The sequence below is a fragment of the Cetorhinus maximus genome, chromosome 1 (assembly GCF_964194155.1).
Source record: "Cetorhinus maximus chromosome 1, sCetMax3.hap1.1, whole genome shotgun sequence".
Lineage (NCBI taxonomy): Eukaryota > Metazoa > Chordata > Chondrichthyes > Lamniformes > Cetorhinidae > Cetorhinus > Cetorhinus maximus.
This window is the reverse complement of record NC_135879.1, coordinates 170582433-170643574: the sequence shown is the minus strand read 5'-3', so window position 1 is coordinate 170643574 and position 61142 is coordinate 170582433. Positions and strand designations below refer to the sequence as shown.

The 61142-nt window shown below is 41.9% G+C and overlaps 1 protein-coding gene and 1 long non-coding RNA gene across 2 annotated transcripts; one reads left to right on the top strand and one right to left on the bottom strand.

Annotated features, from left to right (window-relative positions):
* Positions 1-566: 566 nt before the first annotated feature.
* On the bottom strand, positions 567-3084 carry LOC144685422 (uncharacterized). Its single transcript, XR_013577726.1, has 2 exons — positions 2946-3084; positions 567-769 (listed from the first exon to the last, which is right to left on the bottom strand). It is a non-coding gene; the product is annotated as an uncharacterized LOC144685422 (long non-coding RNA).
* Positions 2155-58971, top strand: LOC144685401 (sorting nexin-18-like). The gene is made up of 2 exons (XM_078549825.1): positions 2155-3732; positions 56819-58971. Exons 1-2 carry the CDS (start codon positions 2172-2174, stop codon positions 57070-57072), a joined length of 1815 nt encoding a protein of 604 aa, XP_078405951.1. The 5' UTR covers positions 2155-2171; the 3' UTR covers positions 57073-58971.
* The last annotated feature ends 2171 nt before the right edge of the window (positions 58972-61142 follow it).

The following is a 61142-nucleotide window of genomic DNA, read 5'->3' as shown; positions in this document are numbered from 1 at the left end:
GGCCCATTTTAAAGTCCAAATCAGCGGCACACCGACTCCGAGCCTCAGTAACTGTGCACTAGCTGCTGGCGCCTGCAGGTAACTTGTGCAATTTGTTAAGACAAATATTGCGCTGCTTCCCAGCAATGGTCCAAACGCAAGGGGAGTTGGGGGGCACAACAGGAATGTTTAGGTCCCATTTGCACCAATGGTTGGAAAATCACTGTCCCTGAGGGATCCTTGAACAGGCATTAGGTCCCTCTATAACATGTGCAAGGGGCCCAATGCCTGTTTTGTAGGCCCCTTGGGGCACTTAAAAAAAGGGCCAATTTGTCAATAGGCTAAATGCACTGCTAAATCTCCCATGTTTGAGCCCGCTGGAAAACGGGTGCAACACATCCAAATAAGCAATGATTCTGATCTCCAAATCTATCACAGCAAGATCATTTCATACATTATTTTTTCCCAATAAAAACAAGTCATGGTGCCACATCTTTGCAGCAACGTGTGCAGGATTCTTCAGCAAGATAAAAGTCTGAAGGTAGATTATTTTTCCTTCCTTCACTCGTGGAATAAACATGGTAGTAAACAATTTAAGTAATCCTTTATTTCTCACAGTGCCATCCGTATGAAATAATGGATGCTTTTACATTGCGGCTCCAGTTTCGAGAGAGGAGCTTCTTGCTACCATTCTCCTCCTTGGTTTTCTTTCCACTCGGTGTTGTTTTCCAGCCAGAAATGGAGCTGCTGGTAGCACTTCACCAGACGCGAGGGCAATGAATCTTTGCTACTGGCAAAATAAAATGAGTTGCACTTTAATAAAAGCATTTTTGTATTCTGCTAGGCTATCTCTCGCATTACACGCGCCTGCACTGCAGTGATGTAAAAATACCTAAAATTAAGCAGGCATCATTACCAATTAAAATAGTGAATTATTAAACTAATTATATATTTATTCACTTTGCATCTGTGAGAACAGCTCAAATTCCTTTGTGAAGATGCCAAAAGGAAACTTCCAGTGATACGAGAATGAATCATACTTGTGTAGGAAGACGCTTTGCATGTTTATGCAAACCGATTCAATCACAACTGGGGGCTAAAAAATGCATTAATTCCTGTGGCGTGAAGTGTGGAGTTATGTTGCTGTGATGAGTGGGTTGGTGCTCGTTGCATTGTGTCTATGAGAGTTACTCTCTGCCCTGCCCCTGCTGTCGGAGCTCGCTTGCTCAGGCTGGTTACGTGTGTTTTTTTCTGACTGGGACAGTCAGTCAGTCACTCATACAGTCAGAGCGGCTCTAGATCCTCTAGTACGGAGGAAAGCAGCTGGAAATTGCTCTTGAAGGGAAACAAAAAGCGTTTCTTCATTATTTTTCCCGTTAGGTTTCTTTGCAGAATTCACTCGGGACTCGATTCTCTGTTCAACTCACAGGGTTTGTGAATTGAGACAACAACTTGCTGGAAAGAGACATGAGAAATCTCAGAAGTGCAGCCGCTCCGCCACCACTCAGCTGAGGAGAGGGCCGAAGTGAGAAAGATTGGGGGAGCTTGGAGTGAAAAAGAACCGGAGTCAGTGGTGTTTGGGGATGTGTGTTTGGGGAGGGAACCCGAAGTGAGGGGCTGGGGAGTCGAGAGTAGGATCCGAAGTGAGGGGCGTTTGGGGAGGGGCGAGGGAGCAGGAGTGAGGGCTGTTTGGGGAGGGGAGAGGGAGCCGGAGTGAGGGGTGTTTGGGGAGGGGAGAGGGAGCCGGAGTGAGGGGTGTTTGGGGAGGGGAGAGGGAGCCGGAGTGAGGGGTGCTTGGGGAGGGGAGAGGGAGCCAGAGTGAGGGGTGTTTGGGGAGGTGAGGGGTGTTTGGGGAGGTGAGGGGTGTTTGGGGAGGGGAGGGGAGAGGGAGCCGGAGTGAGGGGCGTTTGGGGAGGGGAGGGGAGAGGGAGCCGGAGTGAGGGGCGTTTGGGGAGGGGAGTCGGAGTGAGGGGCGTTTGGGGAGGGGAGTCGGAGTGAGGGGCGTTTGGGGAGGGGAGTCGGAGTGAGGGGCGTTTGGGGAGGGGAGAGGGAGCCGGAGTGAGGGGTGCTTGGGGAGGGGAGCCGGAGTGAGGGGTGTTTGGGGAGGGGAGTCGGAGTGAGGGGTGCTTGGGGAGGGGAGAGGGAGGAGGGGAGAGGGAGCCGGGCCGGGCCGGGCCGGGGAGGGTGGGACGATGGCGCTCCAGGCTCGGGCTCTGTATGATTTCCAGAGTGAGAATGTGGGGGAGATCTCGGTTCGGGAGGATGAGGTTTTGACCGTTTACAGTGAGCACGATATCGAGGGCTGGCTGGAGGGGGTCAACAGCCGGGGGGAGAGGGGCCTCTTCCCGGCCTCTTATGTGCAGATCCTGCGGGCGGCAGTCGGCGGGGCTGCGGCCGGAGAGCCCCCCATCTCCCGCTATGCCAATGTGCCGGCGGTGCCGCCGCCCCAGCCCCAGGTCCAGGCGGCCGGCCCCGGGGCCAGCAGCACCTTCTGCCCCCCGCCTCACCTACAGGCGGCGGCCGGAGGAGGAGGAGGAGGAGGAGGGGGGCCAGGACTGGTCCAGCTGGCCGGCCTCCAGCACCAAACGTCCGGCAGCGGCGACGACGATGACTGGGACGACGACTGGGACGATAACTCGACGGTGGCGGACGAGCCGCTGTCGGGGAGCGGGGGAGGAGGAGGAGGCGGCGCCGGCGGCGGGCTGGGCTTCTCCCCGGAGCTGGACGGGCCGGGCCGCTATAAAGTGAGCACGGGGGCCGGCGGGGGTCGGGCCGGGAGCTCGGTGCCTCCTTCCTCCTCCAAGAGCACGGCCACGGTCAGCAGGAACCTCAACCGCTTCTCCACCTTCGTCAAGTCGGGCGGCGAGGCCTTCATCCTGGGCGAGGCGGCGGGTTTCGTCAAGGACGGGGACCGGATCTGTGTGGTGAGCGGGCCGCACGGCCCCGAGTGGCAGGAGGACCCTTACCCGTTCAACTGCTCCATCGACGAGCCCACCAAGCAGACCAAGTTCAAGGGCATCAAGAGCTACATCTCTTACCGCCTGCTACCCAGTCACACCCAGAGCCCGGTCAACCGGCGCTACAAACACTTCGACTGGCTGTACGGCCGCCTGGTGGAGAAATTCCCCGTCATCTCGGTGCCCCACATCCCCGAGAAACAAGCCACCGGCCGCTTCGAGGAGGACTTCATCTCCAAGCGCAAGAAGGGCCTGATCCTGTGGATGAACCACATGACGAGCCACCCGGTGCTGGCCCGCTGCGATGTCTTCCAGCACTTCCTCACCTGCAACGACGAGAAGGCGTGGAAACAGGGCAAGCGGAAAGCCGAGAAGGACGACATGGTGGGGGGCAACTTCTTCCTGACCCTCAGCACCCCGCCCACCCCGCTGGACCTGCAGGAGGTGGAGAGCCGGGTGGACGGCTTCAAGAGCTTCACCAAGAGGATGGACGAGAGCGTCTTCCAGCTCAGCCACACCGCCAACGAGTTCGCCAGGAAGCAGGTTGTGGGCTTCAAGAAGGAGTACCAGAAAGTGGGCACTTCTTTCCGATTGCTGAGCCAAGCCTTCGAGATGGACCAGCAGTCCTTCTCGGTGGGACTCAACCGTGCCATTGCCTTCACTGGAGACGCCTATGATGCTATAGGAGAGCTTTTCGCAGAACAGCCCAAACAAGATATAGACCCGATCGTGGACTTATTAGCACTTTACCAGGGGCACTTGACCAATTTTCCCGATATTATCCACGTCCAGAAAGGTACCTGTACTTTCTTTTCCACCTCACTTTCACTACTAAGTCCAATGTGTTTTATGTTGTCGAGTGACTTGTGATTTATAGCCTTGTACAACACTTGTAATGATTAAAAACAGCTCCAGGCAAGTACATATTATAAACGTATTTTTAAAAAGCAGTGTCATATTTGCAATATGTAGCAGCTTTTATCCTTGGGGAACTGGGCTAAACCATGTTCTTAATGGTGTTAACAGTACTGAACCAGCAAAAAAAGATTCTTCAGTGGCTTGGCTCAGTAGTTACACTCTTGCCTCAGAGTGAGAATGTCATGGGTTGAAGTCCAAACCTAAAGCTGTGTATGTAATCTGGGCTGACACTGCATTGTTTGAGGTGCCATCTGCTCAATAAACCCAGTCCCTGTCTGTTCAACGGCCCTATTCAAAGACAATGAGAGGTGTTCTTCCTGACCCAAATTTATCCTATCATCGCTATCACGAAAACCAGAATGCCTGGTTATCCCATTGTGGTTATGGACCTTGCTGTGCACAAATTAACTGCTGTGTTTCCTATATATTACAATATTGATTACATTTCAAAAAGTGCTTATTTGGCTTTGGAGCAATTTAGGACATCCTGAGGTCATGAAAGTTCTAGTATGAATATCATTTCCTTTTTTAACAATTACAGGTAGACCTAATTAAATTCAGTTTTTAAGGCAGCAATATTAAGCGCTTTTGAACACCTTGCATCTTTGCAATAATTTGTTTACTTCAGTATCTGCTTTCAAATGGTATTACTGGAATGCAACTTTTAACACTAGGACAATATGGTGTGTACTTGTACTGAAACTGCTTGTTTCAAGCAGAGATATAATGCTTGTATCTGCACAATGTGGCTGTTATGTTCTCACATGTCAATTTATTAAGGAATGCTTATGACATAGATTGATCAATTATTCGATGTTGCTACTTTTTGTTCCATCCACAAGTGCTGTTAACTGGAAGAGAGATGAATTCTCCCCATGCTCTCCTCAACATAATTGACTTCAACCCTCTCCCTTACCCTTTGTCCTGGCCAATATTTGGGAGTGGGGGACTGGACAGCTGGATAAAATGTCTTTTTTTGTAAAGGCTATTTTGTAAATTGTATTTTTATATCCTGTGGATTTTTTTTGTATGTTAAACTATCCCATTCTTGGTTATCCCTGGCTGCTGGTTTATGAGGTGGGGGTACCTGTTATAAATCAAATGTTGAGATGTTCTATTTGAAGGTCAGGGCAAAGGCTTGTGGACCATGTTTCAAGTCTTCCCTCCTCCGTGTCTATTGAAAGACCATTTCAACTTTCATGGATGGTTTTGATAGGTATTTGAAGGAAGGATTAGGATTGATGTTTATGTGGAGGATTGTATGGATTAGTAAAGATGTGTTAAACCTGATTAATCTGAATTTTTAAAAAATGATGACAAGTAACTGGGAAATTTCTTTGAATATTATTTCTACAGACCTTCAGAAGGCATTTGATAAAGTTCCCCATGAGACTGTTAGCTGAAGTTGAAATTCATGAAATTGAAGGAAAATTATTGACCAAGTTAGGAAATTGCCTTCTGCTCGGTCAGTGTGAGCAGATGTGAGGTTATCCACTTTAGACCTAAAATGGATAGATCAGGATACTTACTAAGTGGTGAAAAAGTGAACAGTGGAGGTCCAAAGAGATTTGAAGGTCCAGGTACATAGATCATTAAAATGTCATTAACAGGTACAGAAAATCATCAAGAAGGAATGCTGGCCTTTATATCTTGACTAGAATACAAGGGGCTAGATGTCAAGCTTCAGCTATACAAATCCATCATTAGACCACACCTGGAGTACTGTGAGCAGTTTGGGGCACCACACCTAAGGAAGGATATAATGGCCTTGGAGGGAGTGCAGTATAGATTTACCAGAATATGCATGGATTTGGGAGGATTAAATTACGAAGAGAGATTACACAAAGTAGGGTTTTATCACCTGGAATTTAGAAGGTTAAGAGGTGATTTGATCAAAGTTTTCAAGCCATTAAAGGGAACAGATTAGATAGATTGGGTTAACCTATTTCTGCTGTTTGGAGAGTCTCGGATTAAGGGGCATAGTCTAAATATTAGAGCCAGATCTTTCAGGAGTGAAACTTGGAAATATTGCCCCTATATTTGTAGCTATGCTTCAAAAGTGATTGTGAAGTGCTGTGTCAAATTGAAATGTACTAAGGTGCCACTGTGATACTGTATGCTATGTAATGATTTATATAAGCACACTAGAACATTCTTCGTCATTAAAGGCACTATATAAATGCAAGTCCAATGGGAGTTCAGAGTAGGATTGCCAAGTGATTTGCTTATTATCAGGTTTAGCCTGGTTTATTCTTTGTAGGAGTTTGTTTATTGGTGCATAGTGTACCTAATTCAAACCCCAATGTATTCTAATATTAGGAACTCCTAGGCAACCCCTTTAATATTTTTGATTCCTAATTTCTCTTATCTCAAAATTGAGGCTACTTAGATTAAATTACTCTCCACGATCTGTCTTCCCCATTTCTCGTCTTTTTTAGTGTTCCTCTTGCATCTCAATCACCTTTCAATTAAATCTTGAATTGTTTTAAAAATCCTGGTTTGTTTAATTTCTGCAGCATTTCCCATTGTAATGGGACTTGGATAAGTATCAAATACTTCCAAATCCTTTCCCTAGTATTTTAAAGATGAGAAAAAATGTGTTCTACCTTGTTTGCGTGCGCTTGATTTTGCTGCTCGCAATTTTACTACTTGCATCCTGTGATAGTGATAAATAGTGAAAATCGGATGTTGAAAGAGGGATGAAGCCAAGATACCTTATTGTCAGTAGTTTTTCTCTTTCCTTCTGTTAGACTGAGATTGAGTGGGGAGTGCTAAAGTGGTTCTCTTTTATATAAAATATTTTTAGTTCAACAAGAATGAAGGTAGTGCTACATCTAATTTTAAGAATGAAATGGGTCTGAGTAGGTAATGTAAATATAGGAGCATCTAGGAGACAAATTTAATTAGTGACTATAAGAATTGGGAAGGGAACGGTTTAAGCTGGTTAGAACAAAGAACAAAGAAAAGTACAGCACAGGAACAGGCCCTTCGGCCCTCCAAGCCTGCGCCGATCATATTGCCCGTCAACTAAAACATTTTGCACTTCCGGGGTCCATATCCCTCTATTCCCGTCCTATTCATGTATTTGTCAAGCTACCTCTTAAACACCACTATCGTACCTGCTTCCACCACCTCCTCTGGCAGCGAATTCCAGACACTCACTACCCTCTGTGTAAAAAAACTTGCCCCTCACATCTCCTCTATAGTTTTCTCCTCTCACCTTAAATCTATGTCCCTTAGTAATAGACCCTTCCACCCTGGGAAAAAGTTTCTGACTATCTACTCTGTCCATGCCACTCATAATTTTGTTATTTGTGGTTGGCTGTTATTTTTTTTAAAAGTGGAAGGAGAAAGCTATGCATGCCCTTGAGCCTGTTCTTCCATTCACACCAATTGTGGCTGCTCCCTACTTCTCCATTTTCTCCATATCTCTTGATACTATTCAACTGAAATCTATCAGTGAAGTCTTGAAAATTTTAGTTGACTCAGCATCCAAAGACTTTTGGGGAGAGCGTTCCAGATTTTAACTGTTCTTTGTAAATTTGAAAATTAAAATATGGTTTGGGGAGGAAAACAATTAGTGCACCTAACAGGATGTTTTGAGAAAATACTGGCAACTCTCAGAAGGAAATAGTGATGCATTTTATAAACTGATAAGTAAAAGAATAGTGTTAGGGAAAGGATTAATAGGGAAAGGGAAATCTCATGGAGGATAAAGAAATGCCAGGGGTACTAAATGAGTAATTTGCTCTGGTTTATGCCAAAGTGTGATAACGGCAACAGAAGGCCACAGCGAGGAAGCAGTGGTTTAATTAGGTAACTTGTAAGTAAGGAAATAATACTGAAAGAAGCTGTTTGAACCTGTTGGAAGAGGCACCCGGCATAAATGGCGTATAACCAAGAATGCTGAAGTCAGAGAGGAAATAGGCTGTGTTCACAATCTTTCGAAGATCCTTGAAAATGAAAGTTGTTAAAATCAAAGGTTTCCAAAGTAACACCTCTATTCAGAAAGTGTGAAAGGACTAAGCTGGATAACTATAGAGCAGTCAGTTTATTAGTGGATAAGCTTTTAGAAGCCAGAATATACTAGGTAAAATTAAAGTTCACTTAGAAAGATACAGTTTATTTAAGGAGAGTTAATATAGATAAGGTAATGGCAAATCCTGGCCGACACATCTGAATTATTTCCCGAAAAAGTGTATTGATAATGTTAATGCAGTAGATATTGTGTACATGAATTTTCAAAAGGTACTTAATCAGGCATTGTATGAAGGCATTTTGATCTAAAGTCAGGAGTAGTACTGAAGGGATTTGGATAGTGTGAATATTGAGTTTTAAAAAAACTGGATTGGAGGGATGTAAGCAATGGTGTTGCCAAGGGGCCTATGTAAGGTTCACTCAGTTTTAAAAAATGATCTAGGCAGGTGAAATTTGCAGACAGCATTAAAATAAGAAACATGGTTTTCAGGAGGACTGTAAGCAACTTCTGAAGATTAAAGATTAGTGGATTGGGCAAATAGATAAACAAAATTTAATGCGGACTATTGTGAAGAGCTTTTTAGGAAGAAGAATGAGGTGAGGAGGCATACACTAGTAGGTTTAAAAGGAGCAGAAGAGCAGAGAAACTTTGGATTTCTACACAAATCTGAAAGTGGGAGATCTGATTATTAAAATAATAAAGCAAATGGAATCCTAGAGTTTGTATATAAAGACATGAGCACAAATGGAGGCAATGCTAAACTTATACAAATCATTGGTTGGGCTATAGTTTGAATACTGTATGGATTGATTTTTGAATTGAGGAAAAACTGGCCAGGCTTTGTGCGATTGGAGTGGCTTCTGAAGCCCAGCTTATTTGGCAGGATAAGTTCATTTAAATAACTAACTTCTCTGCCTTCTTCTTGTGCATAAGAAGTATTCTTGCAGCTGGTAAATGGGGAATGAGGAGCACAGCAACTTTATAGGACTAATTTATTGTTTTGACTCGGGACTGAAGACTATCCCCGACAAGAGATTCACAGCCGCTGTGAGGACTCTTCCCTTAGCAGAACAAATGCTGCAGATGGGAAGCAAAGTCACCCACATAATGGCAATGAGCACAAATAAGGAAGTTATTTTAGGATGAGGTAGAATACCAAGGTGGGACTACCATAAAGATGCACAAAGGAGAAGAATGTCATTACCGTGCCTATGCTAAGCATGCAGACCGTGGCATGTTGCCACATCAGTAATGGGGAGTCTGCAAAGGCATTGGCCCTGCCTTAGATTTTCCTCTCCTAGGTACAACATCTTAAATTGTAGCTTCAGCTGTGTAGTTGACAAAGGGAAAGGTTTAGTTTTGCCAAACGACTGTGTTAACACACAAGAGCCATAATTGCTCCTGAAGTTACTTGCATGTTTTGTGCTCATCCTTTTACACAGATTAGATTTAGGCTGGTCTTTGGGATGTATTTGTTTTACATCATAATGCTGAAAGAGTCTATTCTGTTTTAACACTTTTTAGGAAGCATTGAATTAAACTTGCCAGGATGAGGGACTTCACTTACGTGGAAAAATTGGAGAAACTGGGATGGTTTTCCTTAGAGTAGAGAAGGTTAAGGGTAGAACAAATGGAGGTGCTCAAAATAATGAAGGGGTTTCACGGAACAAGCAGAGAGAAACTGTTTCTTCCGGTTGGTAATCAGAGGTCATAAATTTAAATTAATTGGCACAAGAACTAGAGGTGAAATAGAAAAATGTCTTCACAAAGAGGGTTGTTAAGATTTGGAACATGCTACCTGAAAAGGTGGTGGAATCAGATTCTATAGAAACTTTTAAAAGACCATAAAAGATCATGTAATTGAAGAGGAATAATTTGCGGGAGGCAGTAGCATAGTGGTATTGTCACTGGACTGGTATTCCAGAGACTCAGGTTAATGCTCTGGGGACTCAGTTCGAATTCCACCACGGCAGAAAAAAAGGGTATAGGGAGTAAAGCTGGCAGTGGAACTAAATTGGATAGTTCTTTCATCCTGAAAGATCAATGTAACCTCTCCAAGGTTCATCTCAAGGGGGACCAGCAGGGCGTGATACAAATGCAACATCTATCTATCAGTGATGATTTATCTACTCAAGGCACTTGGTTAGAGTTATGAAGTTTTACAGCATAGAAAGAGGCCCTCCAGCCCGTTGTGTCCGCACTAGTCATCAAGCCCCTATCTACTCTAATCCCATTTTCCAGCACTTGCCCTGTAGCCTTGTATGCTATGGCATTTCAAATGTTCATCTAAATACTACTTAAATGTTGTGAAGGTATCTGGAACTCTGCCTTTACCACCCTTTCAGGCAGAGTTCCAGATACCCCCCCACCACCCTTTGAGTGAAAAAAAATTTCCTCAAATCCCCTCTAAACCTCTTGTTCCTTACCTTAAATCTATGTCCTCTTGTTATTGACCCCTCCACTAAGGGGAAAAGTTTCCTCCTATCTATGCCCCTCATAATTTTGTATACCTCAATCAGGTCTCTCCTCAACCTTCTTTGCTCTAAGGAAAACATTCCCAGCCTATCTCATCTCTCTCCATAGCTGAAACACTCCAGGCCAGGCAACATCCTGGTGAATCTCCTCTGCACCCTCTCCAATGCAGTCACATCCTTCCTATAGTGTGGCGACCAACCAGAACTGCACACAGTACTCCAGATGTTGCCTGACTAATGCTTTATATAGCTCCATCATAACCTTCCTGCTCTTGTATTCAATGCCTCCACTAATAAAGGCAAGTATCCCAAATGCCGCCTTAACCACCTTATCTACCTGTCCTGTTGTCTTCAAGAATCTATGGACATGCACATCAAGGTCCCTTTGATCCTCTGTACTTCCTAGGGTCCTATCATTCATTGTGTACTTCCTTGCCTTGTTAGTCTCCCAAAATACATCACCTCACACTTATTTCAGGATTCAATTCCATTTGCCACTGTTATGCCCATCTGACTGGCCCATCCATATCATCCTGTAGTCTAAGGCTTTCCTCTTCACTATTTACCACACCACCAATTTTTGTGTCATTTGCAAACTAACTTACTGATCATATCTCCTACATTCATGTCTAGATCATTGGTGTACACTACAAACAGCAAGAGACCCAGCACAGAACCCTGCGGTACACCACTGGACACAAACAACTTTTGACCATCACCCTCTTGCCACTAAACCAATTTTGGATCCAATTTGCCAAATTGCCCTGGATCCCATGGGCTCTTACATTCTTGACCAGTCTCCCATGCGGGACCTTGTCAAAAGCCTTACTGAAGTCCATGTAGACTACATGAACTGCACTACCCTCATCTACATGCCTAGTCACCACCTTGAAAAATTCAATCAAATTTGTTAGACATGATCTCCCCCTGATGAAGCCATATTGACTACCCTTGATTAATCCTTGCCTCTCCAAGTGAGATTAATCCTCACTCAATGTTTTCCAAAAGTTTCTCCACCACTGATGTTTGACTCACTGGCCTATAGTTCCCTAGTTTATCCCTACCACCCTTCTTGAATAATGGTACCACATTAGCTGTCCTCCAGTCCTCTGGCACCTCTTCTGTGGCCAGAGAGGATTTGAAAATGAATGTCAGGGCCCCTGCAATCTCTTCCCTTGCCTCCCACAGCAGCCTGGGATACTTCTCAGAGCTTGGGGATTTATCCACTTTTAAGCCTGCTAAAACTGCTAATACTTCCTCCCTCTCAATGCTAATTTGTTCAAGCATATCACAGTTCCCCTCCCTGATTTCTATACCTACATAGTCCTCCTCTATAGTGAATAAAGATGCGACATACTCATTTAAAACCTCACCTACATCTTCTGGCTCCTCTCAGAGATCGCCCCTTTGGCCCCTAATGGGTCCTACTCTTTCCCTGGTTATCCTCTTATCCCTAATATACTTATAAAACATCTTTGGATTTTCCTTTATTTTACCTGCCAGTGTTTTTTCATGCCCCCCCCCTTCACTCTCCTAATTTATTTTTTTTAAGTAACCCCCTGCACTTTCTATACTCCTCTAGGGCTTCCGCTGTTTTGAGCCCTCGGTATCTACCATGAGCGTCCCTTTTTTTCCTTATCCAATCTTGTACATTCCTCGATATCCAGGGCTCTCTGGACTTGTTGGCCCCACCATTCACCTTTATGGGAACATGTTGGCCTTGCACACTCATTATTTCCTTTCTGAATAGCTTTCACTGCTCTGATATAGATTTTCCTACAAATAGCTGCTCTCAGTCCACTTTAACCAGACCCTGTCTTGTCTTATATTAAAATTGGCCTTCCCCCAATTCAGAACCTTTATTTCCGGTCCATCTTTGTCCTTTTCCCTGGCTACCTTAAATCTTATTGAGTTATGGTCACTATCACCGAATTACTCCCCCACTGACACTTCTACCATTTGCCTGACTTTGTTCCCTAAAATTAGGTCCAGTATCACCCCACTCTATTGTAGGACTTTGTATGTGCTGGCTTGAAAAGCTTTCGTGGATACATTTTAAGAATTCCGCCTGCTCTATGCCTTTCAAACTTTGTCTATCCTAGTTAATATTGGGGAAGTTGAAATCCCCTACTATTATTACCCTATTATTTTTACACTTCTCTGAGATTTGCCTTATATCTGCCCCTTTATCTCTCCCTGACTGTTTGGGGGTCTATAGCACACTCCCAGCAATGTGATTGCCCGCTTTTTGTTTTTAAATTCTACCCATGTGGCCTCATTTGAGGAATCTTCTAAGATATATCATCCCTCTTTACTGTAGTAATTGACCCCTTGATCAATACTGCGATACCACCTCCTCTTTTACACCCCCCCACCACTTCGCCTGAAGATTCCATGCCCTGGAATATTGAGCCGCCAGTCCTGCTACTTCCTCAACCATGTCTCCGTGATAGCAATGATATCATGTCCCCATATGTTAATCAACATCCTCCACTTACTCGCAAGACTCATTGCATTAAAATAAATGCCATCAGTCTTGCCAAGGTCCCTCGTGCCTTAGCTTAACTATATATGCTCTACCTTCCGGACTGACTTGGTTTTTCTTCTATACTTGTCTGTACATCACACCCTACTAATACCTCCACTCTGTATCCCATCCCCTCAACAGCACTAGCAAAACCGCTACCCCCCCCAAATGATGTTGTTCCAGTCCTATTTCAGGTGGAACCTGTGGGACTTGTACAGGTCCCACCTTGACCCAGAAATGGACCCAGTGGTCCAGGAATCTGAAGCCCTCCCTCCTGCAGCCACACATGCATCTGCTCTATCTGCCTATTTCTATACTCACTAGCACGTGGCTCCGGGAGAAATCCATGGATTACAACCTTTGAGGTCCTGCTTTTCAATCTTATACCTAGCTCCCTCAAATCTTTTGCAGGACCTCATCCCTCTTTCTACCTATGTCGCTGGTACCAATGTGAACCACAACCTCTGACTGTTCGTTGTCCTCTTTCAGAATGCCCTGCAGCCGTTCAGTGACATCCTTGACCCTGGCCCCAGGGAGGCAACACACCACCCTGGAGTCACACCTGCAGCTGCAGAAACGCCTGTCTGTACCCCTCATGATTGAGTCTCCTACCACTATTGGTCTTCCTCTCTTTCAGGTTCTATCAGAGGGCTAGAGAAGGGACAGGTAGAGGATGAGAGAGGCTTACAGCCTAGTGCCAAGATGTTGGCAGTCATGACAGAACCATCGAATGATCCCAAAGAGGAGAATCTCCATAGCTGGAGCAGCAGAATGCCATTATGCTCACTTCCTCCACTGAGGAGGAACTTGGAAAGAGTGCACACTTTATACTCGCCAATGATTAAAAGTTTTTATAATTTCATGGGCTTGGATGTCGCTGGCAGGGCCAGCATTTGTTGCCCATCCCTAATTGCCCTTGAACTGAGTGGCTTGCCAGGCCATTGCAGAAGACACTTAAGAGTCAATTACATTGCTGTGGGCCTGGAGTCACATGTAAAGCAGACCAGGTAAAGATGGCAGATTTCCCACCCTAAAGGAGATTAGTGAACCAAATGGGTTTTTACAACAATTGGTGATAGTTGTCATGGTCACTATTTTATATTCCAGATTTATTAATTCAATTTAAATTCCACCAGCTGCAGTGGTGGAATTAGAACCCATGCTCCGGGAGTATTAGCCTGTGACTCTGGATTACTAGTCCAGTGACATTACCACTGTGCCACCATCTTCCCCTAAAATAAAGAAATAAACATTAAAGCAGACAAAATGCTTGGCTAAGGAAGGAAACTGGATGCAACCTTTTCTTTTTGAATGTACTGTGTAGATTTATTAGAAGGGATGTGAATATTTAAGATAACAGAAATTGTCAAGATAGTGGGGATTAGATGCATAATGCTCATGATGGAGCTTGTGTGGGATTGATATATAATCATTAATATGTAACCACAAGTGCAGCATTAAATTAAAATTGCATCTGTCGACAGTTGATGCATTGATTTTCCCAGCCAGGCTCTTCCCCCTGCACTGCTGCTGCAGGCTGACCTTTGCAGTGGTTTCTATAGAATGAAGAGACGGCCCTACCATGACTGCCATCACCTTGGCCCTAATGCTGACAATCTTTCCTGTGAATGGATTTCCCTTCCTGAAGAGTGAAATTATGCAACGAATGTAGGTAATGTTCAAGACTTTCTCCGGACTATAAAGCTGAACTTGAGCTGACATGTTTCAGCTCAGAGGTTCCTGACTGGTGTTAACTGCAAGAACTCCAGGGTGCTGCCATGTTTCCCCAGAAACCGAGCCATCTGTCAAGTCTGCCTGCTCCTTCAAGTGGTATTACTATTGTGGGCTGAAGTAAAATGAAAGCCATAACGACGTTGCCAACCAGGGTATTAAGCATTCATGTGAGTTCTTTTCTTGTGGTCTGATACTTGATATATATGTTCCAAGCCATATTTGCCATGCGGTGTTGTTGGCAGCCTTAGTGGCTGCATGGCTCCATAAATGCATTTCAGGGAATACTGTTCACTTAATTTAAATTGTTATGGTGTTGCCTTATTTTTCCATGGAGAAAGCGACTAAAGTGTGGATCAGGCAAACCAAATTTCTCTGACCAAGTCCCATTATGGCAAATATCACATCACTCTTCATAATATACTACATTTATACTCACTTTTCTCTGCATACTTCATTATGTCTGACTTGTATTAAAGTATATAATGTGTTGACATCACCACTTATGATAATAAACTGAAATATTTTTTGGACACTTGGTGTGTATTACACACAGTACTAACCTGTTAATTTTGTGAAGATGTGAAACTTATTTATCATCAACAATTTTTAGGTGAAGACAATATTTTACAAGCCTTCTGTTGTATCTGTCCATGCTTTATGTCGGTTTTTATCCTGGTTGCTATTCTTAAATAGATTTACCCTATTCTAGCTTTATTTTTAAGGTTAATTTTATTGCCCATCATGTATTCCTCCTTTCTCCTCCTCTTCAAGATATGGCTGTGATGTGATTTATGGCTAACAAAGGAAATTAAGGATAGTATTAGATTCAAAAAGGAGTCATATAAAGTTGCTAGAAAAAGTAGCAAGCCTGAGGATTGGGAGAAGTTTATAATTCAGCAAAGGAAGACCAGGAGATTGATTAAGAGGGGAAAAATAGAATAGGAGAGTAAACATGCTAGGAATATGAAAGTGGACTGTAAAAGCCTCAATTAGTATGTAAGAAGAAAAAGATTAGTGAAGACAAATGTAGGTCCCTTATAGTCCGAAACATGAGAATCTATAATAGAGAACAAGGATATGGCAAAGCAATTAAACAACTACTTTAGTTCTGTCTTCACGGAGGAAGAAAAAAAACTTCCTAGAGATACTAGGGGACTGAGGGTCTTGTAAGAAGGAGGAATTGAAGGAAATTAGTATTACTAAAACAATAGGGCTGGAGAAATTAATGGACTGAAAGACGATAAATCCCTAGGGCCTGATAATCTACATCCCAGGGCACTGAAGGAGGTGGCCATGGAAATAGTGGATGCGTTGGTTGTCTTCTTCCAAAATTCTGTAGATTCTGGAACAGTCCTGGCAGATTGGAGGGTGGCAAATGTAACACAGCTATTTTAAAAAAGAGGGAGGGAGAAAATGGTGATTATAGACCGGTTAGCCTAACATCAGTAGTAGGGAAAATGCTAGAGCATTAAAGAGGATGTGATAACAGAACAGTTAGAAAATATCAACAGGATTAGACAAAGCCAACATGGATTTATGAATCATGTTTGATAAACCCACTGGAGTTTTTTGAGGACGTAACTAATGGAGTAGATAAAGGAGAACCAGTGGATGTGGTGTATGTGGATTATCAGAAAGCTTTTGATAAAGCCCCACGTAAGAGGTTAGTGTGCAAAATTAAAGCACATGGGATTGGGGGTAATATATTGGCATGGGTTGAGAATTGGTTAGCAGACAGGAATCAGAGTAGGAATAAATGGTTTTTTTCGAGAATGGCAGGCAGTGACTACTGGGGTACTGCAGGGATCAATGCTTGGGCCCCAGCTATTCACAACATCTATCAATGATTTGGATGAGGGAACAAAATGTAATATTTCTAAGTTTGCTGATGACACAAAACTAGCTGGGAATGTGAGTGGTGAGGAGGATGTTAAGAGGCTTCAAGGTGATTTAGACAAGTTGAGTGAGTGAGCGAATACATGGCAGATGCAGTATAATGTGGATAAGTGTGAAGTTATCTACTTTGGTAGAACAAAACAGAATGGCAGAATATTAGTTAAATGGTGATAGATTGGAAAATGTTGATGTACAAAGGGACTTGGGTGTCCTTGTGCACCAGTCACTGAAAGCAAGCATGCAGATGCAGCAAGCAGTTAAGAAGGCAAATGCTACGTGGGTCTTCATTGCGAGAGGACGGGAGTACAGGAGCAAGGATGTCTTACTGCAATTGTACAGGGCCTTGGTGAGACCACACCTGGCGTATTGTGTGCAGTTTTGGTCTCAATACCTAAGAAAGGATATACTTGCCATAGAGGGAGTGCAGCGAAGGTTCACCAGATTGATTCCTGGGATGGCAGGATTGTCGTATGAGGAGAGATTGGGTCGACTCGGCCTGTATTCACTGGAGTTTAGAAGAATGAGAGGGGATCTCATTGAAACGTATAAAATTCTGGCAGGGCTGGATGGACTGGATGCAGGGATGATGTTTCTTCTGGTTGTGGGGTGGGGTGCAGAGCAAGGCGTCACAATCTCTTGATACAGGGTAGGCCATTTAGGACTGAGGTGAGGAGAAACCTCTTCACTCAGAGGGTGGTGAACCTGTGGAATTCTCCACCACAGAGGGCTGTGGAGGGCAAGTCACTGAATATATTTAAAAAGGAAATAGATTTCTAGACCCTAAAAGCGTCAAGGGTTATGGGGAGAAATTGGGAGTATGGCATTGAGATAGAGGATCAGTCTTGATATTGAATGGCAGAACAGGCTCGAAGGGCTAAGTGACTTACTCCTATTTTCTATGTTTCTATGTTAAGTATATATACCTAAAAGTCCTTGATTGCGTTAAAAACTGATCAAAAAAGCAGCACCTCTAAGTCAGTCAAACTGAACATTACTTTGGCCCTCATTATTACTCATGGAATGAGAATAATATAAAATGGTTTATATTTTATAAAAATTACTGTCGTACCAGTTGCACAAGTAACTGAGGGTTGTTGAAACAAGCTGTCATTAATGGACCTTTAAAATTTCAGTGAAATTAATTTGGATAGTCAGCCTCGTTCCTAGTGGATTTAAGGCCACAACACTCTACACCATTAGACACATTTGTCAATTTCACTTAAACTGCAAGAGTACCTGGTTTGGGAAATAGAGAATGTCATATTAAAGCAGTACTCACAGGTTGTTAAGGCAAATATGTCGCCATTGGCTATTCTTTGATTCGAGATGACATCTACTTAGGGTCGTGAGTTTCTGCCATGGGTCTTCATGTGACTGAACAGGCTGATTCCCAACCCGTGGATCTTTGGCACATGGGGCTGCTTGCCTTCCAGGTATTGGGATCCGAAGTGCAGGATTTACTTTTTCTTTCCTTCTCTGCTGCCGCTCTGCCTCATCACTAAGGTATTTGGGCTTGAAGCATGATACAGCTTGATGGATAAGTTGCTGCCATTCTGAAGATTGACATCAATGACTAGGAGGAGCTTGTTACCAATGCTGGCAGACTTCAAAGAGAGCTTTAGGGTGTATTTGAAATGTTTTCTTTGTCTCCTCACCAGAATGTTGGCCACTTTGAGAGTTGGGAAAAACAGGACCCGGCAGGTGGGATGCTTTTCGGCTATCTGGACAGTGTCCAGTCCATTGATTTTTGGAGTAGTTTTGCCTGAAATCTTGTGGAGCTACCTTCAAGAAGGATGCAAGCATTTGTTTGACGGTCCTTCGATTGAATCTGGAGGATAAGACAGGGCATCGCTGCTGGAAATTTCTCTAGCACTTGTGTCACTGATAGGCTGTCCAAGTCTCTCTGCAGTAAAGGAGTGTGGTGACGAGACCTACTTTGTATGCTAGGACTTGTGTTGACTTGCGGAGGTCTTTGTTATCAAACATTCACTGCTGTAGTTTGTAGAAGGCTGAGATGACACAGCAGTTGGATCGGTGGTAGCCTTTTGAGAAGAGGTGGCTGCCAAGGTATGGGAAGCAAGAATCTCCTTCAGCATATGTGTGAGGTGGAATAGTTGGCTGATCAGGTGTGGGTTCACATGAGTTTTGGTTCAGCAACATTCAAGGACTGGCAGAATTTAAGAGATTGAGAGTAGCTTGCCAACCTGGTGCAGAGTGGGCAACAGCACTGCAGTCATCTGAAAACTGTAGATCATGTATATCCATGGTTAGCTTTAGCACAGAGGTGACTGAGGGTGAATAATTTTCTATTTAGAGGGTATTTAATACTTAACACCAGAGCACAGTTGATCTTTTGAGGTGAATAGCCACTGTCAGGTAGATTGTAAATAGTATGGGGACTATCACACAGTCTTACTTGACCCCAGTCAGGATTTTCAAGGCATCTATTTCAGATCTCCCACTCAAGGCACTTGCAGTGTATCATCATGAAGCTGTTTCAGGGTTGTGATGAAATTTCTTGGACATTCAAATCTCTGGAGCACAGTTCACGCTACCTTGCGATTTACTGTGTCAAATGTTTTGGTCAGATTGATGAATGCAATGAAGAGATCCTGGTGGTGTTCTCAACATTTTTCCTTGGATTTGTCTGACTACAAAAACCATTTTAGCAGTTCCTCTGGAAGGTTTATAGCCACACTGTTTCTTGGAGGATTTCCTCAGCCACAGGAAGTAGGTGATTCAGGAGAACGCATGTCAGGATTTCCCTGCTATGGACAAGAGAGAAATACCTCGAGAGTTTCCACAGCATGGTTTACCTCCCTTCTTGAAGTTAATTACTATTGTTGCATGTTTGAAGTTAGTGGGGGAGTGGATCTTTTTCCTCCAAAATCCGTAGGATGAGTGCATGGAGCCCTGATGTGAGCAGAAGTCTGGCAACTTTGAAGACCTCAGCTGGAATACCATCAGGGTCGCAGACCTCACCTATATCTTTGACTCGAACAATGATATAACCCAGGAGGTGCCAAAGCTTGAATCTAGGATGCCTCCATGTGGTTTTGTATTTGTTCCTCTGGTGGAAGAGGGTGTTTTTTATAATGAAGCCATGCTGAGTGCACTTTGTCAGCAGGAGAACTCCATTTACTTGGCTTTTCCCATTTCATTTTTCCCAATGGTCCTGTTCTAACATCAGGGCCATGGCCAGCTCTGGCATTCAAGTCCCCAGAAGGATGATCTTTTCTTCTTTTGGGATGGCAGTGAGGACTTCATCAAAGTCAGAACATAACTTTTCCTTCATATCTTCATTTGAGTCGAGGTTCAGCTGAGCTGTAGGTAGAGTGTCATGAGTCTTTCATTTATCCAATTGAAGAGTTTTGTCAGTGCATCAAAAATCCTATTCTAGATGACAAATCCATTACTGTGGACATGGGTCAGCCTTTCCTTTCCAGTAGAAGATGTATCCTCTGCTTGCCCCTCCAGTTACCCCTCCCTAAGAAGGTGGTCTCACTGAGAGTGGCAGTACCAATTTGGAGTCTTGATAGCTCTTTTGCTACGATTGCAGTTCTTTCTGGACAGTCACTTTTGAGATTATCCACGAGTATTCTAACATTCCAAGTTGCAAAATTTAAAGTTTTTTTTCTTTGACCACAGGGTGTGGTTCCCAAGCCACGAGAAAGTGTGAGAGCCCATTTTTTAGGGCACTTTTTTCTAGGCCCTCTCCATTGGGGTGACAGAGGGTATTCTGAAGAGGAGTGTTCAGTCACAGATGTTGCTGCCCAAAGACACCTCTGTCCCAACACAGGTGTCCAACGACCTTCACACCCCTTTCGCCTGTGTGCAGTTCTTGACTAGGAAGATCCAGGTTCACAGCCTTGTTCCTATCGCTAATCTTCCATCGTCAAAGGACTTGGCAAATGGACCCTGGTAGAAGCCTGCCTGGGACTTTAACGTCGCCCCAAGGTCTCCACATTAAACACTGTCCACACAATCTTGACGGATTGGTGATCAGATTTTGGTAGCATGTCAGACCACGGTGACTGGGACCACCTTGCCTTTGCGGCCTTCTTCCACTTTCACAGCTGGTGAGATGCATAGTCTTCCTTCACCTGTTCTGCCTTTGAGGGCTTTTTGGACCACGCTTTTGGCACCTCCCCACCAACATTGCTGCCATGGATGGCCCTGCTGAGAGCAAGGAGCTCCCAATGACATCGCTGAAGGGATAATCGGAGCACATGAGCCTCTCCAAGCTGACCATCCACGGTGAAGAGGCAGTTTACAGGGGCATAGAAGCATTATTCCGTTCCTAATTAACATACAGTACACTTGATGGTATAGCAAGATGATCAAAGTGGAAAAGTGTTTATTTTTACATTTCTCATGCTGATCATAAAAGTTCACAATATTTTCAAAATCAAGTGAGTTTATTTCGCAATATCTGTGTTTTACAAATTAATCATGCAAACCAGCATGAGATCAGCTGATCCTATAGCTGCAAGCTGCTGAGTCAAACTGTTGGCATAATGTCTTCTAAATGCTCACATTGTTTTTCCATTTGGGATAACTGAACTGCTGTACTAAAATAGTAAAAGTGTAGAGTGATGTAAAATGCAGTGGGTCTCCAATTATCCCATAAATCTTGGGTGAATATGTCATTTTTCTTTTTAATCATTAGCATGCAGAAGGAAGCTTTTTTTAAACAAAGCCAAAATGCCTTTTGTAAGTGAAGCATAATATGGGTCTCTAATAAACTTCCCCTGTTTATAGTTTTGATGGAGTGGGGTGGGGGGAGGGTGGGCGGGGGTGTTAAAGTTTGCATAATTGAAGAAATATATAATCTGTGTTGGCCTTATGTTATGGGCAAGAAAGCATTTGTACATCTTTTGGAAAATGTGAACTGCATTCTGTTTGCTGTCTTAAGAGCTCTAGTTTGAAATAAAAGTCAATTACACCAGATGGGATGACATTGCCATGGGATGGAAATGACATCACAACTGGGAACAGATGGTAGTGCGGTGGGGGAAGGGGAATGTCACCATTGTATCTTGGGAGTTGAATGTGCATCAGTTAATTATTTCATTGTGAATGTTAAAAAAAACTCTTTTATTCTGCAACTAATGCAAACATCAGTAAGTAGCAATAATTTCTATCCTGCTGGTGGATCTTACTAACATGAGTGACCTGAGTCGTTCGTCAGATTGGCTCACTTGTGGGTTAGAAAGCTGAATCCATCATTTATTCTCTACAACAACAAAATCTATTGTAAGTTTGGATGTGCATGTTTTGCATGCAGTTAGAATTCTGAGATAAGTAACTGATTTAGAGCATTGCAAAATACAGAGCAGCCACAGTGATGGGACCCATTTCCCATGATTTCCTAGTACATTTTTCATAGAAAATTTGTATTCCAGGAAATGGGCTTTTCTTCCTGTGTGCCTCATACCACCAGTTTTCTAATGAGAGAAAAGCAATGAGTGATATTTGCCTTGGATTACCCATTACCCATGAGGACTTTTTAAAAAAAAATCTATTTGAAATGAACACCCTACATTATCATTCTGAATGTTGAGAATACAGATAATCACTTCTGACTTTCTGTTGAGGAAGGTGAAGGAAAATAATTTTTTTACACAGCACAGTGAACAACTCAAATTAAATACTTGTATCACTTAGTTTTGCAATTGTGATGATTTTTAATGCATTCTTTTGTAGATAAGGCTTGAACTTTGTGGTGCTTTCATAGACAGCTTAATATAATTGTTTATAAGGACCAGGTACAAATGTGAACAGACTTGTTATGCTTCCAGCACTGAGAGACAGTTGAAACTAAACCTTTTAATAGTTGTAGAGGAGAAATTGTCTCACTTGCAATTCTAGGTTTTTCACACTAACATTTGTTACAATATCTGGGCAACAGACTACAATGAGTTTTCTTAGCGGTGCATGGCCTGGAAATAGAGTTGCTTCATCAAATTATTTTTACTTTCGTTGTGCATGAGAGAGGGGTTGACTTATTTCTCTTCTCACAATTACCAATGTAGTTGCTAGACATAATACCTTAATAGCACCATAGAAAAGGATGATTGCACTGTGGCAGGAAAAAAAAGAAAACTTGTGTTTAAAATAATTACAAGTACAGCTCATCTTCAGCCACACATTCAAGGAAATGAATAGTGTAGTGTCTAAGCAACAGCTTGGAAAATCTGATTTTCTGCTCCTTGGAGATTTCAGGCTATTTGTAAGCAGATGTAAATTAATTTAACCTTTAATCTCTCTGATTTATGCAATTAAATCCAAAATAAATATCAACTTCAAATTGATGGCATAGTTAAAATTGCTTCAATTTGCTATTTGCCATGCAGGGGAGCCACACTGAATGGAACTGGTACAGTGCTTGATGTGTATATTCATTTGCTGTTGCAGTGACTAATCAATCTGCATTTAAGTACCTATCATAAGTGTTTCGCATTCAATTTACATGCCAGAGAATATGTAGGAAATTTGACCGGTACATAAATTATCAAGAAGATAGTTGTCATTTTGTCTTCTGTATTTCATTTGGGTGTGCTGTTTCTGGGAGAGGGAGAACAGAAAGAAATTAGTTTTACCTGCTAGACTTGCTTAGGTTTTATACCTGAATAAGGTATAGTATTATGATTTTATAAAATTATTGTCTTCCAGATTTTGCAGAACAACATTTTAAAATATGTTTCTTCTCCTATTCTGTATGCATGTTTTTATCTGACTTGGGGTGATCTAAGAGGTTAACTTCTCTGACAGTAAATGATCGTAGATTAGGGAAGAAAAATGAGGTTTGTTTGCTATATTCAGATGCTAGTAACTGAATCAGGATTACAAGAACCTAGATTAAACTATCCAACTTAATCTACTCTCTGCAGTTTCTTCAGTTTTCTTCACTATATGGATGAGAGAGTGTGCTATCATCTACTTGCTCAGCACCTCTCTCTGGTCCTCCTATTCCTGACAATCTAGCCTTCCCTCTTTAATCCAATGTTTGGCAAAATTTTCAACAAAAATACGCTGTATTTAAAAAAGAACAAAAACTCAGCGAGGATGATCTATCTGTCGCTTACTAGGAGTCTATTGAAGCTAGTATTTGGTTAAAGAAAGAGGCTTATAATGTTGTGAAGAATAGCACTAAGCCTGAGTATTGGGAGAATTTTGGAAAACAACAAAGGGTAACCAGAAAGCTGCTGAGGGAAGAAAATAGAATGTGAGAGTAAACTACTCAGGAATATAATAACCAATTGTAAAAGCTTTCTTTTTTAAGAAATAAATAAAAAGGAGAGTGGCTGAACTACATATTGGTCCCTTCCGAGGCAGAGACATGAGAAATCCTGGGGAATGAGGAAATGGCAGAAATGTTGACAAATATTTTGTGTCTATCTTCATAGTAGAAGATGCAAATTACACACACAAAGAGGAGAACTGGGGCTTATAAGAGTGAAATTAATGTAATTAATATCTGCTAAGAAAAGTATTGGAGAAACTGAAAAGGGCTAAAAGGTGGCAGATCCTCAGGATCTGATGGCCTACATCCAGAAGCTTTGAAAGAGGTAGCTACAGAGGTGGTTGTGATTTTCCAAAATGCCTTGGATTCTAGAATAGTCCTACAGGATTGGAAATGAACAAATGTAACACTGCTATTCAAAAAATAAGTCAGAGAAAACAGAGAACTACAGGCTAGTTAGCCTGACATCTGTTGTTGAGAAAATGCTGGATTTTGTTATGAAAGGTGACCTAACAATGCACTTAAAGAATCAAAGTATAGTCAGACACAGTCACTTTGGTTTTATGAAATCATGTTTGACAAATTTATTCAAAGTATTTGGGGATATAACTAGTGGTGTAGTTAAAGAGAAGCCAGTAGTTGTAGTATCCTTAGTTTTCCATAAGGCATTCAATAAGATGTCGCACAAAAGGGCTGACATGCAAGATAAGAGCTCGTGAAAAATTAGTATGGATGGAGGATTAGTTAATGGACAGGAAGTGCAAAATAGGAATAAACATGGCATTTCAGACAGGCAGGGTGTAATTTGTGGAGTGCCGCAAAGATAAATGCTGGACCAGCATTTATTGCCCATCCCTAATTGCCCTCTAGAAGATGGTGGTGAGCTGCCTTCTTGAATCGCTACAGTCCACGTGGTGTAGGTGCACACACAGTGCTGTTAGGGAGGGGGTTCCAGGATTTTGACCCAGCGACAGTGAAGGAACAGCTTTATATTTTTAAGTCAGCATGGTGAGTGGTGTGGAGGAGAACTTCCAGGTGGTGGTATTCCCATGTATCTGTCCTAGATGGTAACAGTCATGGGGTTGTAAGGTGCTGCCTAAGAAGCCTTGGTGAGTTTCTGCAGTGCATCTTGTAGATGGTACACATTGTTCGTTGGTTGTGGAGGGAGTGAATGTATGTGGAAGGGGTGCTAATCAAGCGGGCTGTTTTGTCCTGGATGGTGTCAAGCTTCTTGAGTGTTGGAGCTGCACTTATCCGAGCAAGTGGAGAGTATTCCATCACACTCGTGACTTGTGCCTTGCAGATGGTGGACAGGCTTTGGGGAGTCAGGAGGTGAGTTCCTCACTGCAGGATTCCTAGCCTCTGACCTGCGCTTGTAACCACAGTATTTATGTGGCTAGTTCAGTTTCTGGTCAATGGTAACCCCCAAGATGTTGATAGTGGTAGTGCCATTGAATGTCAAGGGGCAATGGTGAGATGGTCATTGCCTGGCACTTGTGTGATGTGAATGTTACTGGCCACTTGTCAGCCCAAGCCTGGATATTGTCCAGGTCTTGCTGCATTTGGACATGGACTGCTTCAGTATCTGCGGAGTCGTGAATGGTTCTGAACGTTGTGCTATCATCAGCGAATATCCCTATTTCTGACATTATGATGGAAGGAAGGCCATCAATGAAGCAGCTGAAGATAGTTGGGCCGAGGACACTACCCTGAGGAACTCCTGCAGTGATGTCCTGTAGCTGAGATGATTGACCTCCAACAAACACAACCATCTTTCTTTGTGGTAGTTATGAATCCAACCAGTGGAGAGTTTTCCCCCTGATTCCCATTGACTCCAGTTTTGCTAGGGCTCAGTGATGCCACACTTGGTCAGATGTTGCCTTGAGGTCAAGGACAGTCACTCTCATCTCACCATAGAGGCAGTGCAACAAAGGTTCACCAGACTGATTCCTGGGATGGCGTGATTGCCCTATGAGGAGAGATTGAAGATACACGGCCTGTATCCTCTAGAGTTTAGAAGAATGAGAGGTGATCTTATTGAAACATACAAAATTCTTACAGGGGTCAACAAGGTAGATACAGGAAGGATGTTTCCCCTGGCTTTGGTGGGGAGTTGCACAGTCTTAGCCAGGGGGGATAGACTCAGAATAAGGGAGGTCATTTAGGACTGAGATGAAGAGGAATTTCTTCTCTTGGAAGGTGGTGAATCCTTGCTATTCTATGTCCCAGAGGGCTGTGGAGTCATTGAGTATATTCAAGACAGAGATTGCCAGATGTCTAGATAGTAAAGACTTGATATGGGGACAGTGCAGGGAAATGCAGTTGACGGAGATCAGCCAAGATCTATTGAATGGCAGAGCAGGCTCGAGGAGCCGAATGGCCCACTCCTGCTCCTATTTCCTATGTTCCTGTTCAGGATAATCAAGAGAGATGACAAATGCAGTTTTGCTTTAATCACTTGCATCCAAAGAGCAAATTTCACAAAATCTGGCTGGCATTCTATTCTTCAGCCTGATATCCTGTTAATTGGCCTAAACCGTGGCTCTCAAACTTTTGCATGGGCCCTGCCCGTAGAGAAAATTTCTCAGAAATGTATATTCAAATTGGCAGAAGTCAATTGTTTCCTGTAATTCTTCAGCCTATATAAACACATGAAGGAAAATGAGATAGAAAAGGTTCAGAAAATGGATTAGGTAGTTTAGAACATGCATGTTGAATTCTATGGCCTCCTCCTGTTTTAATATTTGTATGATTTTATTAACTTAAAAAATAATTGTGACCTTTCAGAGCTTCAGCGAGCTCTAGGAAAATAACTTGCATTTATTAACAACAATATCTCAAGGCAGAAGCAAAAAGCAGTGGAAAAGCCATTTTCACAAGTTGCTGAAGCTTTCTGGAACTAGTTTCAAAATACAGTAATAATTGGGAAATACTTCAGAATGTCAGCAGTTCTAGTAACTTAAACATGACTGTGAAAAATGTCAGGACAGATGGTCAAATCTACAGCCATCATAGGTCAGATGTTCGAACATTTATACAATTGAAGAATTTTGGCTAAGAATTTTAAATCACTTATAAAGCTCTAAGTACTGCAGATTTTAAATGCATTTCTAAGAAATCATGTGGCTGATGAGGAACCTTGCCCATCAGGAGCACATAGTGCCAACATGGGCTGACGCCCCACTGTTCAATGTGTGACCAAATATGGAGCCTCTTATTGGGGTGTGTTTCCATGGGTGTGACCAGCTCTCTGGTACCATAACCAAGTGGATCATCTTCATATATGAATTTAAGTGTGTCAAAAATTTGATCTTAGAATGTGGACAAAGATGCATTTATTGTCCAGCTCTAGTTGCCTTGAGAAGGTAATGGGACTGCTTCTTGAAGCCCTGCATTGTAACGTTCCCGTGATTTGTTTTAGGTAGGGAATTTCAGGATTTTTATCCAATAGTGATGAAGAAATGGCGATGCATTTCCAAGTCAGGAGGGTGTGTGACATAGAGAAGACTGTGGAGCTAATGTTCCCAAAATCTTGTTGCCCTTGTCCTTCTCAGCTGCAGAGGGTGTATGGCTGGGAGGGGCTGTATTGCATCCTATAGAAAGTACCTAATGCAGACACAGTACGTTGGTAATGGAAGGACTGCATATTGAGTCCAGACATACTGATCAAGCACACTGCTTTGTTCCAGGTGTGTTGGCAAGTTTTTTTGTCTGGGGGAAATCGTGTTTAAGCCACTCCTTAACTGACATCTGCATATGTTTCTCAAACAGGCACCACTGAATATCCCCCCACACCTCTGTGCGCACTGAAAAACATTACCCACATTCACCCTCTCTGAGATTAATTCAATTGCCGTAGGCCAGACGTCAAATCTGAAGATTTGTTGCTCTGCATTGTAGCAGTGGAAATTCTCACTATGTACCTGCTTGTTGAGTATAGATTACATCAGTTACAGCAGGTTGAATTTCAAATATAACCTGTCCAGTCATGTGTGGAAAATGCATTGTGGTGTAACAATGACCTTTCTTTTGTAAATGTTGCAATAGAAAAACAATTCTGTTAACACTGACAAGGTTATGCAAACCGCTGCAAAAAAATTCCCTGATGCTGACATTTTAAGACCACCAGTGCCTGAGTTTCTGGTCAAACTAAAATACTGAACCGTTTTGCACTTTATTCTACATTGGGAATTGGGATGGGGGAACGATTGTATTAACTGTGTATTTACAAAGGATAAAGAAGGTACTCTTATTAGGATCAAAATGTTCTGATTTACGAAAAATTGCAACTGTTCAGCATATTTTACTAAAAAACATAATTGGGGCTTTCAGTGTAAGGTTTATATTAACAAAAACTTGAATAGAGAATCCTGACTTTGTTCAACATTGACAATTCCTTAAAAGAAATGAGAAAAAGGCAAACTCAATCTCTCTGAAGAAGGGTCATACGGACTCTCCACAGATGCTGCTAGACCTGCTGAGCTTTTCCAGCATTTTCTCTTTTTGTTTCAGATTTCCAGCATCTGCAGTATTTTGCTTTTATACACATTTTGCATGTTAACTGTCTCGTGACAATGCTGTCGTCTCATTAAGCATAGATTAAATGTTTTGATTTTTTGGGGCCTTCCCGTATTGTTTATTGCAACTGTAATGCTGCTGTAATATCAAGAGGCATTGATTTGGACTAGAGTTAAATTTAATTACTACATCATAAGGTTGTCTCTAAAGGCCAGCTTTGCAAGATTCTGCTGTCAGACTCTTTAATAAAGGAGGCCTTGTGGGTCTGTGCCTTCCTGGTGAAGCGGTCACGTTTTGTGGTGAAGATATACCCTCTCTCATTCCTTCACATACTTCCTAATATATGATGCCCAGCCTGGATGCAACACTCCAGTCAAGGCTGAGCCAGTGTGTTATACAGGCTTATCATAATATCCTTTGCTTTTGTATTTCTGAGTACGTTTGTATTTGCTGCTGCAATTAAAATAGAACCAATCACGAGGTGAGAAAAGGGATTCCTTTGAGTCTCCAACAGTGCTACATGAACCATAGAAAGGTTAAGGTGCAGAAAGAGGCCATTCAGCCCATCATATCTGTGCCAGTGATTTGAAATGAGTTGATAAATGCTGCTATATTGATTAGCTGAGGAATTGTTTGTGTTGTCATTACCTCCAGTGGAAGCTGACATGGAGGTAGCATGTAACCCAGGGATGGCTCTACCTGTAGCTGCATTAAAGAAAAGAGCTTGCATTTACGTAGCACCTTTCGCATTCTCCAGGGATCCAAAAGCATTTACACACAATTAAATGTTTAATTACAGTCACTTTGTGATGTAGAAACTGCAGCAGTCAATTTGCATTGAGTAGAGTCCCACAAACAACAATGTAATAATGACCAGGCAAGTTACCTTTTGTTAACTCTAAACTCGATTATTCCAATGCACTCCAGCCTGACCTCCCATCTTCCACCTAACGTGCTCATCCAAAATTCAGCTGCCTGTATCCTAACTTGCACTGTTCCGTACACCCATTCCCCTTTCCCACCATCCTCTTGCACCCATCGCACCTACTTTGGCTGCTGATTAAACAATGCTTAAATTTCTCAATTCGAAATTCTCGACCTCGTTTTCAAGTCCTTCCTATCTCTCTAATCTCCTTTGGCTCTACAATTCTCCGAGGTATCTGTCCTGCTTCAGGGCTGATTTCTTGCACATCCCTGATTTTAATACAGCATTGATGGTCATGCCTTCAGCTCTCAAAGTCTTAAACTCTTAAATTCCTATCCTAAATCTCTGTACCCCTCTTTTCTCCTTTAAGATGCTCCTTAAAACCTTAGTTTCAAATTTTGTTAAAGACCTCAAGTACATTAGAAGTTAAAGATGTTGTATAAATGCAGATTGATTTTGATAATGGTGTTGGTTGTGGATTAATACTGACCAGGCATCAGGAAGAACTGTGTTGTTCTTTGATGGGTTATTTTGTGTCCACCTGAGACCACAGACAGGCCTTGTTTTTCATGTCTCATCCGAAAGACATTGCCAAACTCCCTCTCTACAGTGTTGATGTTAGCCTAGATTTAGTGCTCAAGTTTCTTGAATGGAACTTGAACCCACATTCCTGCTTGTGAGAGTTCTACCATTAGTAGTGTATACTTAATCCATCAATTGAGCGTTCACGGATGCATCAAGCAAGTGGCGACGCATTCCTGGGTATCAGAGCTTCTATCCATTGAGGGCATATAGGGTGACATCCATGTGCTGTACATACAGCTGAACCTTGTCACCACCCCTGTTGCCGTTTTCTGGATAGGGTCTTGAGGTGCAAAACAGAGTAGCCCTCCTTCCAGCTACTTCATTCAGAATCACATCCACTTTGGCAGCTAGTAAATGGGGTTGTGCACTGTACCACTTGCCTACAAACTGTAGTTCGATATTGGGTTACCTTTCTTTCCATTTAATTTTTTACCTGGCACTGTTTTTTCTTCTCTCAACCAAGCTTTGACACAGGCTAGAAAATATTTAAAATTTATTTTGATGTATTATAAAGGCTAAAACAATTTGTGCAGAACTTACTTTTTCAGTGTGTCCACCTCTAGAAATTTAAATTGCTGACAAACTTCTGCCTGCTCCTTTAGGTTATTTGCCAACACAAAGGCAAAGCTCAGCTAAGAGCTTAAACTTAAGTGTGGTAAACTGATCCTACAAAACTGGACGCAGTCACTTCTGTGCTAGCTTGGGCCAGGCAGGCAAAAATTCTTGGCACAGGTTTTATTGCTCTTGGAAAATTGGGGCTCAGATGTTGTATTGTGTCTTTGTATTTAAATAAGCCCCTGTTAAGTTAGACTGAAGATTAATTCCTTCAAGGTCAGGATACTTGGCAAAATTCAAAATTGAGTTACAGTGCCATTGATTCAAAGATTGTGATATAGAATATTTGATTTATCGAATATTATTGTAACATCACAGTTCCAAAAGAGACTTGGAAAAGAGAGACAAACTTTAGAAGCCTGGATATCTTAAAGAGCAAAGTGCAAGATTGTTGCTTCTCTTGAGAGCTGCACATAATGATTAGTGTGCTGCTTCTTAAACTTGGAGATCTGAGTGAACTGCAAGGATCTGATGTGACACAAGGATAGCCTTGACATTCTTCCTGTGAATTGAGAGTATAAAAACTGCCTTCAATTTGAAACCATTAGTAGTCTGAGATTAGGAAGATGGCTGATAGGATCAGCAAGAGAGAATTGCACCAGTTCAGAGCATCTGGCTACCACTGTGCATGCCCAAAAGTTTTGACTTTGTTTCTTTAGACTTTTGCATCTGAATTCTACACCGCACTGATATTTTATAGCTTTGGGGAGCTTTAGCCAACAGTATTGGGTTTAATATGATGTAAATCAGCTTACTTCCACTTCACTAAAGTTGCAAAGTAGAAACTTCAGCTTTTTCCACCATTCTCTTGGTCACCTCCTATGACAAAGATCTCTGCCATCAGGGCAATCCTGATGCAGCTCTTGGTAAGCAGCCAGAAGCTATGCAAGAGTGGCCTTGTGAAGAATCTCCCTTACAAATTTCCTTTCTGGACCTTGCCCTCCTTGCGATATTGTGGTTGAGATGAGGTCACCAGAATTAGACAAAACCTATAATGCTCCACTGTGCATAAACATCTAATTTTTTTATAGACAATCATTGAATGTTACAGCACATAAATAGGCCATTCAGCTGATCAGGCCAGCACCAGTGTTTTAGTTTTGAGCTCCCTAATCTAATTCACTCTGGCTTGCTTTGTACATCCTTTGATGTTCTTCTTTTCCTTTATGGACTCTGCATCAACAAATGTTGGCAGCATGAATTGACGGATTAGACCATAGGAGCAGAAATTAGGCCATTCGGCCCACCCATTCAATCATGGCTGATAAGTTTCTCAACCCCATTCTCCCGCCTTCTGCCCGTAACCTTTGATCCCCTTACCAATCAAGAACCTATCTATCTCGGTCTTAAATACACTCAATGCCCTGGCCCCCACAGCCTTCTGTGGCAATGAATTCCATAGATTCACCACTCTCTGGCTAAAGAAGTTTCTCCTCATCTCTGTTCTAAAAGGTCTTCCCTTTACTCTGAGGCTGTGCCCTCGGGTCCTAGTCTCTCCTACTAATGGAAACATCTTCCCCACATCCACTCTATCCAGGCCTTTCAGTATTCTGTAAGTTTCAATCAGATCCCCCCTCATCCTTCTAAACTCCATCAAGTATAGACCCAGAGTCCTCAAACATTCCTCATATGTTAAGCCTTTCATTCCTGGGATCGTTCTCGTGAACCTCCTCTGGACCCTCTCCAGGGCCAGAACATCTTCCCTGAGATACGGGGCCCAAAATTGCTCACAATATTCTAAATGTGGTCTGACCAGAGCCTTATAAAGCCTCAGCAGCACATCCCTGCTTTTATATTCTAGTCCTCTCGAAATAAATGCCAACGTTGCATTTGCTTTCCTAACTACCAACTCAACCTGCAAGTTAACCTTAAGAGAATCCTGGACTAGGACTCCCAAGTCCCTTTGCACTCCAGATTTCTGAATTCTCTCCCCATTTAGAAAATAGTCTATGCCTCTATTCTTCCTACCAAAGTGCTTGACCTCACACTTGCCCACGTTGTATTCCATCTGCCACTTCTTTGCCCATTCTCCTAACCTGTCCAAATCCTTCTGCAGCCTCCCCGCCTCCTCAATACTACCTGTCCCTCCACCTATCTTTGTATCATCTGCAAACTTAGTCAGGATGCCCTCAGTTCCTTCATCTAGATCATTAATGAATAAAGTGAAAAGTTGTGGTCCCAACACTGACCCCTGCAGAACTCCACTAGTCACCAGCTGCCATCCTGAGAAGGACCCCCTTATCCCCACTCTCTGCCTCCTGCCAGACAGCCAATCTTCTATCCATGCTAGTACCTTGCCTCTAACACCATGGGCTCTTATCTTACTGTGCAGCCTCCTGTGCGGCACCTTGTCAAAGGCCTTCTGGAAGTCCAAGTAGATAACATCCATTGGCTCTCCTTTGTCTAACCTACTTGTTACCTCCTCAAAGAATTCTAACAGATTTGTCAGGCATGACCTCCCATTGATGAAACCATGCTGACTTTGCCCTATTTTACCATGCACTTCCAAGTATTCTGAAATCTCATCCTTAATAATGGACTCTTAAAATCCTACCAACGACCGAGGTCAGGCTAATCAGCCTGTAATTTCCCGTCTTTTGCCTCACTCCCTTCTTAAACAGGGGGGTTACATTAGCGATTTTCCAGTCCTCTGGGACTCTCCCTGACTCCAGTGATTCCTGAAAGATCACCACTAACGCCTCCACTATCTCTTCAGCTATCTCCTTCAGAACTCTGGGGAGTAATCCATCTGGCCCAGGTGATTTATCAACCTTCAGACCTTTCAGTTTTCCTAGCACCTTCTCCTTGGTAATGGCCACCATACTCACCTCTGCCCCCTGACTCTCTTGAACTTTGGGGATGTTACTCATGTCTTCCACCGTGAAGACTGACGCAAAGTACCTATTCAGTTCCTCCGCCATTTCTTTGTTCCCCATTACTACTTCTCCAGCGTCATTTTCCAGCGGCCCAATGTCCACTTTTGCCTCTCTCTTACCCTTTATATATCTACAAAAACTCTTGCAATCTTCTTTTATATTACTGGCTAGTTTACCCTCATATTTAATCTTCTCCCTCCTTATTTCTTTTTTAGTTGTCCTCTGTTGGTCTTTGTAGGCTTCCCAATCCCCTGGTTTCCCACTGCTCTTCGTTGCATTTTGTGCTTTCTCTTTAGCTTTTATGCGGTCCCTGACTTCCCTTGTCAGCCATGGTTGCCTCATCTTCCCTTTAGCATGCTTCTTCATCCTAGGGATGAATTTTTGCTGTGTCTCCCAGATTACTCCCAGAAACTCCTGCCATTGCTGTTCCACTGTCTTTCCTACTAGGCTCATCTCCCAGTCAATTCTGGCCAGCTCCTCCCTCATGCCTCTGTGGTTGCCTTTATTCAACTGTAATACTGTTACATCTGATTCCAGCTTTTTCCTCTCAGATTGCAGGGTAAATTCTATCATATTATGGTCACTACCTCCTAAGGGTTCCTTCATCTTAAGCTCCCTTATCAAATTTGCTAAATCTAGAATTGCGTGTTCCCTAGTGGGCTCCACCACAAGCTGCTCCAAAAAGCCATCTCATAGACATTCCACAAATTTTCTTGGGATCCACTACCAACCTGATTTTCCCAGTCTACCTGCATATTGAAATCCCCCATGATCACTGTAACCTTGCCTTTCTTACACACCTTTTCTATCTCCTGGTGTATCTTGTGCCCCACATCCTGACTACTGTTCGGAGGCCTGTACATAACTCCCATTATGGTTTTTTTACCTTTGCGGTTCCTCAACTCTACCCACACAGATTGTACATCATCTGACCCTACATCATTTCTTGCTATCGATTTAATTTCATTTCTTACTAACAAAGCAACCCCACCCCTTCTGCCTACCTGCCTATCTTTTCGATAGGATGTATATCCTTGGATATTTAGCTCCCAGTCCTGATCCCCTTGCAGCCATGTCTCCGTGATGCCCAGCACATCATACCTGCCAATTTCAATCTGCGCCTAAAGCTCATTTACCTTATTTCGTATACTGCGTGCATTCAGATACAACACCTTCAGTCCTGTATTTCCCGTCCCCTTTCTCATTGTCGTCCCTTTATCTGATGTGTTTGAAGTTAGATTCCTAGCCCTTTCCAAACACTCTGTCATATTTTGTGTTCTGGGGACTTTAATAGCCTCTCCTCTGACCATCATCAGTGTTGAAGTATATGTAAGCAGGTGGTTTTAGTTTGGTTCAGTTGATCTTTTCCAGAGCTCAAACATGCAATCTTGGCTAGCATGTCAGTGAAATACTGAGTGAGTGCTGCGTTGTTGGGGATGTCATCTTTTGTTAAGATATTACATTGAATTGTATAGAATAGACAGGACAGAAACAGGCCATTTAACCCACTAGTCTCTGCTGGTATTTTATGCCATCCACCTGTTTTGGGTGAATGAAGAGATCCTATGGCAGTGTTGGCGAAGACCCAATGTGCTGGCCAATATTTTTTTATATTCGTTCCCTGGCTAGGCCAGCATTTATTGTGCATCCCTAATTGCCCTCATTGAGAGGGCAGTTAAGAGTCAACACAATTCAAACAGATTAACTACACATTTAATTCAGCGATGTTTGCAGAGTCTGTGCAAAATGGCAACTATACAGAACATTTTTGACTCTGAAATTTCAGAATATCCTACGCTTGTGGAAGATGATATATAAATGCTGGTTTGGAAATGAAGAAAATTTTTCCAACCTCTTTCAGTTCCTTTTGCAACCTGTAACTAAAATTACAGCTATTCATTACATTTCCTTGGCCTTTGAAGAAACGACTATAGTAACCTTGTTACCTTTCTTAATCTTGCTCTCTGTCAGGTCATCCCTTAACCTTCTATGCAGCATTATCTCAATTCTCTGTTTATTGGTAACAGCTTCGTGAATCTATGCTGCATTTCTTTTTGATTGATTGATTGCTTTTGCCCCCCCCCCACCTTTTATGGAATGTGCAAAACTTTAGGCAGTATTCTAACTAGGCCTATACAAGATCTTCCAGAAGTTCGATTTTGCCTTTTTGTATTTTGCGCAGTACATACAAAGATAAGCATTCTGTTTGTCGTCTTTTTTATTCGTTCATGGGTTATGGGTATTGCTGGCTAGGTCAGCATTCATTGCCCATCCTTAATTGCCCATCCTTAATTTCCCTTGTTCAGAGGGCATTTAAGAGAACATTGTTGTGGGCCGGGAGTCACATGTAGGCCAGACCAGGTAAAAACAGCAGATTTCCTTCCCTAAAGGACATTAGTAAACCACATGAGTTTTTATGACCATCGGCAATGGTTTTGCGGTCATCATCAGATTTTTAATTCCAGATTTTTATTGAATTCAAATTCCACCATCTACCAGGTCCACAGAGCATTACTCTAGATCTCTGGATTACGAGTCTAGTGTCAATACCACTACACCATTGCCTCCCCATGTTGTACTGTCAATTTTTCTGCATACCTTAAACACACTTGATGCTCTGATATAGTGGACAGAATCTTAGAAATGTTATAGTGCAGAAGAAGGCCATTTGGCCCATCATGACTCTACTGGCTCTCTGAGCAGTTTACTCAGTGCCATTCTCCTGCCTTCTCCTCACAACCCTGTGCATTCTTTCTTTTTAGATAACAGTCAAATTCCCTTTTGAACACTTCAATTGAATCCACCAGACCTTAACCACTGGCTGCGTAATAAAGTTTTTCCTCATGGCCCTTTTACCACTTTTACTCTCAACTTTAAATCTGTGCCCTCTCATTCTTGATCCTTTTTATGAGTGGAATCAGTTTCTCCCTATCTACCCTATCCAGACCCCTCATGATTTTGAGTACCTCTATCAAATCTCCTCTCAGCACCCTTTTCTCCAAGCGAAAGAGTCTTAACTTCTCCAAGTTATCCTCGTAACTGCTTCCAGGAATGAGGAATTTCATTCTCGTGAATATTTTGCTTTTCTATTTTTGCTACCAAACTATATAACTTTAATTTTTTTGACATTAAGCTAACCTGCCACTGTGACCCTCATTACCCATTGCTAATCTATGCCTTGTGGTCTTTTGTTGCAATTTGCTATATCCTGTGTTGATCTTATTCCCTTGAATCATAAATCCAGATAATTTCTGTCTGCACTAATAAGAAAACCTCAACACTGATCTTTATGGAACATGACTCACCACATCTTTCCTGTCTCAGAAGTTTATTTTTAAACACACCCTCTTGATTTCTTTTTCCTTCCAAAACTCTCATATGGCACCTTCCCAAAATCTTTATGAAGATTCATATAAACCAAACAAGAACAAGAGTGAGCCATTCAGCTCCTCAAGTCTGTTCCACCATTCAATTAAATCATGCTGATCTGTACCTCATTCCATTTACCTGCTGTTCCATATCCCTCAATACTCTTGACTAACAAAAGAAATCCAGCTCAGTCTTGCAAATTTCAATTGATCCAGAATCCACCTTTTTGGGAGAGTGTGTTCCAAATTTCCACTACCCTTTGCATAAATAAGTACTTTCTGATTTCAGTCCCAAATGGTCTAGCTCCAGTTCTAAGATTATGCCCTCTTGTTCTAAATTTGGAGGTCTTGTAGCACAGTGGTAGCGTCCCTACCTCCGGGCCAGAAGCTCCGGGTTCAAGCCCCCCTTCAGGACTTGATGGCCATGGAAGGTGTGTTCATAATGTGACCAAACAGGTTGATTATCAGCCTGAAATCCTCCCAACATGCCTGATGGCAAGTGGTAAGAGCCGGGAGAGTTTCTTGGCCAGCCATACTGTAGAAAGCAACAGCAAAACACTGTAGTACTTTGCCAAGCATAATCATGGACCAATCCAATGGAACTCCATGGTTGCCAACGCCCCCTCGGGAGCATGGTACCTGAGGAGGAGGAAGTTCTAAATTTCCCCCAACAGAGGAAATAGTTTCTTCCTATCTACTGCATTAAATGTCTTCATCTTTTTAAAAAGCTGGTTAAGAATATGCTTCACCTGTCTAAACTGAAGGGAATACAGACCAGGTTTATGCAGTCTCTTTTTAATTTAACCCATAAATCGTATTATCATTCTGGTAAATTTGTGTTGTACCGCTTCCAGGGCCAATATGCTTCCCTAGGGTTGCTGCCTAAAGTTGACTGCAGTATTCCAGATTGAGCCTCACCAAGGGTTTGTGCAGCTGAAGCAAACTTTCTCACTTTTGAGTTCCAACCTCCCATGAATTGAAGGCCAATATCCTTTCACGTTTTTGATTATTTTATGTACCTGTTCACTAGCTTTTAATGTTTCCAAATGTGAACACTTAAAAACCTCTTTTCTTCACTGTTCCTAGTCTCTCACCATTAAGAACATTTCCAACTTTTATTTCGCCAATCCAGATTGGGTAACCTTACCTTCCCGCATTGAACTTCAGCTGCAGGAATATTACCACTCATTAGACGTTTTGGTGCTTTATAATGTCCTGCCCGACCCAGACAAATTGCTGTGCTACGTGGCATCATCTGCAAACTTGGATGTGCAACACTTTATTCCTCCTTTAAGCCATTCGTTATGGTGAAAATCTGAGGGCCCAATAGAGATCCCTAGGGAATAAGTGTGTCATACCCCAATAATCAGTGAATGAACCCCTTTTTACAGTGTCCTACCTCCCATTTCCTGAATCTGTCATTTGTTATTTATTCAAAGCTTGTGTAAGCTTGGTACAGCAGCACTTGCATTTCAGACAGTAGCAAAATACTGCTTTTGGAACCTGTTCCTGCTTTGCATTTGGCAATACCAGATTTAATCTTTGTTTCTTTGCTATTGGATTGATCTGTCTACTATACAAATCCAAATGGAACCTGTGTCCACTGATTATTAAAACCAACAAATCTAGACATGGATGTCCACTTGGTGGAATTGCTTAACGCTGCTGTGTATCTTACTCCTCTGCCAAAAACTAAGGAAAAGCCAACTTTTGGCCGATGGCTACAAGGTGTTCTAAAGGTACACTAGGTACCCTTAAAGTGACTTTGTACATTTTAATACTGAATCCTCCTCCTCAGTGGTTGATGGAGAATGTCAAACTTCATGCTGATCACTGTACATAATTAAAATGTGAGGTGCAATTTGGTCCAGACCTGAAGGCATTTGTGTGTATGATGCCACCTTAGTTAAAGGTTTGACATGTGAGAAAGTTGATACATAAAATAAAACCTGCCAAGATTATGACGAATTTCTTGTTTCTAGCCATAAGGAATTTATTTATTTTCACTGCTTGGGAGAAGGCCCGTTTTGCTATTTGATGTGTCCCCAAGTACAAATGCTGAAAATAGTGGACAGGATGAACTCTTGCTGATTACTCATGAAAGTGAGGAAAAGGCACTCATTATTTTCAGGTTTTGTAATTGAGATGCAACTATAAATGTATTTTACTGTAACTACCAGCAACCTTTCAGATGAGATTAGTGTCCTTGGCACAAAACATAAAAGTAAGAGGCAACAGTTTTTAAAATTTAAGTTGCAGTTAAGTTGACTTGATGCATTAATTGGACACAGCAATCATAGAGATTATAGCACAGCAAGATTACATTTGGCCCATCATTGAGAAGGGATTGTGGATGATAATTTTTCTTGCTGAACCAATGTCTCATTACACAAGAGGTGTCTGCAAGCTAATTTTTCTTGTTACATGACTCCTGGCAGATGGTAAATTTGCATTCTGGCTGCATTAGAATTTTGGAGCAGATCTTATGAAGGGCAAGTGCATAGGTCTTTTAACATTAGTTTCTGCTTAAGTACAACGGAGCGTTGTAATCGATCAAGTGTGTGTCATGCTTTACTCAAGCAAGTGTGGCACTTGGGCGTTTATCTCTGGTGTTGCACTGGACTTAATTTTTAATAGCCAAATTGTACCTATGTCAGCTGGAAATTAATTCAAAGAATGTATGGTGGGATAAAAACAGGAAATGCTGGAAATGCCCAGCAGGCTTGTCAGCATCTCTGGAGAGTGAATTACTTAACATTACAGATCAATGACTTTTCAACCTGCAAAGTTAACTGTTTTCCTCTCCATTAATGTATGAGGAGGCCTAATTTCAGCAGAGGGGTAGGGGCAACAGTTTCATTGCCATCCTTTCCTGGCTGCTTGTTTTGAAATCTTACTATATATAATATATAAAAACTCAGCAGGTCTGAAGAAGAGTCATATGGACTCGAAACATTAATTCTGTCTTTCTCTGCACAGATGCTGCCAGACTTGCTGAGTTTTTCCGGCATTTTCTGTTTTTATTTCAGATTTCCAGCATCTGCAGTATTTTGCTTTTATCTTTGGAATCTTACTGTTGGGTTCAATGTTAACTTTTGTGTTGGAACAGATTTTAGTTTGAAATGATTCAAAAAATTGAAATGCATTTTGTCAACTTTTCAAAAGGGTAATTTATTTTTTAAAATTCATTCATGGGACATGGGCATCGCTGGCTAGGCCAGCATTTATTGCCCACCCCTAATTTCTCCTTAGAAGGTGGTAGTGAGCTGCCGTCTTGAACCGCTGCAGTCCCTGTGGTGTAGGTACACCCACAGTGCTGATAGGGAGGGAGCTCCAGGATTTTGACCCAGCGACAGTGAAGGTATGGCAAAATATTTCCAAGTCAGGGCGCTGAGTGACTTGGAGGAGAATTTCCAGGTGGTGTTGTTCCCACGTATCTGCTGCCCTTGTCCTTTTAGATGGTAGCAGTTGTGGGTTTGGAAGGTGCTGCCTAGGGAGCCGTGGTGAGTTTCTGCAGTGCATCTTGTAGATGGTACACACTGCCGCCGCTGTTCGTCGGTAGTGGTGGGAGTGAATGTTTGTGGAAGGGGTGCGAATCAAGCGGGCTGCTTTGTCCTGGATGGTGTCAAGCTTCTTGGATGTTGTTAGAGCTGCCCTCACCCAGGCAAGTGGAGAGTCTTCCATCACACTCCTGACTTGCGTCTTGTAGATGGTGCACAGGCTCTGGGGAGTCAGGAGGTGAGCTACGTGCCGTAGGATTCCTAGCCTCTGACCTGCTTTTGTGGCCACAGTATTTATACGGTTGGTCCAGTTCAGTTTCTGGCCAATGGTAACCCCCAGGATGATGTTAGTGGGGGATTCAGCAATAGTAATGCCATTGACTACCAAGGGGCGATGGTTGGATTCTCTCTTGTTGGAGATAGTCATTGCCTGACATTTGTGTGGTGCACATGTTACTTGTCCAAGCCTGGATATTGTCCAGGTCTTGCTGCATTTGGACATGGACTGCTTCAGTATCTGAGGAGTCGCAAATGGTGCTGAACATCGGGCAATCATCAGTGAACATCCCCACTTCAGACCTTATGATGGAAGGAAGGTCATTGATGAAGCAGCTGAAGATGGTTGGGCCTGGGACACTACCCTGAGGAACCCTGCAGTGATGTCCTGGAGCTGAGATGATTGACCTTCAGCCACAACCATGTTTTTTTACGACAATCAACAAATGTTATCCCATCACTTAAGGGAGGGAGAGAGAAAACAGGGAACTACAGACCTGTTAGCCTTACGACAGTAGTAGAGAAAATGCTACAATCTATTATAAAGGATGTGATAAATGGATACTTGGATAATCATGATCTGCTTGGGCATAGTCAGCATGGATTTGTGAATGGGAAATCATGTTTGATGAACTTGTTGGAGTTTTTTGAGGATGTTACTAACAAAATTGATAAAGCAGAGTTGATGGACATAGTATACTTGAATTTTCAGAAGGCTTTTGATAAAGTGTCCCACAGGAGGTAAGCACTTGTGATAGGAGGCAATATGCTGGCATGGATTGGCTAACAGGCAGAAAACAACAAGTAAGAATGAATGGGTCATTTTCATGTTGGCAAACTCTGACTAGTGGGGTATGACAAGGATCAGTACATGAGTCCCAGCTGTTCCCAATAGATATCAATGATTTGGAAGTGGGGACCAAATGTAATATTTCCAAGTTCGTGGATGATACAAAGGTAGGCGGGAATGTGTGTTGTGAGGAAGATGTAAAGTGGCTACAGAGGATTTAGACAGACTTAGTGAGTGGGCAAGAACATGGCAGATGGAATATAATGTGGAAAAATATGAGGCTATCTACTTTGGTAGAAGGAACAGCTGTGCAGAGTATTTCCCAAATGGTAAGAGATTAGAAAGTATAGATGTACAAAGGGACCTGGGTGTGCTTGTCCACAAGTCACTGAAAGCTAACATGCAGCAGGCAATTAGGAAGGCTAATGGAGTGTTAACCTTTATTGGGATTTGAGTATAGTAGTGAAGTCTTGCTTCAATTGTACAGAATCTTGGTTAGACTGCACCTGGAGCAGTGTGTGCAGTTTTGGTCCCCTTAGAAAGGATATTATTGCCATAGAGGGAGTGCAACGAAGGTTCACCAGACTTGTTCCGGTGAGCCGGACTGTTTTATGACGAGAGATCCAGGGAAACTGGGCCTGTATTCTCTAGAGTTTCGAAGAATGACAAGTGATCTCATTGAAACCTACAAAATACTTAAAGGAATAGATAGGGTAGGTAAGATGTTTCCCCTGGTTGGGGAGTCTTGAACGAGGGGACATAATTTCAAAATAAGAGGGAAGCCACTTATGTCCGAAATGAGGAGAAATTTCTTTTCTCAGAGGGTTGTAAATCTTTGGAATTCTCTACCCTGGAGGGCCATGGAAGCTCAGTCATTGAGTATGTTTAAGGTTGAGATTGATAGATTTCTGATTAACAGTAATGTAAAGGGTTATGGGGATAGTGTGGGTAAAAGGCATTGAAGTGTTCGGTCAGCCATGATCATGTTGAATGGCGGAGCAGGTTCAACGAGCTGAATGGCCTTCTCCTGTTCCTATCTTCCTGAATGATGAATAATACTGTCTTTCTGTATTTTTCTCTTCAATTTGCCCAGCACCAAGGTTATGCCGATTTGCTATAATTACTTGGCCAATCTCTTTCTCTTTTGATGGAGGAGAGTTTGCTCTCCTAGGGAACGTGTACTGAGACTGGGCACCAGTCTCCTGGAATTCAAACTAAATCAGCAGTGATGTAAAATAGAGACAGAAAGTGCTGACAATACACAGGTTTGGCAACATCTGCTGAGGGAGAAACAGAGTTAATAAGTTAGGTCGATATAAAAACAGTTGGTCAAGATAGGGAAATATTAACTTACAACTTAAAAGAAAACATCTGAAGCAAGCCTAAAATTTTCATTGTGCTCCACAGCAACATTGGATTTAGTGTAAATATATAGAAAAGACCATGGAAAGATAATGTTCCAAAGTTTGCCAAGTCTGTAATTTACTTGATTTAGGAAGTTCATGTGCATTTATTGAATTTGGACACTGGAAGACCATTTTGACAGTTTGTAGTGTTGCCTTAGCATATTGTGGTTGTACATAGGAAAAACTGTTCTTTGCTGACTCTGTATGCTGTTAAAAGACTGTTAGCAGTTATGTTAGCCCGAAGTTTTCACACGTATGCTGATGACACCCAACTTTGTCGACTCCTTCACTGTTGCTAAATTATCAAACTGCTTACCTGACATCTCGTACTGGATGAACTGAAGTTTCCTTCAATTAAATATTGGGAAGACTGAAGCCATTATTTTCAGTCCCTGTTCCAAACTCTGTTCCTTAGCTACTGACTCCATTCCTCTCCCAGGCAATAGTCTGTGTTCACAACCCTGGTGTCATATTTGCTGCTGAAATTAGCTTCCTACCATATATTCACACTGTCACAAAGTTACCTTATGTTCACCTCTGTAACATCACTGTACTTTGCCTGTGCCTCAACTCAGCTGCTGCTGAAACCCTCATTTATGCATTCACTGTCTCTAGACTTGCTATCCCAACACACTCCTGGCTGATCTCCCACATTCTGCCCACTTATAAGCTTGAGGTCATTCAAAACATAAGAAAAAGGGGCAAGAGTCAGCCATTTCGCCCCTCAGGCCAAGCCTGCTCCGCCGCTCAACAAGATCATGGCTGATCTGAGTGTAGCATCAATTCCACTTTCCTGCCTGCCCCCTTAGCCCTTAATTCCTTTGTAGATCTGTGTTGCCAATGTCCTAACTTGTACCAAGTCCAATTCACCTGTGCTCGCTAACCTACATTGACTCCCTGTCGAACAACATCTTGATTTTGAAATTCTCATCCTCGTCTTCAGATCCTTCCATGGCCTTGCCCCTCCCTTTCTCTGTAATCTCCTCCAGCCCTCAGTTATCTGCACTCATCCAATTCTGGCCTCTTGAACACCCTGATTATTATTGCTCCACCGTTGGCGGCCATGGCTTTGATTGCTAGGCCCTAAGCCCTGGAATTCCCTCCCTTGCCCCCCTCCACCTCAACCTAGTTTTCCTCCTTTAAGACACTCCTTAATGCCTTCCTCTTTGACCAAACGTTTGGCCATCTTACCTAATATCTCCTAAATGTCTCGGTGTCATATTTTGTCTTACATGTTCCTGTGAAACACGTTGGGACATGTTATTACATTAACTTATATTTATATTGCGACTTTATTGAACTGGGTATGAGATGACCTCTCTATGTGAAGGCTGTAGTGGTGTGCATCGGGTAGCTGCAATTAATATGTGAGAATGACATGATTTTAACACCTCAACCACAGCTGCAGCATTTCCAGCACTTTGCTTTTTACCACAGTTGCAATGATGGGTCACGTCTGCTGATTTCAACTGCACCATCGTGGTGGCACCCAGACACTTCTTTGCAGAGGAAGACTGACAGACCAGACACATTCTTTTCAGATATAAACCGTGAAAAAGCAAGTTTGCCCTACAAGGAAATTTCAGAATAACAATGAGGGAGGGATTTCACACCTAGGGAATGTAAAATTAAAGATGGTTTGTTTTTTTCATTTTAAATTTACGTATCTGTAGTAGGTGTCATAAATTTCAGATCTCTAGTTATTTTGGATTTCGATGTCTCTGCTGGAGCTCATCTTGTTTACAATCAAGAGTCCAAGTATCCAGTTGTGCTTGTATAATGTTCCTTAAACTGGGTCCTGCAGATATCTGGGGATCTGTAGAGATTTTTCTGGGGCCCAGAATAATCTCTCTAACAGGCAAGTGAGAAAAGCACAGTTGGGAGAGGAAGAAAGAATAAAAGGGCAAGCTGCCTGTTTTGTATAAATGAATGGTAATTATTGTTAGTCCCACAAAAGTAGCTGACAAGATGTCCACCCTGAAGCTCCCATAAACTTTCCCTGTGTCACGGCGATGGGAGGCCACCTGCTATTGTGATACTTGGGGTGCATTGAATTTGGACTATGCAATGAGCACGTGTCATTATAATGCTGCTAGGTTACAAAAGAGGCATAATGCTACTAAGTATTTTCAGCATTTTCTGTTTATATTAATTTCTTGGTGGTTTGATCCTGGAAAAGCTGTTAACTGGACTTACGTTATTGCAATATGGTGGGAAATTTAATTAAGTTCCTTGAATGACTGAAAAACACTGAGAAACTGGACTAGGTTTGCACAGGTCTGCAAAATATCTTGAGAATGTCACGTTCAAATGAGTACTGTATAATAGAATTGGGAAGAAAAACCCATCTGTTTACGGGAAGTTTTTTTAAAAACCTGCTTTGAATCTGTTAACAGCAGTTGCACCATATTTAATGTTTAATACTGATTTGGCCAATAGCTATCTTTTTTATATATTGGATGTGATCTGTGAAATGATTGCCTGTCAATGGCAGGTAAACCCAACCTTTAACCATATTAAAAACAGCTCAGTGGATATGAAATGAAATGTAGGTGGAATCACACTTATCATTTACCTCTGGTCTGTCTCATCACTGTCTACATCAGTGAAACAGTTCTCACCATATTACTCTTAAGTAATGATTTATTTTTTCAAAAGTACTCTGAAAACACTTTACAATTCCTGTAACAGGAATTGCTATAGAGTATAATTTAGATTGGGGTCTCTGGTTGTTAATCTATTTGAAAAAGGGGCCTTTCAGCCAAAAGGGTTTGAGAACCACTGGTGTGAAAGACTTGTTTACCTGGAAACCAAGCTGAGTTCCAGCATGTCCCCTCTTTCTAGCTCTGTAGCGGACACAGGTGTTTCCGGGGGTGGATGGGTGTGAGGGGAGGGTGGTTTAAAATGGGCAGTATCAAATCAAATTCACCCATCCATTAATCATCTGAGAGAATGCACCCTAACTGGTTTTTAAAAAATTCAAATTGAGTTAAGCTTGGCAATTAAGTTATCATTCAAATGGAAATTTGGTTACAATAATGTTTTTAGGCATTTAGAAGCTGAGCTGCAAGCAATTCAGGTAACTGGATTATCCATAGATGCTACCATGTTTTGAGTTGATGTAATGTTTTCTGAAGGATTTACATTCAAAGATTTTTGAGATGCAGTCTGCATAGTAAAAAGAAATCTTTATTGCTTTACCATCAGTAACTGAACTGAAAGCATTAAATTTACAGTAGCTCTGTTGTGATTTGAAAGAGTACTTCTGCTGTCAGGTTACAAGACCCTTCATTCCTTAGGGATTCACCGAATGATCCACAGCTGGCCTTTGCTGATAATCTTCATTTAAGGGGTCAACAGATCACTGTTTAAATTATGTTCGTAAATGACACATTTTAATTATCATGAGCTCTTTACAGAGCTGGCCTGAAAATTATACTTGTTATTTGGGTGGACAAAGTTGGGCAACCGAAAGCTGCCAAGTTTGCAAGTGATTCTTATGTATCATTTTTTGTGTCTAGCTCTGTTTTTAGTACTGGATGTTCAGTTTGGATGAAGGAATTCATTGACAGCATGTAGTAGTCACTTTGGGTGTTTTTAAAATTATTTATGAGATGTGGATGTCGCTGGCTAGGCCAGCATTTGTTGCCAATCCCTTTGAGAAGGTGGTTGTGAGCTGCCTTCTTGAACTGCTGCAGTCCATGTGGTGTAGATACACCCACAGTGCTGTTAGGGAGGAAGTTCCAGGATTTTGACCCAGCAACAGTGAAGGAACAACAATATATTTCCATGTCAGGATGGTGAGTGGCTTGGAGGGGAACTTCCAGGTGGTGGTGTTCCCATCTATCTGCTGCCCTTGTCCATCTAGATGGTAGTGATCGTGTGTTTGGAAGGTGCTGTCTAAGGAGCCTTGGTGGATTTCTGCAGTGCATCTTGCAGATGGTACACGTTGCTGCCACTGTGCATCGGTGGTGGAGGGAGTTAATGTTTGTGGATGTGGTGCCAATCAATCAGGCTGCTTTGTCCTGGATGGAGTCAAGCTCCTTGAGTGCTGATGGAGCTTCACTCATCCAGGCAAGTGGAGAGTATTCCATCACACTCCTGACTTATGCCTTGTATATGGACAGGCTCAGGCGAGTCGGGTGATGAGTTACTTGCTGCAAGATTCCTAGCCTCTGATATGCTCTTGTAGCCACAGTACTTACGTGGCTAGTCCAGTTCAGTTTTTGCATCATCATCTATAAGATGCACTGCAGAAACTCACCAAGGCTCTTTAGACAGCACCTTCCAAACCCATGATCACTACCAGGATGTGGATAGTGGGGGATTCAGTGATGGTAATGCCATTGAATGTCATGAGGCGATTGTTAGATTCTTTCTTGTTAGAGATCATCATTTCCTGGCACTTGAGTGGCACGAACGTTACTTCCCACTTGTCAGCTCAAGCCTGGATATTGTCAGGTCTTGCTGCATTTGGACATGGACTGCTTCAGTATCTGAGGAGTTGTGAATGGTGCTGAACATTGTGCAAGCATCCCCACTTCTGACCTTGTGATGGAAGGAAGGTCATTGATGAAGCAGCTGAAGATGGTTGGGTCGAGGACACTGTCCTGAGGAATTCCTGTGGTGGTGTCCTGGAACTGAGATGATTAACCTCCAACAACCACAACCATCTTCCTTTGTGCTAGGTATGACTCCCAACCAGCGGAGAGTTTTCCTCTTGATTCCCATTGACTCCAGTTTTGCTGGGGCTCCTTGATGCCACACTCTGTCAAATGCAGCCTTGATCTCAAGGGTAGTCACTCTCTCTTCACCTCCTGGAGTTCAGCTCTTTTGTCCATGTTTGAACCAAATCTGTAATGAGCTCAGAAGTTGTGACCCTAGCGGAACCCAAACTGAGCGCCAGTGAGCAAGTTATTGCTAAGCAAGTGCTGCTTGATAGCACTGTTGATGACCCCCTTCCATCACTTTACTGATGACCAAGAGTAGACTAATGGAGCAGTAATTGGCTAGGTTGGATTTGTCCTGCTTTTTGTGTACAGGACATACCTGGGCATATTTCCACATTTCCAGGTAGATGCCAGTGTTGTAGCTGTACTGGAACAGCTTGGCTAGGGTCACAGCAAGTTCTGGAGCACAAGTCTACAGTACTATTGCCGGAATATTGTCTGGGCCCATAGTCTTTGCACTATCCAGTGCCTTCAGCTGTTTTTTGATATTACATGGAGTGAATTGAATTGGCTGAAGACTGTCTTTTATGGTGCTGGGGACCCCTGGAGGAGGCAGAGATGGGTCATTCACTCTGCACTTCTGGCTGAAGATTGTAGCAAATGCTTCAGCGTTATCTTTTGCACTGATGTGCTGGGCTCCTCCATCATTGAGGACGGAGATATTTGTGGAGCCTCCTCCTCTAGTGAGTTATTTAATTGTCCACCACCATTCACGACTGGTTGTGGCAAGACTGCAGAGCTTAGACCTGTCTATCGCTTGCTGTGTATGCTGTTCGGCATGCAAGTAATCCTGTGTTGTAGCATCACCAGGTTGACACCTTATTTTTAGTGTTATGCCTGGTGCTGCTCCTGGCATGCCCTCCTGCACTCTTCATTGAACCAGGGTTGATCCCCTGGCTTGGTGGTAATGGTAGAGTGGGGGATATGCCAGGGCATGAGGTTACAGATTGTGCTCGAGTACAATTCTGCTGCTGCTGATGGCCCACAGCGCCTCATGTCTGCCCAGTCTTGAGATGCTAGATCTGTTCGGAATCTATCCTGTTTAGCACGGTGATAGCACCACACAACATGATGGAGGGTATCCTCAATGTGAAGGCGGGACTTCATCTCCTGTGCGGTGGTCATTCTTTTTTTAATTCATGGGCGTCACTGGCTAGGCCAGCATTTATTGCCCATCCCTAACTGCCCTTTCTCAGAGGGCATTTAAGAGCCAACCACATTGCTGTGGGTCTGGAGTCACATGTAGGCCGTACCAGGTAAGGATGGCAGATTTCCTTCCTAAAGGACATTAGTGAACCAGATGGGTTTTTACAACAATCAACAATGGTAGACTTTTAATTCCAGATATTTTATTGAATTCAAATTCCACCATCTGCCATGGCGGGTTTCGAAGCAGAGTATTACCTTGGGTCTGGATTACTAGTCCAGTGACAATACCGTTATGCCAATGCCTCCCTGATACCATCATAGACGGATGAATCTGCAACAGGCAGGTTGGTGAGGATGAGGTCAAGTATGTTTTTCCCTCTTGTTGGTTCGCTCGCCACCCAGCCTAGCCAGCCAACTTGGAATGTCGTGCTACCAAGCCACTCTAGGTGATGAACGTTGAAGTCCCCCACCCAGAGAGCATTCTGTGCCCTTGCCACTGTCATTGCTTCCTCCAAGTGGTGTTCAAAATCGAGTAGCACTGATTCATCAGCTGAATGGAGGTGGTTAATTAATCAGCAGGAGGTTTCCTTGCTCATGTGATGCCAATAGTCTTCATGGGGTCCAGAGTCGATATTGAGGGCTCCCAGGGCAACTCCCTTCTCACTGTATAACACTGTGCAGCCACCTCTGCTGGGTCTGTCCTGTCGGTGGGACAGGACATACCCAGGGATGGTGATGGTGGTGTCTGGGACATGATCTGTAAGGCATGATCCCATGAGTATGACTGTCAGGCTGTTGCTTGACTAGTCTGTGAGACAGCTCTCCCAATTTTGGCACTAGCCCCCAGATGTTAGTTTGGAGGACTTTGCAACCTCGACAGGGTTTGCTGCTGCTGTTTCCGGTGCCCAAGTCGATGCCAGGTGGTCCATCTGGTTTCATTCCTTTTTATTGACTTTTTAGCGGTTTGATACAACCGAGTAGCTTGCTCGGCCATTTCAGAGGGCCAGGTGAGGACGGCAGATTTCCTTCCCTGAAGGACGTTAGTGAATCAGATGAGTTTTTACGACAGTCGACAATGGTTTCATGGTCATCATTCGACTTCTAGTTCCACGATTTTATTGAATTCAAATTCTGGCACCTTCCATATTCGAATGCTGGTCCCCAGAGCATTGCCCTGGGTCTCTGGATTGCTAGTCCAGTGACAATACCACTACACCACCATCTCCCCCATAAATCCTATTTGCTACAGTTAATCATGGACCTTAGTAAATTTGCCGCATTTATCATCATTGTACAATAAATTTGAATTAGTGCTGGCACACAAAGGAGAAAAAACATATGCAGTATATAGCAAAATCTGGGCTAGGTGTCACTTTGGCTTTAAAAATGCCTTTGCGTTCACGCCTTTGCATAAGTGTGTATTCTGATGTGATGGAGGCTTGAGGGTTTGGAGTCTTGATCACCTTTTTTAAATTGTAAAATCAGGAATCGATGACTACTTCCATTCCTACAGGTAACTGCTGTTGTGAAAACAATTTAGCTGGCTGAATTTTTTTTTAAAGTGGAGGTAGCATATTTAAACATTATGAAGATCATTAAAGCCTATCTTCCCTGCTTGTAGTAAACCACATTGATTCTACAGCGTAGTAGCTGTTCATGTATGTTAATGATTTAGAACACTTAAAAAGGGAGACTGCTGGGACACTGGAATTTCAGCTGGTGGAATTTAAATTTGTTTAATAAATCTGGAATATGAAATTAGCCTCAGTAGTGGTGACCATGAAACTATCATAGAATGTTGTAAAAACCCATTTGGTTCACTAATGTCCTTTAGGGAAGGAAATCTGCCATCCTTACCTGGTCTGGACTATGTGATTCCAGATCCACAGCAATGTGGTTGACTCTTAACTGCCTTCTGAAATGATCTAGCAAGCCACTTAGTTCAAGGGCAGTTAGGGATGGGCAACAAATGTTGGCCTTGCCAGTGATGCCCACATCCCATTAAAGAATTAAAAAAAACTGAGTTGCTAGATAGGAGGCCGACATATGTAATGTTTCATTCAGTGAATAAACCAAAGATTTGTCTAGTTTCATACTTCACCATCTGGCTTGGGATCCAATTAACAGTAGCACTGTAATTTAATTACATGCTGTAGAAGCTGTTGTACAGAGAACTTCTGATAAATGAGTTTGATGGAATCAGTATTGTATAGTAAATTAAGTCTGATTTTTGTAATTAGATGCTTACAGCATGCATATCCAATGTAACTAGTCCTTTTTGAAGGAGCCTGCCTGACCACAATATACTAGAGTTTCTGAATGGGAATGTACAATGGGAGGAAAGTCTTTATATGGAAATTAAGTTTTGAAATTTTATGTTTATTAGTTTGATGCATCTGAGGTTCTTGATGAATATAAACGTCAGTGTGGAACTGGTTGAATCTTTGTTCGGGTAATTTATTAAACCTTTTATTTAAAAAAAAAAGCACTGCTCCTGTTTGGACTGTGATGTGTTTATTAGTGTTCAGCCCTACGATTAGTGAGCAGGGGTGTGATTTGAATTCAAGTCAAGTTTTCTAGCTAGCCAAAGCAGCTGGCTTTGCTTGAGCTTTTGAGTTTCATTTGCAGTGGAATGTCTGTTATCTGCCAATCTTGTTATCCTCCAGAATTTTCTTGTGTCAAAGCCCAAATGAGACACTGCCTGATTACAGTTCCTTTGTATTTCATACCCTACTGGTGAATTCAAGTACATTATTTTTTGTTTGTTTATAGTACGCTTGAGAACTGGGGAAAACATTTTGTGTGACATGCACCCTTGAAAGTTTGAGCTGCTAATTTTTGTTCAGTTCTGTGCAAATCTGTGTGTTGTACTTATGTATTTGTCAGCTTCCAAAAATATATATAGGCCGGAATCTTCTGGTAGTGGCAAGGTTGCTGGCAGCGGGACCGGAAGTGCGTGGCACTCCCTCTCATAGGCAGGATGGCTGGCCACGTGCGATCACGCAGCGACCAGCCAATTAGGTATTCATGTGCGAGGAGCATGGCAAGGCAGACAGGAAGTCGATGGCACCGCTGTTACCTCACAGGGTTGAATGTCCGGGCGTAGCTTTAAAAGGGCACCCAACAGGCATTCATTCCCTGCAAGCCCAGAACATTATCCTTGCTGTCTGAGAGGGGGTTTTGGGAACTGCACCTGCTGTAACCACTCCCCGCCCCCCCCCCGCCACCCCACACACACACACCTGCCACCTGGATCCCTGGAACTGGAAGCCATCACCCTTCCCCCTCCCTTAATTACCTTTTGACTTTGCCTCCATCACCCTCGATCTTCCCCCCAACCCGGGACAGTGGAACTACCTTCCTTTGCCCCTGACCCCCTCTCTATTATTCTGGACCTTCCCTGTATAACTCTTGATCTCCCACAATCATTCTTGACCTACTGTCTTTCAACATGGAAGCCCAGCTCCCTCTGTTTGTTCCTGATAAGACTTCATTGGGCTGCCCCTCCTTCCCTCCCTTGGTCAGCCATGCTCCACTCATTTTCGATTGCCACCATCCAGTCTCAATCATCAATGCCTCCCCTCCAGTAGCTGAACAAAGCCCCCCATACAAGAATAAACAGTTTCTACTCAGTCCAAAGCCACCAGGAAGACTACCTCACCTGCTGCACACCACATTTAAGCTGAAGGAATCTGAAGGAGCATGTTTCTCATTTGCTGTTTACTTAATCGGAAAGGTACAATTAATAATGGTAAGGTTGGCTTTAAATGAGCATGCATGACATGTAAATGTATTAAAAAGAGGTTCCCAAACTCCGAGGTTTCTGAACTGGAAGCTTGACCTGCCATCAATTTGCTGCCAACATAATATCGTAGTTTCATCCTACTGCTAGGAAGCTGACTTCTGGCCTTCCACACAATTAAGTGCCCCTCACCCGCCTCGTTTCCTGCCCCCAGGAGCTTCTCAAGATTCCGCCCATAACCTTTATTTTTGAAAAATTATTTTCTATGTTGTGCGTAAACAGTGATTCAAATGTGTTTTTACAAGGCATATTTAGTCTATGGGTATGAATGTGCAATAGGAAAAATTGCCTTTTGGCATGTTGTCTCATGCATTTCATCGTCTCCTCACATTGGTTTGAACGTTGTCACCGTGTGTGTCCGTGTGTAGGATACTTGAAAGCCCCCTCTGGACAGTGCAAGTTTGGAAGCATAATAACTACACTTTGAGGGTATCTTTTAGGATTTCATGGGAGCACTTAAAGCCAACAGTAAATGTGTATAAAAGCAAAATACTGCAGATGCTGGAAACCTGAAACAAAAACAAAAAATGCTGGAAAAACTCAGCAGGTCTAACGGCATCTGTGGAGAGAGAAAAAATAGTTAACGTTTCGAGTCCATATGACTCTTTTCAGAGCTCAGAGTAGATGTGTATATTTTGTTATGAAATTCTGTACTGCTAGTATATTCTACACTGTACCAATGTCATAATGTTCTTTTACTACTTTTCAACATATTTTGTTTCATTGACTTATGGTGGTGTTTTGTTCAGTTTTAGAACTGTATGTAATGTCTCTCACTGCAGCCTCAATCTGAACTTGCATTAAGTCTGCTTTTGAAATTTAGCACAAAATAAAACCCATTTATAACCATTAACTATCATAAATTTTCCAAAAAAAAAGCCAAGCCAGTCTTGCAACAATTGCTATAATACTCTAACACTTATAAATTCTGCAGCTAGGATCTCTTGTTATATTTTGCATAAACCATTTATCTTTGTTCAATCATAGTCAAATTAGTGTGATCAGATGGGGCAGTCACAATTGATTATTCTTCTCTTCTATCTCCCCCACTCAAATAAGCAAATCCAAGACATATTTTAGAATACAACATCAGAAACAGGAACAGGAGTAGACCATATGGCCCCTCTAGTCCGCTCCACCATTCCATACGATCATGGCTGATCTTCTGCCTCAACTCAACTTTCAATTTATAGTAAATTTTAACTTTGATTAAATAACTTTTTAGGACATCTAATAGAGTTTCACAGTCAATGAAGTATTTTGAAGTATAGTTGATCTTGAAATGAAGGGAAATGTTACTGTTAAGTTGCACATGAAAAATAGCAATATGGTAAGTGACCAAATAATTTGATTATTGGTTAAGGGTTGGCCAAGATACCAGGAATGCTCTTTTTGGTAGTGCCACAGATCTTCAATGTCTGTCCTCAGTGTGAAGTCTCGTCTGAAAGACAGCAAGTTCCAATAATGCAATTTCCTTTAATATACTGAAGTGGGGCTTGAACCCATGACATTCTCATTCTGAGGCAAGAATACTACCATTTGTCCAAGGTTGATTAAGTATGTTTAAGTCCTGTGTACTTTAATCCCCAAATTCCACACTTCCTAACTTTATGGTTAAAGGCAAGAAAGGTTTGAGTTTTGTGGTTCAAAGCAGTATCTCGTTTTTACAGCATAAAATACAGGTCTTGCTTTGCTTTCCAGCCTGTATCATGATTTTCTGGGGTTGGATAATTTTGTAGCTGCTTTTTTTTTCCAAGTCTCAAAGCATGTTTGCATATCAGCCACTTTAGGATGTTTCTTGCATTAGACATCACCTGGAGTGGCAGGGCGGGAAGTCTAACTCTAAGGTCATCTTGTGAGCAGTAAAATAATGTTTTGTTTTTAAAGCTCAGAAGATATTGATGATAAAATGATTATTTTCCTCCTGATGGAGTGCGGTGCTGTCTGACATGTTAGAAACGCAGGTCCCTTTTAAGAGTAAACCAAAAGAAGCTTCAGAGTGAATGAGAGCAGGTGTTGTTCATTGAATCCTGTATTTAAGAGCTAGGTTTCCGCCCCCAGTCAGGGGTTTTGCTTCTGCACAGAGAACGGATCCAAAAGGGAAGAGTGGAAACGGGTATTTGTGCTGAACTATAGTTTAACAATAAAACAGTTGCAATTCACAGAATGTCTTCTGCCTGATTCGGTAAATGGATATCCCCCTATTAAACACTGTCTGTTGCATGAAATAATAAACGCTGTCTGCCCCCTCAGGTCGATATAAAAGATTATATGGTACTTTTTGAAGAAGAGCAAAGGAACTTTCCAGTGGTGTATCACTTTTAACCTGCAACTAACACCACTATTAAGATTACCTGATCGCTTATCTCCTTGCTGTTTGTAAAGCCATGCTGTGTGCAGATTGGCCACTGCATCTGCCCACATCACACCTCTTTCTTTGTCTTTTCTTCTGTTGCTCACACCTTTTTCATTTCCCTTTTATATATATTTTTTCTCCTTACTATATGTTTTCTCTTCTTCTTTGTTCTCTTTTTTTCCTTTCATTTTTTCCTCTTCCCCTTTTTGCTTTCCTGCTTTTTTTTCCTTTGGAAGTAATTTAGCATTATATGTTGTAATCACAATATTTGCATCTTGCTTTGAACTCTTACATTATTTCTTTGTGTACTACTTACTTTGATGTAATGAAGATATACAAATTCCTTTGCATTACTTTGAACGTGGAACTTATGAAAGTGATGTAAAAACATCGTTTGAAAATGTAAGTTTAATGACGATCTTTATCTCCTATTTGAGTCTTGCTGTCCCGAAAAGACAGATGGGTGTCTTGGATGCCACCTATGGCTGGGGCTGAGATTACAGACAGAAACCTGCTATTAGTGTCCACCAATGCTGTTCTCTAAATTGCTTCTGGAAAGAACAGTTTGTGATAACTGGATCCCCAATTGGTGTTTTGTTTCCTCTAGAAAGTTTGTCCAGTCTGCACTGTATCTGAGGCCCCAAGTAGCTGAAAGCCAAGTGGGTGGAGGTGACACTTAAGAACGGCACCATTAGTGGAAGAAACCTGGCGAATTCCCATCCCAATTGGTCAGGCTTTTCTTACTGACCATTTGAATCACTAGAGTAATGGGGGCACAATCCTCTTCATTGAGGACTGATCAGACCAGATGACCAGCAGAGAACGCAAACCTTTTAAAATGTAGAAGGTATTGTTAAGCTGTGGGTGGTGAATGTTGCATTGACTAGATTTTCCATTCATATTGAATATCCCTACTTTTAATCTAACCTAGCCAAAGCCAAGTAGACAACATAAGTTTGTCTGCCTAAAAGGCAGCCCTTGCAAGCAATGTTCACATTGTGAAGTGGAATGAACATGTATAAGTGATATAGCACAGCATGATTGTTGTACATACAATTGAGCTTTATTTTTGGCATCATATTTGAACATGATGTTTAGCAACTGATATTAAGAAAATTGCTTTTTGCTATATTAAAGTATTAGGAGAAGGCAGTATAATTAAGCCTAACTGCATAATTGTAAAGACGTTTGTATTTATAGATTATCTTCCTGTATCTTTCTTTCGTAAGGTTATGCTGTGGTTTGGGGATTGTGCAATCAGTGTTTCCTGCATCATATTGCCATTCCTCTGTGAGGCTCCATTTAGGGAACAGATTTTTCTTTTGACCAACAGAGCTCCCTTTGAAATGGAAATAATTTATGGAAACATTCTTCCATACTGTATTTTAATAGCTTAGTAAACTAGAATTATTTGAAGCTTATATGACTTAGATATCTAGAGGGGCTTTAGTTGCAATGTTTGATAGTCCGCCTGGACATCTGTGTGATTATGCTAGCAGTATTCGGAAGGTGAAAGGAAACTGTTTGCTTAATAAACCCAAGCTCTTTTGTGCTTTATTATAGTGATCTGAATTTGATAACTATCTTTTTTGGTTGTCCTGCAATTTTAAAAAGCTGTTGGGTGTTATTTTAAATCAAATCACTTTCACTGCATAAAAATCTGTTCAGATAGAAAGTATTCTCAGCAGTTCAGTGTGTTGTTTGATTTCTCAGCAAATATATTTCATAGTTAATGAGCTCAAAGGCCTAGAGTACAGAACCTATATAAACTGGATTTCTTTGAGAAAGTAACTACGTTTTCAGAATAACTGGTTCTTTTTAATTTAAATAAAAGCAAAATACTGCAGGTGCTGGAAATCTGAAATAAAAACAGAAAATGCTGGAAAAACTCAGCAGGTCTGGCAGCATCCGTGGAGAGAGAAACAGAATTAATGTTTCGAGTCTGTATGACTCTTTCGGAGTTCTTTTAAATGTTTGGCCAACTGAACCAAGGCTCTAGAATAACTTTTCAATTTTGTATTTAATAGATTTCTGATCTTTTCTATTGATTTTTTTTAAAAGAAAACCAAACTAGTCCATATGACAATGGGCTGAATTCCATAACCTATCTGTATATAGTTTTTCAGGATTTCTATAACCTCCAAAATCTCACTTGTAAAGCCTGTCCCTTGTACTTGTCCAGGTGACTGACTGTGGTTTCTATTTGTAACAGGTGCCCTAACCAAAGTAAAGGAGAGTAAACGGCATGTGGAAGAAGGGAAGATGGAGCTGCAGCAGGCAGATGGGGTTCGTGAACGTTGTGACACTATTTCTTTTGCCACACTGGCAGAGATTCACCATTTTCACACTATTCGTGTGTCAGACTTCAAGACGCAAATGCAGCATTTTCTTCAGCAGCAGATCCATTTTTACCAGAAGGTGACTCAGAAGTTGGAGGAAGCATTGCAAAAATATGATGGTGTTTAACTTCTGCCAGCCTGATCCTTTTTTGTGTGGCCTTTTCGCATCTGAATAATGCAGGTGGTCAGCAAACTGTCAAAACATTCTTGAATCACCCTTGGCGTTTTAAAGATCATGTTGGGGTCCCAACTTGGTGATCTGGTATCAATATCTGTTGAACAATCTCCTGTAAAAAAAAATCATGGCAAATTACTCCAAATTACATGGGGAGGGATTGGGAGGAAGGTCATTTATGTTATGTACTATATGCTACACTACCATACTAACTTTGTTCTGCAAAACAGTGTGTGTATACTATCTAACTTTGCTTTATTTAACAGTGTTATCTAGGGTATACCATTAGGCCGAATCCTAAAGCAGGATGGATGGGTTGACTGTGTTCTCTAAATGGCCTATTCTAACTGCTGAGGAAACCAATAGACTTTAGTCTGTTCTGTAATAAATGAAATGCAAAGACTAAAACTTGTTTACAGATTCCAGCCAGAGCAGCTATGTTACTCACGTGCCTTTTGAGTCACTGTCTTCTGTAGTTTTATTAAAAGCTTATTAAAGGAGGGGCATGTCATGAGTTTCTCCTGCAGAAACTGCACCAGGGAGTGAAGAAAAATGATCCTGACCTCTGACTTACCAGAAAAGGAAGTCTGTGAGTCCCTGTGCTGGTGGCAATCACAGAAAATACTAATGAAATTACAATCTTCTCAGGAAAGCAGAAGATGCTATTTATTTCTGAATACAACCATTATGCAGGCAGCAACTTATCTACATTATTCAAAGTGAGGACAGGGAAGACTTTATTTAAAAAAAATTATGAAATCTTAATGAAGGAATAAGGTAACTTTTTTTTCGCCAGCAGCTTGAATTTGTGCAGATTTTAGGTTAATGGACTGTTTGACATCTGACTGAGTAATTCTAATTGGGGAAAATTTCACTATGAATTAAGATCAATAACTGAAAAATGTGGAGACCACTTGCCTGAATTGTTTCTCATCTTTCAAGAAGAGAATTAATTTCTAAGAAAACAGACTAAATTAGTGAACAAAATGAAATCTTAAATGTTGTCTGCTGAAATTTGAATGCTGTATTTGATAAATCATTGGAATCGGCCCATTTTGTCTTGCCTGCCTGTCTTTACCACCCCCATCCCCAGGTTGTGCTACAAGGCCTTGTCCTTCAACGGTACTTGGCTATTGCATTCTGTCATTAACTGAAATGTGCATGAGAGCTAAAGTATTGCTTAGTGGGAGTTGTACAATCCATTGTGTGAGAACACTTCGAATACAACAGCTGATAAAAGGAGCTATTGTTAGCAGTCCTGTGCAGACTGACCAAAGAAGTGGTGGCTTTTTTGAGAGGTGGAAATATTTCATTTTAACATAGCACATTTAAGTTGCACAACCCATAAAGACATTTGACTATGCAACTAAAATTATGTAAATTTAATTTGGCAATTGGCTGCACTGAAATTAGTCTGGCATTGCTGATTGGTGTCCAGTTATGAAAGTGCCGTTGATTAAAGGCAAAACTAATTGAAGAATTTTTTTGCCAGTGGTTTAAAATGTCACCCTGTGCAATGATCTTGTCAGCAAAAGTAACTGGTACTTTACTGTATAACCTAAATAGCCATAAAAAGTGTCTTTATGGAAGAAATTTGTGGGAAACTACAAGGCTATGAAGATGTTTACAGCTTTTTCTATTACCTGAAGTTGTTATGGTTCCTCACTGCAACAGTTTGATAACTAGAATATATATATAACATAACTGAATGCACATCCACAAGACTTGCACCAAAATGTCAGACTTTCTGTGAAAGTGCTCTTTATACAAAACATCAGCACAGAGTAAAAAGCTATTTCATTTGAATGTTATTGTACACAACATTTAGATTAAAAAGAAATGATCATATAACTGAGTTGTCTAGTCATTTTTTAACTCATTTGTTATTCAGTATGGGTGTGATTTTAATCATGTGTAACCATGTTTTTATTTAAAACTAAGTGACAAATGCCATTTGTGTTGTATGCTTTAAGTTTTGGCATAATCATTTGGCTTACATTTACATTTTCAAGGTGAAGCCTTAATTTTTGTTGAGAAAAGTAATCCATTTATATACATGATTCCTCCATCCTTCCTTATTTCAGTACTCTAAATATAGAAAACAGATATTCTGTTCATCTACCTGATTATGGTTAAAAGTTCTTCGGTCGTCTTGTGGTATTAATTGTAGAGTAATGCTGTAAAGTTTGGAACTGTTGCACTCGACCTTTTCTTCCTGCTTTATCTTAAAGGGATGGCGTTCATTAGATACTTTTGACTATTTTAGGCTACATTTTTCAGTATTAAGTGCCATTAGCCAGCTGCCAACTCTGTGGTGGACTCTTGAACTGAACCCCTTGTCTCAGAACAGGTGTAGTTTCACTGCTGTGAATGCACCTTGATTTCATCTGAAAAAGATGAATAACCAATGGAAAACTCCCAGAAAAGATGCTCTTTACATCCCATTTCTTTGACCATGCTTTTGGTCACCTATCCTTTTGTTTTCTTTGGTTTGGTGTCAGTATTTATCTGGCTACACTCCTGAGATGAACTTCTGACCATTTATTGTTTTTATTTGTTTATGGAATGTGGGCATTGCTGGCAAAGCCAGCATTTATTGCCCAAGCCCAATTGCCCTTGAGCAGGTGATGGTGAGCCTCCTACAACTGTGTGACTTACTAGGCCACTTCAGAGACCAGTTAAGAGTCAACTCCCGTTGATCTGCAACTGGAGTCACAAGTAGGCCAAACTGAATAACGACTGGAAATTTCCTCCTCAGAAGGACATTAGTGAATCAGTTGGATTTTTTACAACAATCTGATAGCTTCATAATTAATGAGACTAGTACTTTATTCCAGATTTATTAATTAATTGAAATTTAATTCCTCCAGCTGCTGTGGTGAAATTTGAACTTACCACTGGAGCATTAGTCCAGGTGTCTGTATTCCTAGTCTACTAACACTTACTATGCTAGCGTCACCATATATCCTTACCATCCAAAACTCTGCTGCCTGCTTTTGTATTTGCACCAAGTCCCGTTCACATATCACCCTTGTTTGCTGGCCTTCATTGGCTCCCACTTAAGTAATGTCTGGATTTTAAAACACAATCTTGTTTTCAAATACCTCCATGGCCTTATCTCTCCCTATCTCTGTAATCTCCAGACCCACAGCCCTCCCAGATATCTGCACTCATGTGGATCTGGCCTATCCGCCACTGATTTTAATTGCTCCACCATTGATGGACGTGCCTTCAGTTGTCTAAGCCTTAAGCTCTGGAATTCTGTCCCGACACCACTCCGAGACTCTATCTCTCTTCCATAAGACATTGCTTAAAATTTACCTCTAACTAAACTTTTGACCAATAAATAAATTGCATAAAATGCTGTGAATACTCAGCAGGTCAGTGGAGAGAGAAACAAACTCAGCGTTTCAGGTTAATGACTTTTGGCCAGTGTAAATTAAATACTTTTTAGCCATATTTCATCTTTAACAAACTTATGAGTAGAATAACTGATGTTCTATTGTCTTGCTGCCAGACACACATCCCGAGTGAATTACATGCTTTCTGGACTAGGTGGCAGGACATAATGGTGTATTAGTGATTTATTGCAGCTAAGGATCTTGCAAACCCTTTTTCCCATTTTTGTTTTTAGGTAATTACAAATATTGTCAAGTATAACTTGGATTCCTGCCATCCAGAGTTGAATTAAGCTACATCACAAAGTATTCCATAATTGCTCTATCTTAAACTGGATACTGTCCAGGTTAATTCCCCCATGTGAGTTAAGTTTAGCTTTCCTTGTCAACAGAACTCTAGACAAAAATAAGCATCAAAATGTTGGTGGGTTGTAGAAGAGAACCCTTACTTCCTTGTTTCAGTTCTGTAACTGGCACCATATCCAGTAACTTGGTTACTTTTAAGTAGTATATTCAATGACATATATCTTTTCAATATGCATGTGTAACTATGATTTTATATATCTCTTGCACTTTTAAAAAAAAACATAACTTTGTGTCATTATAAGATTCAACTGTGGGTCA

What these genes read in the sequence shown, in the direction of transcription:
- LOC144685401 (XM_078549825.1), top strand. Translation starts at nt 2,172, where the DNA reads ATGGCGCTCCAGGCTCGGGCTCTGTATGATTTCCAGAGTGAGAATGTG. An exon ending in TATTATCCACGTCCAGAAAG is followed by an intron (nt 3,733 to 56,818) that starts GTACCTGTACTT and finishes TATTTGTAACAG; the next exon opens with GTGCCCTAACCAAAGTAAAG.